The following is a 72089-nucleotide window of genomic DNA, read 5'->3' on the forward strand; positions in this document are numbered from 1 at the left end:
TTCAAGAGTTGCTCAAATGAAATAGCAAAGTTTCTTACAAACCCACCAAATTCACTTTAAGGAATGGTCTTCAGACATGCAAACTGAGAAATATTAGGAATTGTGAATTCAAAGTAAATACCATTATTTCTCTCTGTTTATCAAGGTTATCTTATGTCTTCTCTCCAGATGTACACAGTCTGAACAATCTGATATTAACAGGAGAAGTTGTTAGTACCTTAAAATATCATTGCATTTCAATATCCCACTAAAAATTATTACAAGAAAAAAATAGTCTAATACGCCTTGGCAGTGCTTTTGCAAATATCTCATGAATGATGTTGAAGTCTTGGTAATGTCATCAAGTTACAGAAACATGGATTAGAAGATTATTTCTTCTTGATGCTCTATTGTGGGTTGTTTTCCTGCTGTTTCCTTGTTTGAAAGAGAGGAGGAGAACTGGTTGAGGTGAGTCCTGAGTCTAGAGAGATATACTCTTCTCCTTCCATAGTTTCACTGAAGGAGGATAATACATCACTTTCAATGGCTTACCAGGATCCAAATATCTCTGCTAATGCATGTGCCGCTGGGTTGTACACCTCCTTCAGCTTCATGGTCATATTGCTTTTGTCTCTTTGTGGCAAGAAATTCTCAGAATATCTTGAAATTTACCCTAACACTTTCTTTTGTTTAGTTCATTTTCTGAGATAGCCCTTTAGTTCTGTCATAATTTAATACAAGTTGAATTTATTTCAAATGAGTCAGAACACTCCTATTTTTATAAAAAGTCCTTCAGCTTAGAAATAGTCTTTTTAAACAAACGATTCTTAAATAGTCTTTAAGCTTAAATAATTATCAAAGAAAGCATTGTCTCTTCTTATTAACAATCCTTAGAGAAGCGATTCTTGCCCTTTTGAGTTTGAGGAGAAAGTTACTTAAGCATTGTCAGATACCTAATTAATTCCCAATATAAATATGATATACTCAGATGGCTTCTTATATTAGTGACAAGTTTAACAGGATCATTTTATTCCAGATTGGTGCATAAAACAGCTCACTATTCACATAGCAGTGGCATCAGGAAGATATTACATTAAATTTTTGCATTTATATATAAACTATTTGCAAAGGAACATCACAAAATAAGCTTGTACCATCTTAGACATTTCAGGAATACACAAACAAAAGTTTTCACCATTAAAATGGAAACATTGGTTGAAATAACCAAAACATGTCCCAACTCTACATATTTACCTCAAATGAAAACTTGAGTTTGTAGAATAAATCAATTTTAATAAGAATATTTTCAGAATTCTTTGTGGGTTTAAAAAACGGAGTTTTTTTTTTTTTTGACGAGAGAAGGTGTGATGTGTTATATTTGGACCCAGCTGAGAAGGAGATGACAGAAATACAGATGTCTGCTGTGGAAAGTGTATTTTTCTGGCAGCAAAACTGAGACTAACAGCAAAGTGAGGCTTCGCATTGGGGAGGAGGGAATGCTCAAACATTTAAAGGGACAGGACATCACACCTCTCCACCCTACTTTAAAAAAAACTTCCCAATATACATGCATTATTGTTTACATGGCTAACAATAAATGTTTATATAACCTAACTAAAATTTGCAGATGGAGTACCACAGACTCTTGAATTGCAAGGGATTATTCTGCCCTGGAATAGCAACTCACTATTTTAACAATTTATAAATTCAGGTGCACCATTGGTTTCTGCACTCTCTTTGGATAACATGGGGATGGTGGTCCTGAACAGAACAGAACAATTTGTGGTAAGGAATCAACTGGATTTGGTATGGAATCAACTAGATCTGATATCAAAGTTTCTTCCACCAACTAACTGAAATTATGAGTTATAAGGGAAGGAAATTTGATCGAAGGAAAAGAAGATCCTACAGGAACATCACTGGACTCAGGTACTTGTTGAAACAGCAACTAGTCCATATGTTGTTTCCATAAAGTACCATCAGGTATCTTCACTATGAAGGAAACCACTCCTGTGCCTTTTATAAGTTCTCCAGGTACCCATCTCAATCCACAGTTGTAGTTGCAAGTCTGCACAAAGTCTCCTACTTAAAAAAGAATTGATGGTGAGTCTCACATCCTTAATCATTTTCATAGCTTTAGATTGGCTACACATGAAGCAATATCAGGATGTAGCAGCTCCCAAAAGGCATGCTAAGTTTGCTTCAAAAAAACAGTTGCAGGTGACTCCTGAGTAGTAGCATGTGGTGTATTTCTGTAGAGCAAGACATAGTCCAGTTTCTAAGAACAGCCATACTGGGTCAGACCAAAGGTCCATCGAGCCAGTGTCCCGTCTACCGACAGTGGCCAATGCCAGGTGCTCCAGAGGGAGTGAACCTAACAGGTAATGATCAAGTGATCTCTCTCCTGCCATCCATCTCCATCCTCTGACAAACAGAGGCTAGGGACAGCATTTCTTACCCATCCTGGTTAATAGCAATTAATGGACTTAATCTCCATGAATTTATCCAGTTCTCTTTTAAACCCTGTTCTAGTCCTAGCCTTCACAACCTCCTCAGGCAAGGAGTTCAACAGGTTGACTGTGTGCTGTGTGAAGAACTTCCTTTTATTTGTTTTAAACCTGCTGCCCATTAATTTCATTTGGTGGCCTCTAGTTCTTATATTATGGGAACAAGTAAATTACATTTCCTTATTCACTTTCTCCACACCACTCATAATTTGATATATCTCTATCATATCCCCCCTTAGTCTCCTCTTTTCCAAGCTGAAAAGTCCTAGCCTCTTTAATCTCTCCTTATACGGGACCTGTTCCAAACCCCTAATCATTTTAGTTGCCCTTCTCTGAACCTTTTCTAATGCCAGTATATTTTTTGAGATGAGGAGACCACATCTGTACGCAGTATTCAAGTTGTGGACGTACCATGGATTTATATAAGGGCAATAAGATATTCTTTGTCTTATTTTCTATCCTTTTTTTAATGATTCCTAACATCCTGTTTGCTTTTTTGACTGCCACTGCACACTGCGTGGATGTCTTCAGAGAACTATCCAGGATTACTCCAAGATATCTTTTCTGATTAGTTGTAGCTAAATTATCCCCCATCATATTGTATGTATAGTTGGGGTAATTTTTCCCAATGTGCATTACTTTAAATTTATCCACATTAAATTTCATTTGCCATTTTGTTGCCCAATCACTTAGTTTTGTGAGATCTCTTTGAAGTTCTTCACCGTCTGCTTTGGTCTTAACTATCTTGAGCAGTTTAGTATCATCTGCAAACTTTGCCACCTCACTGTTTACCCCTTTCTCCAGACCATTTATGAATAAGTTGAATAGGATTGGTCCTAGGACTGACCCTTGGGGAACACCATTAGTTACCCCTCTCCATTTATTCCTACCCTTTGTTCCCTGTCTTTTAACCAGTTCTCAATCCATGAAAGGATCTTCCCTCTTATCCCATGACAACTTAATTTACCATATTTTCTGGCGTATAAGACGACTGGGCGTATAAGACGACCCCCTAATTTTCCAGTTAAAAAATAGGTTTTGGCCTATACTCGCCGTATAAGACTACCCCCCCTTCCGAGGCAACACCTGACTGCCCCGCCTCCATCCACCACCATCCCAACAGACCCCAGGAACTCCCACGCGGTGCCTACCCAACCCCCCCTTCCCCATCCCCTGTCTGCCCCCCCAGAACCTCTGCCCGATCAAACCCCTCCTCCCCCGCCTCAGTCCCAGCCCCGGCCCTGGCCTCTTACCCCTGCTCTGGGCCAGGGTCGTAGCCGCAGCCGCGGGGCCCGGCTCCCTGGGCTGGGCCGACACCGGGACCGGCGCCCCGGGCCCGGCCGACACCGGAGCCGCAGCCGCAGCCGCGGGGCCCGACTGCCCGGGCCGACACCGGGACCGGCGCCGCAGCCGCGGGGCCCGACTCCCTGGGCCCGGCCGACACCGGAGCCGGAGCCACAGCCGCGGGGCCCGACTCCCGGGCCAACACTGGAGCTGGAGCCGCAGCCACGGGCCCGACTCCTGGGCCGACACCGGGACCGGTGCCGCAGCCGCGGGGCCCGGCTCCTCGGGCCGCCACCGGGACCGGCACCACAGCCGCGGGGCCCGACTCCCCGGGCCCGGCCGACACCGGAGCCAGAGCCGCAGCTGCGGGGCCCGACTCCCCTGGCCGGGCCCGAGCCGCAGCCGCGGGGCCCGAGCTGGGCCAGGTCCGAGCCGCGCAGGCGGGACCAGCCCGAGCCGGGGGTGCTTGGCTGGGACTGGGCTGGGGCGCTCGGCCAGGGCCAGGAGGAGCCGTCCCGCCCCCTCCCCCACACACCTGGCTTACCTGCCCGCTCCTTTTTCAGGCTTCCCGCGAACATTTGATTCGCGGGAAGCCGGGGAAGGGGAGGAGAAGGAGGGCGGAGCGTTGACGGGAGCGGTGTCATCTATTAAGCCTGCTCGGATTGGCTGAGTCAGAGAGGTGGGCTATTACAACCTTTGCCAATCCGAGCAGGCTTTGTATGCATTAATAGAATACACCGCTTGCCGGGATTGGCTCAGCGCGGTACATACAGTATCAGCACAGGGACGTTCTGTATGTAACCAAAGCTGTTTATACCCGGCGTATAAGACGACCCCCGATTTTTGGGGGTTGTTTTTTAGTATAAAAAGTCATCTTATACGCCGGAAAATACGGTACGTAAGGGACCTTGTCAAAGGCTTTCTGGAAATCTAAGTACACTATATCCACTGGATCCCCTTGTCCACATGTTTGTTGACCCTTTCAAAGAACTCTAATAGATTAGTAAGACATGATTTCCCTTTACAAAAACCGTGTTGACTTTTGCCCAACAATTTATATTCTTCTATGTGTCTGACAATTTTATTCTTTACTATTGTTTCAACTAATTTGCCCGGTACTGAGGATAGATTTACCAGTCTGTAATTGCCGGGATCACCCCTAGCACCCTTTTTAAATACTGGCATTACATTAGCTATCTTCCAGTCATTGGGTACAGAAGCTGATTTAAAGGACAGGTTACAAACCATAGTTAATAGTTCCGCAATGTCACATTTGAGTTCTTTCAGAACTCTTGGGTGAATGCCCTGTGGTCCTGGTGACTTGTTACTGTTAAGTTGATCAATTAATTACAAAACCTCCTCTAATGACACTTCAATCTGTGACCATTCCTCAGATATGTCACCTACAAAGGATGGCTCAGGTTTGGGAATCTTCCTAACATCCTCAGCCGTGAAGACTGAAGGAAAGAGTTCATTTAGTTTTTCCGCAATGACTTTATCGTCTTTAAGCGCTCCTTTTGTATCTCGATCGCACAGGGGTCCCACTGGTTGTTTAGCAGGCTTCCTGCTTCTGATGTACTTAAAAAAACATTTTGTTACTACCTTTTGATTTTTTGGCTTGCTGTTCTTCAAACTCTTTTTTGGCTTTTCTTATTACATTTTTACACTTAATTTGGCAGTTTTTATGCTCCTTTCTATTTACCTTAGTAGGATTTGATTTCCACTTTTTAAAAGATGCCTTTTTATTTCTCACTGCTTCTTTTACATGGTTAAGCCACGGTGGCTCTTTTTTAGTTCTTTTACTGTGTTTTTTAATTTGGGGTCTACATTTAAGTTGGGCCTCTATTATGGTGTCTTTGAAAAGTGTCCATGCAGCTTGCAGGGATTTCACTCTGGTCACTGTACCTTTTAATTTCTGTTTAACTAACCTCATTTTTGCATAGTTCCCCTTTCTGAAACTAAATGCCACAGCGTTGGGCTGCTGAGGTGTTCTTCCCACCACAGGAATGTTAAATGTTATTATGGTCACTATTTCCAAGCGGTCCTGTTACAGTTACCTCTTGGACCAGATCCTGCGCTCCACTCAGGACTAAATCGAGAATTGCCTCTCCCCGTGTGGGTTCCTGCACCAGCTGCTCCAAGAAGCAGTCATTTAAAGTATAAACAAATTTTGTCTTTGCATTTCGTCTTGAGGTGACATGTACCCAGTCAATATGGGGATAATTGAAATCCCCCACTATTATTGAGCTTTTTATTTTGATAGCCTCTCTAATCTCCCTTAGCATTTCATAGTCACTATCACTGTCCTGGTCAGGTGGTCAATAATAGATCCCTACTGTTATATTCTTATTAGAGCACAGAATTACTATCTATAGAGAGTCTATGGAACATGTGGATTCATTTAAGATTTTTATTTCATTTGAATCTACATTTTCTTTCACATATAGTCCCACTCTCCCCCACCCCCCGTATGACCAGTTCTCTTCTTCCGATATATTTTGTACCCCGGAATGATTGTGTCCCATTGATTGTCCTTACTCCACCAGGTTTCTGTGATGCCTATTATATCAATATCCTTCTTTAACATGAGGCACTCTAGTTCACCCATCTTATTATTTAGACTTCTAACATTTGTGTACAAGCACTTTAAAAACTTGTCACTGTTTGTTTGTCTGCCCTTTTCTGATGTGTCAGATTCTTTTTTATGCAAATGTTTCTCTTTTTAACTGGCCCATACTTTATCCTCTTCCATTCTCTCCTCCTGACTAAAACCTAGAGAATCTCTATCAATAGACTCTCCTCTAAGAGAAGTCTCTGCTGCAGAGGAACACGGGGACTGGAAAATCGGCTTTCCCCCATCTCTTAGCTGAAAAATTGCTCTGCAACCTTTTTAATATTAAGTGCCAGCAGTCTGGATCCACTTTGGTTTAGGTGGAGCCCATCCTTCCTGAATAGGCTCACCCTATCCCAAAAGTTTCCCCAGTTCCTAATAAATCTAAACCCCTCCTCCCTACACCATCAATGCATGGATGAGATGAGATTCTGAAACTCAGCCTGCCTACCTGGCCCTGTGCATGGAACTGGAAGCATTTCTGAGAATGCCATTATAGAGTTCCTGGATTTCAGTTTCTTTCCTAGCAGCCTAAATTTGGCCTCCTGGATGTCTCTCCTACCCTTCCCTATGTCATTGGTACCTACATGTACCACGACCACTGGCTCCTTCCCAGCACTACACATATGTCTATCTAGATGCCTCAAGAGATCTGTAACCTTCGCACCAGGCAGAGAAGTCACCATATGGGTCTCCTGGCATCACAAACCCAGTTATCTACATTTCTAATGATCGAATCTCCCATTACTAACACCTCCCTTTTCCTAATGACTGAGTTCTCTCCCCCCGAGAGGTAACCTCAGTGTGAGAGGATCTCTAACATCATCTGGAAGGAGGGTCCCAACTATGGGAAGGTTTCCCTCTGCTCCTGTTGACTGCTCTCCTTCCCCGAGCCTTTCATCCTCCTTAACAGCGCAAGGGCTGTCTGACCGGAGGTGGAGCAAATCTACAGTGTCCCAGAAAGCCTCATCAACATACCTCTCTGCCTCCCTTAGCTCCTCCAGTTCCGCCATCCTGGCCTCCAAAGCCTGTACGCGGTCTTTGAGGGCAGGAACTCCTTGCACTGAATGCACACATACGTCACCCGCCCACAGGGCAGGTAATCATACATGCTACGCTGAGCGCAATAAAGAGGTTAGCCCTCACTCTGCTGCTGGGCTTCTGCCTGCATTCTCTCCTACAGCTATCTAGGTTAATGATAGGGTTTTTGTTTAAATCAAGAAGTTTTGATTATAGTTTAATTTAAAGGTTTTAAAGAATGGCAAGTGTGCCTCACCCCCTTCCAAACTCCCTCTTAGTGGCCCCTGTTCGCAAAGCTCCCTGGTCACTGACTCACTGCTTTATAAAGCCCTGGACTTCCTGATAGCCCTGCTCCCTGACTCAGGCTCAGCCGATGAACAGAGGCTTCTAGATTTCAAACCTTGTTTAGAAGCTCTCAGCCTCCAACTGCTGGTCACAGCACACAGTTAAACAACACAGCAAGTAACTCCCAAAAACAAACTATAGACAGCCACTTACCTCAACGGTCCTGTATTTGCTCCTCCTTCACCTGGAGAACTCTCTTGAAACTCCCTGTTAGTGGCCCCTGTTCACAAAGCTCCCTGGTCACTGACTCACAGCTTTATAAAGCCCTGGACTTCCTGATAGCCCCATTCCCTGACTAAGGCTCAGCCAATGAACAGAGACTTCTAGATTTCAAACCTTTTTGATGACTCAAAATAGCCTTGTTAGTTCTTAAGGCTTTCTTAAGTCTCTGTACAAAACATTTCACTAGTCTGTTTGTACCAACATTATATGGAGCAGACCATATGTGCTGATTCGCATTTGAAGCCAGGAATCTCTGAAATTCTTCAAAAGAGAATTGAGGTCTATTGTCACTCATCAACTGTAATGGTAAACCAAATTGGCTAAACAAGGTAAAAAGATGTACAGTGGTCTTGATAGCTGTAGTAGAAGTCATTCTAAAAACTTATAGCCATTTTGAATGTGTCAACTATGACCAAAAAATATAACTTTCTACAGATCCAGCAAAGTCCACATGAGTTTGTGTCCAAGTAGACGAGGCCACAACAAAGTATGTGTACAAGCTGGACTAGGATCTTGCTGAATTTGCTGACACAGTACAGCACTCTGCCTTCCTCTCAATGTCTTACATGATCCAGTTATGACTCTGCTGTGCCTTCATCTGTGCAATGTCATAATGACTGTGTGAAGAGCTTCCAAAACCAGAGATTGAAGTGATTTCAGAGTGGTCACTAGCATTCCCTATAAGATGCAAGTGTGATTCACAGATAATTCATGTTGACATGACATGAACTGTGTAAACTGGGGGCTTTTATGATACAACAGTGTCCTTTGTAGAACCTTCACTTCACAAGGGAAAGAGCATCATCCTTAGCAGTTTCTTTGTTGATGTCTGTGCTAGTAATGGGTAATCTATCCATCAAATTGAGATAAAACAATTACTCTGAAGGTTCCTTGGGTTGACAGGAGTTTGACAGGCATGAATGGCATGATAGCCCATCAGCATTGCTATACTGAGTCCCTCTGCAGGATTGAAAAGTACAGGACTGAGCTGAAAGAAGCAATTGCCATCATTGCATACACTCGTCAACTAATGATGGAATTCCATGTTTTGGTCCCAAAGTTGAAATTAACAGGCAACGATCCATCAGTAAGGTAAAATGTCTAGCATACAGAGAAGTATGAGATTTCCAAATTCCAAAGAGAATTCTGAGAGGCTTTCTATTTGCACATAGTTCTTCTCAGGGGTGGTGAGTGTTCGTGAAGGAAAGGCAATTGATTTCTCCATGCCATGAGGAAAAATGTGGGAAAGACCTACATCTACTCCACATGGTGAAGTATCACAATTAGTTGCAATGGTAGTGAGGCATCAAAGTAGATAAGATCTTTGGCTGATGTCAACTGTTTTATTGTTTCCTTAAATGCGCACACTCATTTTTTCTTGCTTGTAACAGTTCATGTAAAGGTGCCAATACTGTCACCAGATTAGGCAGAAATTTAGTATAGTACAGGGGTCGGCAACCTTTCAGAAGTGGTGTGCTGAGTCTTCATTTATTCACTCTGATTTAAGGTTTCACGTGCCAGTAATACATTTTAATGTTTTTAGAAGGTCTCTTTCTGTAAGTCTATAATATATAACTAAACTATTGTTGTATGTAAAGCAAATAAGGTTTTTAAAATGTTTAAGATGCTTCATTTAAAATTAAATTAAAATGTAGAGCCCCCTGGACCGGTGGCCAGGACCCTGGCAGTGTGAGTGCCACTGAAAATCAGCTTGTGTGCTGCCTTTGGCACGCGTGCCATAGGTTGCTTACCGCTGGTATAGTAGTTAAGCATGCCTAATAATAATCATAACTGTGATAAAACCTCTGGTGGTGGCACTTGAAGATGTAACCAATTTATTTTATCATCCATTTATTAGTGTGCTATATGATCTTATGATCAATTTATATCCTATATCATTTATAATCATTGCATACTAAATAGATTTAAATTGTAGGATGATAAAAGTATGAGATTGATAAGTATAAAGCATGGCTGAAATGCAAGGCATACAGGCTGAGATCTGTGGGATTTTAGTTTAGCTATACAAGGCCATAGGTTTAAGAATGTTTGACATGAGTGGGTGACCTAGAAATAATCCTATGCCCCAGAAGTCACAAGATTACTGTAAAGATGTGCCAATAAGTTATTGCAAGAGATCACAATGTATTATTCAAGACCACAAGACACCTGACTGTAACCTCTTTGAATATCTGTGTTCACCACATGGCATATGTTGTGCATAGATGTTAATGAGAATAAGAGAAACTATAAACCTATGAAAAATGGGGCACTCCAATATTCATGGGGTGTGGAAGTACAGATAAAGAAAAGAGGGCTAACACCCTCATGCATATGCATAAGGTTTAGGCATAGTTATAATTACAATATATAAAGGGTTCCCTGATTGGGTAAAAGTGGGAATACCCATGGAAAAAACCCCAGCAGGAACTATCTCTTGATTGATAATCAATTGGTGAGGGGACAATCAGCTCCTAGAATATCATTGAGGATGTGAGTATAACTACAATTATAATTATTGCATAGGTTTTTGTAGGATTTCTATATGTTTGTATAATTGTAACATTACTTATTGTTTTAATAAAGCTTGCAGTACAGATAAGAGTTGTACTTGTGATTGTGTCTGTAGTCATTATCCTCGGACTTCATGAGCTTCTAGAGCCTCAAAATCTCAGAAAAGCACCAGAGTAATTTCACTCTATTGAGCTTGAAACTGTAGAAACTGGAACCAAACCTATGGTGGTAATACAGGATCACTAAACTCACTTAAATAAAAATAATAAACCTACAAAACTGTTCTCTCTTTTTGTGGACATTTCCTTAAGCCAATGTCATCAGTTACACGTCCAAGGTATTCAAATGAAGTTTTGAAAAAACTCACATTAGTCTCAATGTACTCTCAGTCCATGGTCTTCCAAATGTTGAAAAACAGCATCCAAACTTTGATGAATATCTTCTTAATCTTATCCTATAACAAGGATGTCATCCAAATAGTGTTGCATTCCCTGCAGTCATATTCAGAATATCCTCCTTGGTTTTCTGGAACAGGGCAGGTGCTGATGTGATACCGAAAGGCAACCTGTTTTAACAAAATAAGTCTCTCTGCATGATTGTGAGATATTTGCAAAATGCCAGATTATAATCTCTATTTGAAAGTATGCAATTTACTGAAACACTGTCCTCCACCACTTCTGCTTAGCACATGTTCAACGTCCCTCAGGTAGCATGTGATCAGGATTCATCACCTAATTAATCTGGTCCCCTGGTTGGATAATTAGCTTCCCTAGCTTAGGCTGGGTACTGATGGGGAGTGTGACATGAATGCTGATCCATGTCCCCCTGTCCTCCACTAAGTGTAGCAAACAAATCTTGCATATGAGGCAGTGGATACTGGTCTGCACATACAACTGGATTCAGTGATACTTTGAAATCTCTGCAAATTCAGAGGGAGCCATCCTCCTAAGCACTGGTATGATGGGTGCAGACAACTCATTGTGTGAAACTGGTGACACTTAGAATCTGATTTGGATTGTTTAGTGAACATCTACCAGAGACTTCAGTGCATAAGGAAAATCTCTGTGCTTGCAACATCTTGGCTGGCTGGCAGACTTAACAGTGAGCATCACTGACATATTGCTCATCTGTCCAGGTTCTTTTTCAAAAACTTTGGAGTGTCTTTGCTTAAAGATTTCAAGGTGCTTTCATGATCACCTTGATTTCAGTTCAATTCGCCTTGAGCTTCTCAAGCCATGATCTGCCAGATAATGATGGATACTTCCCTTTAATCACATACAGGGGTAAAATAACTGATTGTCCATCTAATTGCACTTTAACCCGGCATATCCCTTGTGGGACTAACTTTTCTGTGACATACACCTTCAGAACCATGGAGGTTTCTTCCAGAGAAACTTGTGACAAAATCTTGTGATAGGTAGATGCAGAAAATCAAATGGCAGCTCCAGTATCCAGCTCCGTTCTTGTAGGAACACCTTCAATCAAGGGTATGATTGATGCCATCTCTTTCTCTAGCTCTGATAATATGTTCACTGCTAAATCTTGATCGGTGTCACTAGAGTTCACTCCTTCTGGATGTCTCCTCTACCACAGGAAACATTTTTTTTTTAAACTGAGCACTATCTGAACTTTATCTCCCTCTGCTAGCTGTGTGCCTACACTGCAGAATGCAGAATTCTTCTTTTGTCTGTACTTGGCCTCCCTCTGATGGCTTAAGACCCTCAATGCATGTTAGGCCATCTCTCTGCTGCCTGCTTGCATGTGGTCAGCCAAGATGGCTGCTTGCTTCCATCTCACTGTTTTGTTTGGACAGCTCTGGCAGAACCCTTCTCCTTTGTTCTATCTTTATTTGCCTACTTTTCTTCCATTGCTAGTTGGCTTATGTTGTCCCTGCAGTAAAAAGCAGCAATCTGCCACCTTCTGTTACTAAGTGAACTCTTTCCCTTTTCTTTTAATATTATCTGAATGCTTTTTCTTGTTCAGACAATAGGGGCACTGGACATTCATGGGATAGAAGATCTGTGTTACCAATATGTTATATTCGGACCCAGCAGAAAAGGAGAGACATAGCCACAGAGGGACCTGATAGAAACACGTCATCTGTTTGCTGGGAAACTTTATTGTTCTGGCAGCAAAACTGAAACTAACAGGAAAACTAGGCTTTGCACTGGGGAGCTAGGAGTGCTCAAATATTTAAAGGGACAGGACATTGCAACAAGAGACTTCTGGCTCAACTATTTTGTCCTTGCTAGTATCCAGGTTCCACAAAACTTCTGAGATCCTAGAAGAAGAATATCTTCACATCCCGTAACAAGGGGGAGGTCTCTGAGAAGACATGCCAGTTTGGAAGTGTCACAGGGCAGGGTTCCCTCACTCTGCACTCCTTGTTGCAAACAGTCCTCTCACTCCTAGGCATGTTCAACACCATGTGCTTTATTTACCGCATGCTGTACAAGTGCTCCTTCCCCAAAGCCAGGGCTGGCTCCTGGCACCAGCGAAGGAAGCAAGTGCCTGGGGTGGCACGCCTGGGTCTTCGGTGGCAATTCGGTGGCGGGTCGCTTAGTCCCTCAGAGAGAAGGACCTGCCACCGAATTGCCGCTGAAGAATGAAGTGGTGCGGTAGAGCTGCCACCGAAGTGCTGCTGATTGCGGCTTTATCTTTTTTTTTTTTTTTTCAGTTCGTTGCTTGGGGCGGCAGAAAAGCTAGAGCCGGCTCTGCCCAAAGCTAAGGCTTTTACCTTCTCCTCAGACAATGGGTGAAAGGGGAGCGAGATCGTATCTCCCTGTGATCCTGGGCTTCTCTGGCCCTTCCTTCCAGGCTAGCTGTCTCTGTTTTAACTGTCCTCAGCTGATGAAATGAACCACCTCATTAATTGGTTAATCACCTGGTGCTTAATCAATTCCATTAATTTGGCCCCTGTGGGGAAACTTACAAAGAGCACAGAGTGGTGAGTCAGCTTAGGCTATTCACACTCTGTCACAGGGAGTTTATCTTCTAACCAAACAGTTCTCAAGATTAGAACGCAGGACCTTAATTCACAATTAAAATTTCTACTCTGTGCAAGACAAAAATCACAATAATTAAGAGTTAGCTCTATGCAGTCTAGAGTATTAACGTAAAATAGAGGTCACAAGGCTGCACTCCAGAGACTGTACAATCAGACCTGGAGGTGATAAATGCTTAGATATATAAATATATGAGCTGATATCCTCTATGATTTTGGTTGCTCTAGGTCAAACTGACCTTGGTTTTATTTAGTAAAATGAGCAACCAAAATCATAGAGGATATCAGCTCATATATTTATGCCCCACGTGTATGAAAGTCATTGTATCTCCTAAAATTCAACAAAAGCATATTTATAAAAACCTGAAATTACCACAACTGAGACGTATCCTCCACAATCCTATATGATGCAATTTAAGTGCAATATATAAGAAAATATATTAAAAAAATGGGGAAATTTATGACATAGCGAGCCACGTAGTATATAATCTCAGGCAAAATTCTGTATATTTTCCTGTTTATTCATGTATGTTTGTCATCTTTAGTGCAAAGTGAGAAGAGATTTTTTCCCACTAAACCAAGACTTGTACCTCTTCAGAAAGTGGGGACTGGATGCCTGGATTGATTAGATCATCTCTTATCTGGTTACTCTAGTCTTTCCTATTTCTCATAAGAAGTGTTATTTCTCAAAAGTGCTAAAAGTAATTTAGAAGCATAATATCCAGTGACTTTCAATGGGACTTTTGCTCCTAAATCACTTCGGCTTTGTTGGTAATCACATCCACAGACCAAAAACAAATTCTAGCAAAGGCATCTGTCCCACAAACTCTTATTTACATGTACAGCTTTCTTAGCAGGAGCAGTACAATGGCCTAAGAAGACAGAGATTAAGTCAATGTATTTACACAAGCATAAAACTGGAGTAGCACAGTGATGATCCATACAATCAGAGTTAGAAAGGACTGAAAGGCTCATCTAGTCTAACTCCCTGGCAAGATGAAGGATTTGTTTTGTTTAAATCATCCAAGATGGATGGCTATCTAGCCTCCTTAATCAGAATCTGACCATTTGAGTTTGTGAATGTAATCGCAATCAAAACAGAAGAGTGGTTCTTGACCATGGCACCAAATTTGAAATATTACACGGCTAACGTTCAGAGCAGAACGTGATACAACATTGTATTACCTTTTATAGTTACCTTTACTATGAAAAACTAGTTTTGTTAACTAAAAAGCACTTTGTTATAATTTGTTTTTAAAAAAATACATTTTGCTTATAGTAAAATTAGTAAAAGTGCCCTAAGAAAAGTGATTTTCCCAAGATTTCCTGTATTTTACACAATTGTAAAATGAATGTACCTTATTTATGTATTTTTGCTTTGTTGTGATCTCTCCTGGTAAAGCTCTGTGGTTTTAACAGTTTCACTGAGATGTAAAATCTGCATATCGAGTCCCTAATATGATTTGACAGTGCATTGGAATCATTCCTTGAAGAGAAATGCTATGCAGAATTAGAGGGTTTAAAAAGGAAAGTGCTTGACTCAAGTTGACAAAGCAGATATTTTTAAGGAAGCTTCTGATGAGATTTCAAACCAGATTTTTAAAATGCAAAAGATGTCATTGGTGCCAGTGTGACATGTACTAGTTATTTCACAAATATACCAATATGTTTTTATGAAACAATACATTTTCAGTTTTGTAAAAGAAAAGTGAAGTTTTACAAGGATGTTATTTTTTCCCCTTTTTTGGACCAAAAACGTCTAAGAGCTGTTCTGTTCTGCCAAAATAAGCCTTGGAGATCCTGGCATAAATCAGCTTTACTGACATGGCATTTCTGTCAGGCTCATTTTACAGCAGTATTAACATTTCCCTAACTAATGGCTGTGTATTGCACCATCGTATTTTGTATCTCTTACCTCACTATCCATCCCAGTGAATGTAAGTCTAGAGGGGACAATTTGGTCAACTTATCCAAACCATGCCAGTGAGTAAAGTTTTGGTTTCTAAATGGAAAAGAAACCCTCTATTTTTAAACTCTTTGAAGGTTAAGACTGCATAACTCATTTCTCTGCTCACTATTATTTTCTTAACCATGATCACCACTACTGTCAAGCCTCTCTATCTATCAAGGGATAGCTCAGTGGTTTGAGCATTGGCCTGCTAAACCCAGGGTTGTGAGTTCAATCCTTAAGGGGGCCTGTAATCGGTCGGTTGGGGCTCGACCCTCCAGCGGGCAGGAGGGGAGCCGCACCGACTCACTTCTGTTCACCTGCTAGTCTTTAGGAGTCACTGAGAACAACGTTAGATGGCCGGGCCCTCTGGTGCCGGCGCTAGGCAAAGAGCAGTACAAATAGGCCCTGGCCCTCTGGAGCAGGGCAGGGCAACAGCAGTACAAATAAGCCCTGGCCCTCTGGAGCAGGGGCGGGGCAACAGCAGTACAAATAAGCCCTGGCCCTCTGGAGCAGGGGCGGGGCAACAGCAGTACAAATAAGCCCTGGCCCTCTGGAGCAGGGGCGGGGCAACAGCACTTCAATAAGCCCTGGCCCTCTGGAGCAGGGCCGGGGCAACAGCAAGAGGCAGAGCTCAGACCCTCAGGCAGGGCTGAGGAGCAGTTCAGTCTGTAAGCCCAAGCCCTAAGTCAGGGCGGGGCAGCAAACAGCAGCTCCAGCTCAGACCCTCAGGCAGGGCTGAGCAGCAACAGGCAAGTACAAGCTTCTATGTCGGAGCGCTGGGTTGAGGGGGAGACTGCCACCCGTGAGTGGGGTAGCAGGGGGGGACACAGGCCCACCCACTCCACTGTGTCCCAGCCCGGGGCCCTAGCAGCGGCGTGGACCTGCTGCAGTCAGTGGGGATCCTGGCCGCAACACACTGACATGGGCACATCCGTGCCCTCAGCCGGACAAGGGTCGGCTACCCCTGGGCTACACTCCATCTCCCCCTCAAGGCCTACCTTGTCCGTCGCACCCGGTTCAGGCCAGTCGGTCTGCATCGGCTCCGGTGGAGGGCTTGGCGGCAGGTCCAGCAGCTCCTCTGGGAAGTTGGGCCAGGACTGCTCGGGCGGCTCCTCTGGGTAACAGCAGGGCCGAGGGGGCTCCTCCTCGTAGCGGGCACTCGGCAATCCTGGGGGCTCCTCCCAGTACGGGCTCCGGGTAGGCTCCGCGGGCTCCTCTGGGTAGTGGGCGAGGGGAAGCTCCGGCCAGGCAGGGCAGTTACCTTGGGCCGAGGAGGGCTCCCAGCCGGGAGCTCCCGCAGGCACGTCTGCTCTCAGCGACGGCTGGGTCCTGACTGAGCTTGGGCGTGCACCTTTTCTACTTCCTGCCCCGCCCCTTGACTTCCGGGGGGCGGGGACTGGGGGCGGAAGTTCCGCCCACTGAGGTGTTGGCAGGGCAGCTCCCTCTGCCGGGCAGGAGGGGAGCCACACCGACTCACTACAGGGCCACTTAGGGATCTGGGGCAGAAATTGGTCCTACTAGTGAAGGCAGGGGGCTGGACTCGATGACCTTTCAAGGTCCCTTCCAGTTCTAGGAGATTGGTATATCTCCAATTATTACCTTTTTTTCTTTCACCACCTCATCCCCAACACACTGTACACACACACACTCTTCAGTGTAAGCTTATACCCTCTCAGCAATAAGAAAGGAAACAAAACAGGCAGACAAGAGGAAAACCCAAACAGTTCATTGCAAAATGGCTATTTTAGGGCTGCAGCAATTTGACTGCCAAATGTAAATGGCCAGACATAGAAAGGCAAGCAGGGGGAAAAGGTTATCCTAAAAGGAAAGCTTTGCAGGATGATAATTAGTAGGAATTAGGTAGAAAAATGTTCTGAGGTAGGGACATCCCTGAGTGATGTAGACTGTTACATTATTACATTTCCTGTTTTCTGGCTTTACTGGAGACTATTTAGAATTATAACTAGGGCCTGGACCCTGAAAACACATGATTAACTTTACTACTAAGAGTAGGCCTGTTGATTGCAATGGGACTACTCATTGTAGCAGTATTGCCAACCTCAATAAATCAAAACTTGTGAGTTGGACCCCCCCTGAGAAAAAAACTCATGAGTCAAATTGCCAAAAATTATGAGATTGGCACTAAAATAATTAGATTAAAAAAACCATCAAATCATCTTTAATGCATGACCATTTCATTCACTTCAAGCTGCAATGTGAATCTACTGCACACTAAGGGTCTGTGTGGACCTTGCTGCCATGCACAAACAGTTCCCTAGCACGCTTTGATCTATTCCACTTAAAAGTCAACCTTAAATGCACACCTCCGCCAGCTACTCAGGTGGAAACTCCACATCCCTAAGATGGGGGAACCAGCATCCATTTCCTATCACTGTTTTGACTTTCTCCCTCACTAGTTTTTCCTGTAATAGAATCAGGGCTGGATTGTAAATAGTTTGAGAACTGCTGGCCTAATTATTGCATGGTGAATCACACTTGCACTCAGAACTTATATTACTTTTTAGGGCTGAATTAAAGATACACATATTAAAGAACTTTAAACTTATATCAGTTGTTCATATAAGCAATAATGTCACAGTAAAAACAATATAGGATTGGTTTAGCCATTTGTAAGGACACACACTTGCCTGACTCTCTGACCTCCACCCCACTTCTCTGCCCGAGACTGAGTTGCACTTTCCCGCCAATTCCTCCCCTGCATCCTGCTGTTCCTGACCTCCCTCCCCGCCTCCTCCTTCCTTCCTTCCTACACTCCACATTCCCCTGATATCCTTAAATGTGCCCCCCACTCCCTACAGGCCCTACAGGGCCCTGCTTCTCTTTGCTCTCACCACCCTCCATTCAGAGTGTCTGTGATAAGTGAAGGTGTGTGTGGGGGGTAGCTCCCTTTTATGGCCAGCCAGCCAGTTAGCCTCAAAATCCCTGTTAGTAGCTATTCTCTACTTGTTTTACCTGTAAAAGGTTAAAAAAGCACATAGGTAAAAGAAAGGGAGTGGGCACCTGATCAAAAGAGCCAATCGGAGGGCTAGAACTTTTTAAAATTGGTTTTAAAAAAAAACCCACAAAAAAACTCTTTCCTTTGCCTGTTGTTGTCTCTGGAGAGAGGGGACAGAGCAGGACAGGGCTGAAGCTATACTGTAAAAAGCTTTAAAACCAGGTATGAAAAAGCATCAAATCATACCTCAACCCTACTTATCTGAAACCTAGATTATGTAAGTAAATCAGGGAATGTCTAGGAATACGGAATTAGGGTTATTTCTTATTGGCTTGTGGATGCCTCAGTGCTAACCCCAGATGCTTTTGTTTTGCTTGTAACCTTTAAGCTGAACCTTAAGCTGTCTTGATGGTTAATTTTTGTAATTGGTTTTTATAAATCTAGCAAAAGCCTGAGTTCCAGATGTATTTTCTTTTTTGTTTTTAATAAACTTTACCTTTTTTGAAGAACAAGATTGGATTTTTGGTGTCTTAAGATGTTTGTGCATATGTTTGTTTAGCTGGTGGCAACAGCTGATTTCCTTTGTTTTTCTTTCTTAGCTCTTCCCCAGAGGGAGGTGAAAGGGCTTGAGGGTACCCCACAGGAAGGAATTCCCAAGTGCACCTTTCTGGGTTCTCTAAAACTGTGGGGGTTTTTTTGTTTGTTTTTTTTTGCACTTGGGTGGTGGTAGCATCTACCAATCCAAGGTCAGAGAGAAGCCATGACCTTGGGTGTTTAATACCAGCCTGGAGTGGCCAGTATTAATTTTTAAAATCCTTGTGGGCCCTCCAACTTCTGCACTCAAAGTGCCAGAGTGGGGAATCAGCCTTGACAGTGTCTCTGCTACTCCTCACAGTCTGTGTCCTCTCCAGCCCCCTGAAACACAAAGTGGCTGACATTTATCACTGGACAGGCATGAATCGCCTTAAAAACAGTGGGAGGTGCAGCCAGCTTTCCTATGGGCAGCCTCACTTCCACATTCAGATAGCTGCCATTTCTCTACAGTCTATCTTGCTGGTTTCAGCCATATCGACAGTAATAGGAGACAGTGGCCATTTTGAATAAGGGAAAATTCATGAGTTGGCATTTTTCATCATGTTTTCATAAGACAGGTAAGAAATCAGGCACCTATTGCTAGAGTCAAGATAAAATTGTGAGAGTTGGCAATACAGATGTATTAAAGATAAGTACATGCGTAAATCCAAATCCTTCAAATGCTTAAGTGAATTACCACAAAAGTGTGTTTGGGAATGTTCACTGTACTGCTGAACAATTGTTCACTTTGACCATGTTTACGCTTTTATTATTTCAGAAAAAAATTGTGTATGTGAATTTTTGTTGGCATAAATGACTGGGGATTGGCTGTTTATAGTCATACCAATATTTAATGAAAAAGGTGTTTTTGCACAAAGAGTAGTAAATTCTATCAACTACTCTCTGTTTTAAAAAAAAATCAGTTTCCCAATTACAAAACAAAAAACAATATCACGTGACATAAGTGACCAGTCTGACATTCAAAGCGAACAGTTTGCCAACAATCGATAGAACATGTACTATGTGCACATAAACTCCGAAGGGATTTTAACTACGTGTTTATTTAAAAAAAAAAAAGAGTTACGGCGCTGATCTAAGTGAAGGAACCCCTTTAAGGACTGGGGCCTAAATGTGTTTTGGCAGCTAAAAGGGCTTAATTTGTTGGCTAGATTATTCACAATGAATAACTTGTCTACGTTTTAGACAGATGATTCTGAATCAGCAGAACTAACCTGTCTTAAAATAGGGAATCTGAAGAGCAAAACATGGGGAGTTTTGCCTCAATTTTTTGCTACGGTGAATTTTAACAACTGGTAACCACTTTCTTTATTTGTGATGATAGAAGGAATTAACTATGGGGATCACTATATTGAGGAATGCAGAAACCAAATTCTGGCCAAGGTAAGACTTGTGAGAGGTGATAGAACATAGAATCATAGGACTGGAAGGGACATCGAGAGGTCATCTAGTCCAGTTCCCTGCACTCATGGCAGGACTAAGTATTACCTAGACCATCTCTGATATGTGTTTGTCTAACCTGCTCATGTCTTGCTTACAACACTCCTGCTAATACATCTCAGAACAACATTACTTTTTTTGCAACAGTGTTACGGTGTTGACTCATATTTAGCTTGTGATCCACTATGACCTCCAGATCCCTTTCCACAGTACTCTTTCCTAGGCAGTCATTTCCCATTTTGTATGTGTGCAACTGATTGTTCCTTCCTAAGTGGACAATTTTGCATTTGTCCTTATTGAATTTCATCCTATTCACTTCAGACCATTTCTCCAGTTTGTCCAGATCATGCATAGCAATCTCCAAAGAGCACTGTGGAGATTAAATGTCACAGGAAGTACTGCCTAAAAAGTCTAGAGTGACTGCACCCTGTGGCCCTCTGATTGGCCAAGCACACCATTTAACCCTGAAGAGTGCCCCAGTAAGTTGTCTGGGCAACCACACAGACTTCTGGTCTGCTGTGACTCCAGACAACACCTTGCTCCTGAGTTCCAGTCTCTGACCTCAACCTGATTCTGACTAGCAGTTGGAGCAGATACCAGAAGGGGCAACCTGAGACAACTGTAGTAAGATGAGGCCCTGAGACATAAACCCATGGTATCAGAGGCCCGGTATGAGGCCCGAGGCCTGAACTGAAGTAATGGTCAAGACATTGCTAACATAAAGGCAGGCCCTGCTCACAGAAGTTGGCAAGAGCGTATACACATGTAAGTACTAGTAAGATGAATGTATGCCAGGACGGCACCCAAACAGATAACAAGGAATAAGGCAGACCCAGTCTAAAGACAGTATGAAAGGACAATATGATGAATAGACAGTATGATGGATGGACTTATTTGTTCGAACCAATCTGCACCATGAGAGAGGCAACACCAGAATGCATAGAGGGGCTGTACCTCAGTGCTTTCAATGATGCGAAATCTGTTTGTACCTGTGTATAAGAATGCATCCCTGAGTGAACGTCTTTGTCTGGCCTAGGGGGCAGTGGAGAGTCCTGCCACTGACTGAGCCGGTCCATTGTCAGGGGGCACATATTCGTAGTATGTCCTGTAGAGTCTGCGAGGAACAATTACTGTGCTTCATTTGACAATAAACCTGGCCAGGTGCCTTCGTACCTTATTAGAGTCTATGGTCATTGGGGGGTTCTCTGCAGAGCCGAGTCAGCACACAGAGGGAACACACACACACGGCCAACTGTTATCAACATTGAACTGAGCAGAGACCTCACCGGTAGCGTCTGACGACAACAACAACCAACCATCGGGGTCAGCCCAAAGCCCCACCTCGCAAGGAGGAACCCTCCACGCAGCCAGGGAGACCCCAGCTGTCGTCTTGTCCCACCACCTCACTCTCCAACCACCCACCTTGCCCCAGCCCAGTGTCAGCTGGACAATGTTTTAAATGTAATGAGTTGGGCCATGTGAAGGCCAACTGCCCCAAGAGCACCAGGCAACTGCAACTCATCACTCTGGAGTCCCACCAAGAGCCTTCAGGCCCAGATGTCTTGCAAATACCCCCAGACTGAAGGGAAACTGTGAGTGTGGGTGGGAGGAAGATTACTGTGCGGAGATAGCTGACACCTGTGCTCCAGTGTATCTACCAATCCCTGGTGGACCCCAAATTCATTGACCCAGAGGCCCAAGTGATGGTGCAAACCTTTAAGGCCAACTCTTTTAACTTGACTACAGCCAAGCTGACTGTCTAATACAAGGGCTCATCAGGGATATGGTCTTTTGCAGTCTATGCCTATTATTCCATTCCCATGCTCCTGGGAGAAGCCAACCATGTGAGGCTAACAAAAAGGGTGGGGATGGTCCCCTCAGCCAGGCTAGACACTCACAGATGAGCTATTGGAGAAACAGGGACATGCCCAGTTCATCTCCACCTTAGACTTAACTAAGGGCTACTGTCAAGTGCTGCTAGATGACCCAGCCAAGGAAAGGTCAGCCTTCATCACCCATATAGGGTTGTATGAATTTAATGTGCTTCCTTTAGGACTGCGAAATGCATCTGCCACCTTCCAGAGACTGGTAGATAACCTTCTGGCTGGATTTGGGAAATTTGCAGTTGCCTACCTCAATGATGTGGCTATAGTCTAATATTCATGGGCAGAACACCTCCAAGATGTCTTCCAGCACATAAGGGAGGCAGGATTAACCGTTAAGGCCAAAAAGTGTCAACTAGGCCTAAACATGTTAATGTACCTTGGACACCAGGTGGGTCAAGGTACTATCAACCCCTATAGGCTAAGGTAAATGCTATTCAAAATTGGCCTTTAAGCTGAACCCCCAAGAAAGCTATTTTGAGTGCTTGATTTTTGGAATTGCTCTTTTAAAATCTAGCAAAAGCCTAAGTTTCAGATGTATTTTCTTTCTTTTTGTTTTTAAAGAAATTTACCATTTTTAAGAACATGATTGGATTTTTGGTGTCCTAAGAGGTTTGTGCATGTTGTTTGATTGACTGAGAGCCACAGCTAATTTCCTTTGTTTTCTTTCTCAGCTCTTCCCTGGGGGGTGGGGGGTGAAAGGGCTTGAGGGTACTCCACAGGGAAGAATTCCCAAGTGATCCTTCCTAGGTCTAAGCGCTTTTCTTTGCACTTGGGTGGTGGCAGCATTTACCAAGCCAAGTATTATTCTCTTAATACTCAGAGAAAAGGTGTATTAAACTCCCAAGGTTACAAGCCTGGAGTAGCAAGTATTAATCTTTAGAATCCTTGTGGGCCCTCACCTTCTGCACTTGGAGTGACAGAGTGGAGATTCAGCCTTGACACGTGCCCTCCTTATTCCAGCCTGGTAACTAACTCTCATCTCCGGTCTCTAACTCCAGCCTGACTCTTACTCTTGCTTATCGATCTCGAATGTAGCAATTACTCTGATCCCAGCATACTGACTGGCTCATGGCTGTCCTTGACTTGTGGACACCAGCTGTGCTGTGACCCTTAGGCTAGACTGCCTATACCCTGGTCCCTTACAAGTTGTGTGCCATAAAAAACATTTGAAGAGCCTTTTGTTTGATCATGTTATATCATGAGCTCAGCTGTAGTATACTGGGGATTTTGTAGATTTTTTTTTTTATAAACTTTAAATAAAGTACTGAATGTAATGGGATTTTAGTTTTGAATATTTAGGGCCAAGTTATGGCTTCTCCAACACAGGTATGTTGAGAGCAGAAGAGTTAGGGAGCATTTCCCCTAAGTACACACAAATGAGGCATCTGTAGTCTGCTTAACCTGTGGACTTTTTCCCAAACTGGCAGGAAATCCCCTGATGGTGTAAAGTCAGAATAGCTCCTCCTGTTTTCCTCTGGCACAGGAATTGTGGCTGGGGAGCTGCTACATCTAGTTGAGTCCCACAAAAGCTTATGCTCAGATAAATGTGTTAGTCTCTAAGGTGCCACAAGTACTCCTGTTCTTTTTGTGGATACAGACTAACACAGCTGCTACTCTGAAATTGTAATAATAGCTCCTTGGTGGCTGATCACCGCCAGCACAAATTATAGTAGCCTGAAGGCTGCTCTAAGGTACGTTTTGTGAGCAGACTGGTATGCTGAAGTCCAGGGGCTGCATGGGTGACTTAAAGCTCCCTTTTGTGCTCTACCGCTTAACTGTACTGGTCACTAAAGAGCTGGTCCTGAGGATTTGTTCCCTAATATTGTATAATTAAAGTTTCTCCAAGATATTGGACAAAAAGTGGCAGAAAATCTTTAAATTAAGCCATGTTTTTTTTGTGTTTCATGTTGCAAATCATCCTTTTAAAAAAAAAATAGGCCAAGTCCCTGCCTCACTTAAACACCATGCAATCTCATTATTTCAGTGAATTGTAACTCTTAAAATCTAAAGTCCCTGAATGCTGGGGTTAAAAATAGGTGGGGAAGGTGTAGATGGTGAACCTCTGACCGAATGGGAAAAAAAAAACCTGAGCTATTTTAAAAGATGAAGAAATGTTATGTTTACCTAGCTACCCCAGCATTAAAATAGAACCTGTTTGAAATCCACTGTGGAGATCAGGTCTAACACAGTGCCTTTAAATGAGATCCCCTATATAACAGAAACTGTTAGGGAATCAATATGCCAACTTAGCCAAAATGTGGATGACAATTTAAGTAATTAAAAAGCATTAGATGCAAATAAGAAGCAATCTACCACATGATTTGTGCACACAAATTGAATGTCATGAATACAGTAAATCAGGACACGGATCTGCTTAGCATTCTTCCAGGAAAAAAAATAATGAGCTCTAGAAACTTTTGAAAAATTAGATTATTATGATGCACCAAAGCTTGATGATATGGTAACTGTTTTTTTTTTTTAAGTGGCTAAGCACAGGCAGCTAATTCTACAATGGCTTCTTCTCATCCCCCACCCTGTGGGTCCCTTGTATGCTGCCTCTCCTTTTTCCGAACCCGCAGATGATCTGCTAATGGGAGAGAAGGATGAGAAGGGGGAAAAATGCAGTTTTGAATGAAATTGCCCCTTCCCCCAAGTGCTCGACTTTCATTTTGGCATCAGTTTGGCTATTTGGACATTTTCACTTTTTTTGCAATTAAACAGTTACACAGCTATTGTTGGGAGCTATTGAATATTTCCAGTTTAGCTTTTTTTCTACCAACGTGAATTCAAAGTGGCTGTTGGACCACAATCTGGTGCTGAATTGTGTCAGGATGAAAGAATTATAAAAGAGAGAAGCCATCCAAAGAGCTATCCACTCTGGATTAGATAATCTTTATTGTACAGCAGGGGTTGGCAACCTTTCAGAAGCGGTGTGGCGAGTCTTCATTTATTCACTCTAATTTAAGGTTTCATGTGCCAGTAATACATTTTAACGTTTTTAGAAGGTCTCTTTCTATAAGTCTATAATATAACACTAAACTATTGTTGTATGTAAAGTAAATAAGGCTTTTAAAATGTTTAAGAAGCTTCATTTAAAATTAAATTAAAATTAAAATTAAATTAAATTAAAATGCAGAGCCCCCTGGGACTGGTGGCCAGAACCTGGGCAGTGTGAGTGCCACTGAAAATCAGCTCACGTACCGCCTTCGGTACCCGTGCCACAGGTTGCCTATCCTTGGTGTCCAGATTTCTATTCTGTGCTTTTAGGGATGCAGAGAGCCACAAGAGAGAGTAAAGTGCTCAAGGGGCCATTAGGAAGAGGCTATAACAGGGGCAGTGTGACTGTAAAGTGATGCCATGAATGGGGTGCATAATTAGTGGCCATAGTGCTCCACCCACCCTTAATGGGTGCTATATTGATAAAGATGTACTTAGATTTTGTAAACAGATACAAAAGAGTCTTTGTCAAAAAATTAATTGGAATTTAGGTGGATACTTGTGTTCTCAGGTAGACTGAAAATTGGCTGAAGGAATATAAATAAAATTAATTATAAATGGCAATGTATTGAGTTGAGGGAGGCATCCTCTGGGTATGGCAGGGATCTGTTAGGTCCAATTTAAGTAACACCTACATTAATTTAGAGAGGGAAGTACTCTTATATGAAAGTGGCACCTTGCCAAATATTGACTGTGGCCCCATTGTGCTAGGCAAAGTATATATAATAATTGATTGTCCCTGCCCCAAAGATCTTACAATCTAAACATACAAAGTAGGTGTAGGGAGAAAGAAAGGAAGTAGTATTATTCCCATTTTATGGATCAGGGAACTGTGGCAGAGAGTTTGGGTGCCTCAGCCAAGTTCACAAAATCCAAGCTTGTCTACATGATGCTTTATTCCAGGCCAGAGGGGTATACATTTTAGACTGCACTTGCATGTTGTGCACTAACTGGTGGACACTAAAATTTCCCTAGTGCACATTAATGTAGTCCCATTTCAAACTGTGCTATATTCACTAGGGAACATTTAGTGCATGACAGCGAGGTCCATACAGACCAGTTAGTGCACAGTATGCAGGCACTGTGGCACAGACTAAAATGTACACAGACGAGCCCTCTGTGACAGAACTAGATTTGAATCCAGCTCTCCTGAGACCCAGTCCAGTGCCTTAACAGCAAAAACATTCTCTGTCTTATAAGCAGCATGTTAATGAAATTCACAAACAATATTAGGGACTATTTTATCAACAGCTTGCTTTCACATATCATCTGATACAGACAGGCAATAGGTACATGCACAATTTTTCCAGAGGGAGGCTCAGGTATGCAAAGCCAGTGTGAAGGATTGACCTGAACTCAGGGATAGCTAACCATTGCCTAGTGATAGAACTCTCTGGAGAATACTAAGGATGATACAGGTGGATGCGCATTAGGTGTATTTTTGGCAGGGGACTCAGGTGGAGGTGGTCAATCAGTCTTCAATGAGTTGCTGCAACAACCAGTCAGGATAATAATAGACAGCAGATGAGTCAGAAAACACATACTCGTATTCACTTTCCTTGTGTTTTATAGAGCAACAGTGAGAGTTAGTTTGGTGTTTGTTTTTGGGAGGGAGATGGGCATAAAGGGGTTGGCTGTTGTCAGGGTGTCAGACAAGACTAGAAAGCAGCAAGCAGGATTTGTATGTCTCTGGAAGTGGTGCAAAGAATGAGCACTGATCTTAACTTATCTCCAGTTTTTCACTACTGGAATTTGATTTCCTTCTGGGCCTGCTCCTCCCTATGTAGCGTGCCTCAGCCCTACTGCCACTAAGAGATGATGCTAGCCTGGTACTTTAGCAGCCTCAGCAGGCATGTTTTGTACTGTGTGGTTTGCTCTGCGTAGAATTAATTAGCACATAGTAATGTGCAAATTCATCATGATAGATTGACAGGTAGGGCATAGTCCTGTTTGGTTTTTTTAATTGACCTGTCATTAGGCTACACAAATGCCTGCGAGGCTCTGGCTGGCATGCACATCTTTAATTATTGTATTGTGATAGGAAAGATGATGGGAGCCTGGTTGCCTAGCAACCATTTTACATAGGTCACCTTAAAGGAAAATATTAAAGCTTGACAGTAAATACAAAAAGGACATTTTATACCTGGAGAATAATTCCCTAGGAATCTTTAAAACATCAAAGAGTTCTATAGCTTACCATCATAAATTAAAAGTGCAATGAGACCTTGGACCCTCTGGTGAGGGGAGCAATTATAGCTAGTAGCTACCTGGCCTGCAACCTCAAGGCAGGAGATGGGAGGGGTGACCAGGGTGGAGAGTAATACCAGGATGAAAAGCATATAATTAACACTCACTTCATCGGCAAAGGGCAAGGAAGCCAGGAGACAAAGGGCCCTTTGGAAGAAGATAATTCTGTTACTTCATTTTGCAGCTGTGTGAGGTTCATTTCTTCCTCTTTCACTGCTTACTGTTGTGGGAAATCAGAAGGGATCAGATCGTATTTACCATCCTTTGAGTGGTTCCCTATCCTGTGATTATGGTGTGCCTATAGCAAATCCAGGGGTTGGAGGAAGGGAGATATTTTCTGGGGGCTGGGGAGGAAGATGTATTATATTGGCATCAGGTAGTGCTTATTCTTGCTGCAAAAGGCAATACGGTAGTACAGAATTGTAGCAGTATTTGGAGTAGGAATTGAAAGATGAGAGATTTTAAAGCCAGGTAGAAAATCAGAGCCCCTTTTTCTCTGTTGCATATGCATATGAAGTTGGTGCATGATTTGACTATAGATATCCTCTTGTCTAAGTACATCCTCTGTCACCTGCAAATGCACATACAGCTTTTAAAATGTCATTCTATGAACAGAGAGAAATATACAACTGCAAACCCCACTAAACTAGAAGCATTCACATTAAAGGTCTAGAAAACATGACCTATGAGGGAAGATTGAAAAAAATGTTTTTGTTTTTGTCTGGAAAAGAGAAGACTGAGAAGGGACACGATAACAATTTTCAAATATGTAAAAGGTTGTTACAAGGAGGAGGAATAAAAAATGTTTTTCTCAACCTCTGAGGATAGGACAATAATCAATGGGCTTAAATTGCAGCAAGGCGGGTTTAGGTTGGACATTAGGAAAAACTTCCTAACTGTCAGGGTGGTTAAACACTGGAATAAATTACCTAGGGAGGTTGTGGAATATCCATCATTGGAGATTTTTCAGAGCAGGTTAGACAAACACCTATCAGGAATGGTCTAGGTAATACTTAGTCCTGCGATGAGGGTAGCGGACTGGATTAGATGGCCTCTAGAGATCCCTTCCAATCCTATGATTCTATTATAACAGTTTAATAGCAAAGGCACAGGTAAATTTTGTAAAACTTAGAGATGGAAAAGACCTGTTAGTTACCTAATCCATTTCCTCTGGACCAAATCAAAATTGCTCTCTACATTATATGCTAGCCCTCATTGCCCAAGCACTGAAGGTTTCACCACTACCCTTAAGGGGCTATGGCATAGGACTTGTCTACACAGTGTGGCCATGCACATTACAGGGGTGTACATTCTAAAGTGTACCAATGTATTGATCTAACTGGCACATGTAGATCCTGTTGGAATGCACTGAAAGTTCTTAGTGCACATTAACTTAGTACTATTGAAATCACACCCCCCTAGTGTGCATTGCTGCACTGTGTGGACAAGCCCACAGTCACAGTTTAAGTGGGACTCTTTATAATCACCTATATTTGCTTTGCTTAATTTCTTTAGTATTTTTAGTAATACACCTTTAGCCTATCATATATTTCCCAGTCTGTTTGTTTTCAAGGTGGGGGTAGTAATGAAGTTTGGAGTGAGAAGAATTGTTTTCTTTAAAGAACGCAGGAAAAAAGCCAGCAGCATATGCAAATAGTTGTATAGAAGTATTGAATTAAAATAGAAACAAATGTATTTTTGCCTCTTCTGACATTAATCTCACTCCTCTGCCCAGCAGTATCAGATATATGGGGATTTGCAAGTTGACTTCTTTATAGAGGAGAAACCAGTGATGTTAAGTGTGAATATATTCTAAATGTAACTTGTTTCATTGACAGGTGTACACCAGTCTTAGAACAGATAGTCAAACAGCATGCACGGCAATCCCTTCTTTTATAAAAATAAGCAGGGCACCAATGTCCAGATCCCAGGGAGCAATTCTGGCTTAACAATTGACACTAATCAGAGACCCAGGCAGAAATAAAACTTTCTTGCTTCTTGCAGTTTATCTCTCTCTCCAGAAGCTCTCTGTATCAGAACTGTGGCATTACCAGAACTAACAAAACAATATGGTCGTCTCAAGACTGTACATTTGCTTATCAGTTAAGAAAAAAAATTAGACGTGTAACAGTGCAACCTGGTGACACCTAACATAGCAATATTAATAGGCAAAAGTAAGCAAAGGTCTGGATTTACTCCCATGAACTTAGTGGGATTATTCAACTGGGTTTCAGCATGTAGGAGAGAGCTGCCTGCAGTTCTGTTTATTGCCAAAATTAAAATAGCTTCCCTCTGCTTTTAACTGAAGTAAATGGGATTTACTTTCTGAAGTGTACTGAGTCCATCCACTTTTCAGATTTTATTCCTGATTGATTCCAGAACAGTGTGCCCAGTGCTGCATCCTTGGAAATCAGTGGGATTCTTGTCATGGATTTCAGTGAGATAAGGATTTGAGTAATTTATGAAATTAAGAACATAAGAATGACCATACTGGGTCAGACCAGTGGTCTATCTATCCCAGTATACTGTCTTCCAACTGTGCCAAGTGCTTCAGAGGGAATGAACAGAACAGTCAATCATCAAGTGATCCATCCCGTCGTCCACTCCCAGCTTCTGGCAAACAAAGGCTAGAGACACTCATAGAATAGTATTGCATCCCTGCCCATCCTGGCTAATAGCCATTGATGGACCTATCCTCCATGAACTTATCTAGTTCTTTTTTGAACCCTGATATATTTTGGGCCTTCACAACATCCCCTGGCAAGGAGTTCCACAGGTTGATTGTGCAGTGTGTGAAGAAGTACTTCCTTCTGTTTGTTTAAAACCTACTGCCTATTTTCTTTGGGCGACCTCTAGTTCTTGTGTTATGTGAAGGACTAAATAACATTTCCTTATTCACTTGCTCCACACCAGTCAAGATTGTATAGACCTGTATCATATCCCCCCTTTGTCATCTCTTTTGAGCTGAAAAGTCCAAAAGCTGTTCCATATTCCTAATAATGTCTGTTGCCCATCTCTGTAACTTTTCCAATTCCAGTATATCTTTTTTGCACACAGTGTTCAAGATGTGGGCATACCATGGATTTATATAGAGGCAATATGATATTTTCTGTCTTATTATCTATTCCTTTTCTAATGGTTCCTAAGATTCCATTAGATTTTTTTGACTGCCATTGAACATTGAGCAGATGTTTTCAGAGAACTATCCACAACTACAAGATCTTTCTTGAGCGTAACAGCTCAATTAGATCCCATCATTTTGTATGTACCGTTGAGATTATCTTTTCCAGTGTGCATTACTTTGTATTTATCAACATTGAATTTAATCTGCCATTTTGTTGCCCAGTCACCCAGTTTTATGAGGTCCTGTGACAGGGAAAAATGGGGATGGGGGGTGTACGTATCTTACCTCTATGTCCCTCCCAGCCAGAATCCACATGCTCACCCTTATCAGCAGGGCTGTAAGGCCAAAGGGCCAGAGTCAGGAAGTCTGCCTCTTCTCGCAGGGCAGTAAGGACTAGTGGTCCAAGTCAATACATTTGCCCTTGTCAGCTGGGCAGTATGGTCTAGCAGCCACTGCCAGGCACAGGGGGAGGGGTTGCACCCCCAGTAAGTGGGTCCAGTCCCTCTCGCTCCACCGGACCCCAGCCCAGTGCCCTGTTCGTGGTCATAGCATGGGCCGCTGAGTCAGCAAAGAAGGCTCCGACCAAAACATGCTGACTCAAGGCTTTGGCTCACTCACTGGTCTGCTGCCTGATTCTCCTGGGCTGCTTTCTGCTGTTGTCCCTGCTGCTGTGGTCTAGGCATCCCTGTCATCTCTAGGTTCTCCGGTCTGCCCTTTCTCCAGGCCTCTGAACCCTGTGAGGCCTCCATCTGCCTGGGCTGCAGCATCCCCAGCTCCTATGGCTTCCACTGAGCCTTGGCTGGAGTACATTCTTCCTCCACAGCAGTCACCCCCAGCTGAGCCGAGCTGCTCTCTTTTATACTGGTACACCTGGAGCATGCCCAGTAGGGTAAACGGGATGTGGCCTCCTCAGCCCATAATGTAGGGTTAACCCCTTCCCATCCAGTGCAGGGTGAGTGCTCCCCGTCGCAGATCCCTTTGTAACTCTTTGCAGTCTGCTTTGACTTAACTATCTTGAATAAGTTTGTATCATCTGCAATTTTGCCACCTCACTGTTTACCCCTTTTTCCAGATCATTTATGAATGTGTTGAATAGGACTGGTCCCAGTACAGACTTTGGGTGACACCACTATTTACCTCTCTTCATTCTGAAAACTGACCATTTATTCTTACCCTTTGTTTTCTGTCTTTTAACCAGTTACTGATTCATGAGAGGACCTTCCCTCTTACCCCATGACTGCTTACTTTGCTTAAGAGCCTTTGGTGAGAGACCTTGTCAAAGGCTTTCTGAAAATCTAAGTATGCTACATCCAGTGGATCCCCCTTGTCCGCATGCTTGTTGATCCCCCTTAATTCTAATAGATAGGTGAGGCATGATTTCTCTTTACAAAAACCATGTTGACCCTTCCCCAACAAATTGTCTTCACCTATGTTAATTCTATTCTTTACTATAGTTTCAACCAATTTGCCTGGTAATGAACTTCTTAAATATACAACCAAAGCAATGTTAACATTGCTATTTTAGGCTATGTCTACACTACCCTATATACCACTGCCAGTGGTGTGCATGTATAGCTACACATTGCAGTGAAAAGCAAACTGAATCTATATGGTTGTGTGTACCTGCATGGGTCACTGAACAGGGCCGGTGCAACCATTTAGGCGACCTAGGCGGTCGCCTAGGGCACTGGCATTTGCGGGGCGTCATTTTCTTCGGCAGCGACCACGGCGGCCGGATCTTCAGCCGCCCCAGTCACCGCCGGCATTTAGGCGGAGGGAGTTGGGCAGAGGAGCGCGGGGAGGGCTGTCTGCAGCAAGTAAGGGGAGGGGGGCAGCATGCAGGGGAGGAGGCAGGGCAGGGGTGAGCTGCTTCACTTCTCCCGCCTCCCAGGCTTGCGGCACCAATCAGCTTAGGCACCACAAGCCTGGGAGGCGGGAGAAGTGAAGCAGCGACGGCGTGCTCAGGGTGCTCATGCTTGTGCGCGGAGCAAGGGTGAGCTGGGAGGGGGGTGCCTCAGGGCTGAGATTGGGGAGTTGCCGCAAGGGGGGCGCCTCAGGGTGGGGGCACTGGGGGGAGGGTGCAAGGTGGAAGTTTCGTCTAGGGCGCAAAACATCCTTGCACCGGCCATGTCAATGAAAGAGTTAGGCAGCAGGGAAAGGCTTCAGCAGCTTCTGGCTGCGGAAGTCTTTCCTTGCAGTGAGGAAAGGCTCTGGCAGGGGGGAAGCCGCGAGGAAACGCCTCTTCCACAGTCTTTCCCTGTAGGGGGAAGAGTTCCATCAGTGGGGAGCTGCCAGTAAAGGGGAGGCAACCAGACGCTGCGCTGTTAAAACTAGCAGTGTAGGTGGAAAGATGGGGGTTGGATGAGTTGAGATCTGTGTAGGTCATGTACTGACATACATACTCACACTCTTCAGGCCTGTCTTCACTCTACTTGCCTAAGACGGCCTCACTAACTAATCTATTTACACCCAGGACAGTGAGGCTGGACACATATGAACACTACACTCCGCCAAAAGAAAGATGCAGTGTAGACTAATCTGTTAGAGTACACTTCTCTCTATTAGTATTAATGTTCTTGTGAATTCTGCAGTTGAATTGTCAGAGGCACAGAGCTTGAATCAAACGAGGTTGCTCCATTTCCCAACCAGTTATACAGAAAGAAATAGGACACTGAGAAATTCTGTTGTGGGCAGTTTTTGTTATTCTTTACCATTGTTACAAATAATATTTAAAAGCTTCAATGTATTCCCAGAATGATGGCTTAGGGTATTGGCAGTATCTAAAGTTTTGTTTTTTTCTTAAAACAAATAATTTTAGAGACCATAAGAAGGTACTAAGTGTATTTTTCTATTCAATTATATCATTTGCTGTTGGATGAATATCCTATTGAACTATTTTGGTATCTGAATGAGCAGGCAAGCTGACACTACTTTAAATCTATAAATCAATCTTTAATGCCATTAGAGCCTTCCCTACAAAAGTACCTCTCTCTCCCCTTCAGCTGACTATAGAACAAAAACAATATACCTTCAGTTTCCATTCTCCCTAGCATCTCTCAAATTTAGGGCTGCTGAAATATGCCAGCTCTATATTTGAAACCTAAGACTGTAACTTATTTCTGTGTATGTTTGCCTCTTTTAACCTTGTAAATAACTTATTTCTTTTTCATAGCTAATAAATATTTACTTCACCATAGAATTTGCTGCAAGTGTTGTCTTTGGTGTGAGATCTAGGGATGAAAATTGACCTGGGGTAAGTGACTGGTCTTTTGGGACTGGGAATAACCTGAGTGTTTTGTAATCTTGGTGTAAAGTGTCCATATATCACAGAGTCAAGCTTGCCTGGGTGGAAAATGCCCTTTGGCATTTCAATCTATCTTTGACTCCATATTAAGGCATTATAGTGCCTGAGGAGCTTATACTTGGTTGGTGAAATGCAAGTATAGAACTCACAATCAGCTTGAGGTTTGTGCCCTGCTTCTTAAGTCTGCCTTGAAGTTGGTATTCTCACTTATACCAAGCCACTCCGGACAGCATGCCAGACCGTATTTAGATGCATTTACTGGAAAGATCATGATAAGATGGCATCATTTTTATACTGTCTGAAACAGGATGTTTTGACGTAAACTATTAGTTTAGAAGTACAGCAAATGTGAAGATAAGGGACGGTATCTAGGCTTAACAAACGTGTAGCAGATCATGCACTCACTGGCACAGTGCCTCCTGCTGGTCAGTTCGGGAACTAGCTCATTCCAGCACTTGAAGTGCTTCCTGTTGGCCAGTGTCTCTCCTGCCTCAGGCCCCATGTCCCTCCCAGACCCCGATGCACTTTTCCTTGTGGTTCGGTCCACAGCAGTAACCCCACAGTCTGGGTCTCCCCTTCCAGAGGAACCCCCATTCCCCTACACCCACCTTGCCTCAGTGGCTACTCCCAGTCATCATCTAGCCCCCCATTCTCTGGGGCAGACTGCAGTCTGTAATGGCCACTCATCATTGGCAAGGGGATAGGACCAGCTGCCTCTGCCTATCCCCAGGCTACATCTCTTCAGCCCTAGCACCTCTTTAGGCCTTAAACAAGGCCTCAGCCTGGGAAGTTTCCAGGCTGGAGCACCCCAGCTCCTCTTGCATTTCCCTAGCACTGCTCTGTGCCAGGTACCCTCTGTTCCCAAGCACCTAGGTCCTTCTTTCTTCAAGGCTGGAGAGAGAGATTGCCTGCCTTCTGCCCCTGCAGCGCGTTTATGCTCTTTTATAGGACCTAGCCTGGCCCTGATTGGATGCCTCCCAGCCTTTTCCTATTGGTTTTCCACCCCAGCCGTCTCCCAGGGCTGGCATTTAACCCCCTCAGGACTGGAGCGGGGTGACTGCCCTGCTACACATGCCATTTTGTTTTTAATGGCAATCTATTAGAAAATACTAAAATCAATCAAGTACTCAGTTGAGTTTCTCCATTTGTATCTCTGATTTTCTGCCCCATTATGATATTTTCTTTTATATTAATAGTAAATAATGAATAGACTGAATCACCATACAAGGCCATAGTGGTCCTGAACCTGCTCCCATTAAAAGTCAGTGATAAAACTTAACTTCCCTAGCAGGAATTTGTGTCTGAGACATTCTCCATTAATTAGAATTGTGGCGGAAGGAACTTTGTTTCTATAGCATAAAAGACTCTGTCAGGCTGTTTTTACCCATAACACAACTACCTCACGATTAACTTGTAAATTTCAGGGGGGAGGGACGAACTCATACAAATGTCTTGAAGGTACAAACTGAAGAAAATTGTCATAATATATTTAGCAAATAATTATCCAAGCCAGAGACAAATATACAGATGAGGAGCTAAATGCAAACCTTGACTGCCATCCTGTTAAAATAGAGCCTACTTCTATGAAGTCAATGCCAAAATTCCTGTTGACTTCAGTGTGAGAAGGGGCAGGGGCAGAGCTTTTCAAAGATGCTCATGGTGATCTTCATCTCCCTTTCCATCACTGGAACCTCAGGGCTGGAGTTAATGTTGCCTGGTGATAGGAAGAGGGAGGCTGAATTCTGAGTGTTGCCTCTAGCACCAGCTTTTATATCATGTTTTCTCTTTCTCTAACTCTCCTGAAGCCATATCTGCCTAAATTTAGACTTTAGGTATGAGACACAGGCTTTTGCAGGATTTTTCTGGCCCTCAGGCATGTCTTCAAAAATCTCTGGACTTTCCATGGTGCTATGTCTGCAGCAGTCCTGGCACATAATAGAACAGAGGCATAATAGAGCTTAGGAAGGTCACAAAAACAACTCCTCTTGATTGCCACCCAGACTTGCTTACATTGGATCAGCAAAGGACCTATGGAAGTGGTGTATGTTTTTTGCCTCATGTCACAGAATGGACCCCGCCATCCAACTATTCCCCAAATGCCATCAATTAGTCTGCACAAATGCCATCTGCTCTTCCTTGACATTGCAGCCATATCCCAATAAATCCAGCAATTAGTTCTCACTCATCAGTGATGGACCTCACTCCACTTCATTAACTTTCCACCTTCAACTACGTGGGTCGATTATTTCCTCATCATTTCATATCTTTCCTTCAGTCCCTCACTTCCCTTTCCCTCTATCAACAATCCTCTCCCAACTTTGTTCCTTTTCTGAGCCCCACACACACAGGCCAAACTACTTCCTCTGCTAATGCCTTTCCTTTCTTCCCCTTCAGTCTAGTCAGTGGTCACTCCAGCTTCCACTGGCTCTCCTTGGAGAAGAAAGTAAGACTAGAGGGCAGGGAGTGAGCAGAGTGGCTGGCAGGGGAAAGGGATATGTGCACAGTAGATACCGCTTAATAGCAATCCTGGTATTAGCAACTTCTGATTAATGGCAACATTTTGCTGGGAACCAAACTCATTCCATTATCAATGTTAATTGGATTTGGATATTGGCAATGGCATACCAATTATTAGCAACTATTTTTTGGAAGAAATGCCACACGTACAGGCAGGTTTGTGAGGCAGCTGCCAGGGAAGGAAGAGCACTGGGATATACCTTCTCTGGCTGTAGCCCTGCAAACCTGCCTGTGGCCGGTGCTTAGCATATCCTGGCACTTCCTTCTGGGGTTGGTCAGCCTGGCAAAGATGTCTGCACACAGGGGCCACACAAGAGTCTGTGGGCAGAGCACTAGTGTGGAGAGGGTCTGCAATCCAGATGCTGGAGCTACATGGCACCTCTGTTGAGTGAATTTTGTAGGTGAATCAGGGCACAGCAGGAATCAGACAAGAGCCTTCCACTCTCTGATTAAGCAAAGTTTATTGAACACCTAAGCAAGCAACTATTAACCACTAATAGCACCCTAGCTTACACCGTCCTAGTAGCAAAGTCCCACAATGGAGCTGGCCAGGCATTGGAATGAGTCCTTGGGGTCTGCGTCGATGGCATAAGTGTAGTTTGACTTCTGTATTTGGGGGAATGCGGGTTAAGAAGTGGGGGGATGTTGCTCAGTGGGAGATCTAGGTGTGAGGCGGTTGGGGGGCTCTGGATGCAGGGGGTGAGGTTCATCGAGGAGTCAGGTGTCAGAGGACTGGTGGGGAGGGGATTGGGCGGATGGTGCGCAACACTTCATACAGTGACCCCTCCTCCCACAGCTGAAGAGTGATGGGGCAGGAAGTGGGGGGACTGCAGAGTTTCCTGCAGACACAGAGGTTCCTTCGGGTAGGTCTGACCCAGCCCCAGCCCACTCATCTGGGCAGTACACTGCACAGACACTTGGGAAGCAGCTCAGCTTCCTGGCTCTGCTCATCAGAAATGGGACGCTGCCCTCTCCTTACACAGCCTATGAGGGGGAAACTGACCAGCTGTCAGAGAGCACCTGGCTGGCGTCACCGCTTGCCCCGCAATGTTCCTTCATACCCACCCGAGGGGCTCGGAGGCGAGGAGCAAGCAGCGCCTCCAGGCTTTGTGCCTGCTGGAGCTGCTCTCCCACCCTCCCCTTATGCAAACCACGTGTGGGAAACTGCCCAGCAGACATAGAGCTCCTGGCTCCCTGCTCACCACACCCCTCCCCACCCTGAATGTTCCTCTGCAGGGAGGAAGCAGGGCTAAGGGAGAAATATGGGTGCCTCCCCCATGCATAGACTTTGCTGTGTATCCAGTTTTGGGGGGGCCATGTCTCCATGGCCCCCCATTTGTTGCTCATGGTTGTTGTATCTTGATGGTGCCCTGACAGAGTCTCAGTGGTCCCACAGAATCCCAAATGTCTCTTCAGTCTGTCCTTTATATTCTTCTAGGCAGGCTGCGTTGTCTTGACAACCTCATGGTTATGTGCTCTTTCCAGTTTTCTGGAACTTTCTCTATCTTGCTTGCTACATTCTCCCCCCTTCCCTTTGGCTGGTTCTAACCAGTCACAGACACTTTTATCATGATCTTCTATAACCTAGCAGGCCCTGGGCAACTTTAGTCAGGCTTAACTCCCTTTTAATCTACAACAATCCCCTCCTTAACAGCCAGTTGATTTCAATTAGGCTGTCACTAACTTAGTATGGGTCCTGTATGGGGGAAGTTTCCACCTCCTCAACGCCTAGTGGGTTGCAGCCGCCAGTGGAGCATTCTTGTTCTTGGTGGCAATGCTCGTATCCCAATCCAGTTCGAACCCCAGCTATCTCATGAGGCGATGTATGATTCGATACTATTGGGTTGCCCACTCTAATTGTTGCTTTACCTGCCTTATCCAACAATATATACATATTAACATAACTAAAATCACAACTTGTATTAACATTATAATTGGATGTAAAAGGATATGGAATACCTTAGCGGGGTGTGTGTGGGGGGGAGATTATCAAAACAGTGTTTCCCACCACTGATGTTCCCAACCTTTTTTACTCTCTCTAGTATTGTTTTATGTTTTCACCATTATGGTGTACAGTAATTAAAACTCTCTTTGCACTCTCTTTAGCCTTTGTTAACAATTTATGTAACAATTGTTAACAATAGATCTGATGGTCTAGAAGTTCTGCCATTAGTGACAAATTCATACAAAATTCACACAACTGACATATAATCACTGGTAAAGTATACATAAAATCACCACCTTCAATTTTTATAACATTACAAACACACATGTTGGAATCATTATATACAGTTTGATTATTCATTCCATTAGTTATCACATATTTAGAAACAGGGCAGCCCAGAGGATTCAAGGGGTCTGGGGCAGGGCCGGGTCTTTGGTGGCAACTCAGCAGTGAGTCTCTGTCAGAGGGAAGGACCCACTGCCGAATTGCTGCTGAAGAATGAAACGACGGCGGTAGAGCAGCCTAATTGCGGCCGATCGTGGCTTTTTTTTTTCCTCTGCTTGCGGCGCTTGTACTCACCAGGTGGCGCTCCAAGGATTCGGCAGCACTTCAGCGGCGGGTCCTTCACTCACTCCGAGTCTTCGGCTGCACTGATGGGCCCGCCGCCGAAGTGCTGCCAAAAACCCGGAGCAGCTCGCGGGGCCCCTGCGGGGCTCAGGGCCTGGGGCAAATTACCCCACTTGCCCCCCCCCCCGGGTGGCCCTGTTTGGAAATAGTTCTAAAACATACACATCCTTTTCCTATGTACACCACTTCAGTCTTATCAGTCTCTTCAAGATGTACTTTGAAATGGCACACTCCTTCATTGGTATTAAAACATGCGTCACTAATCTTAAAAGCATTGTCTTCACACATAAATCCTAGTCCTTTTCCTACAATAGAGGCTTCTAAATCTATTCACTGCCATTTATCATTGTCTCATATGGCCCATTCCCTATGGTCTAGTGGATAAAGTACAGAACTCTTTTGGGTAATAAAGGGGCTACACCTTTTCAACAGTAGTGTCTGCTATTGTGACTAGTTAGACAACAATTGAATTGATGCTAACATCATAGGTAAAATTTACTAATCTCTGCAGGCTTGTATTTGTTGTTCCTTCTGAGTCGCAGCACTCCATATGATTTTCCGAATTTCTACAGATAAAATTCCATTTGCCCCGGTTCTAATAAGATTTATGACATTTCTTACCCAGGCTTGGGTTTATATGCAATTTAAGGCAAATAAACATTACTCTGTTCAGCACCAAGAGCCTTCACAATTAATAGGTGGTCTTGTTCATTCATCATTTGCTATTAACTTTTGACCAATTCCCAGTTCTGACAAGGATGAGTTTAGAGGTTTCAACAAGCCTTGCATCCTGAATATTACAGTTTCCAACTTATTTGCCAAAACATCTACATCCATGCTATTAAGTACTCCTAATCCAGTTCCTGCTCCTTCCAATATTTTGTCAACTACATTCCTTTTAAATCGTTTAGTGTGTGAAAACCAATTATTAATTCAATTAGTCCATCCCATGTGTAGTGTAGTTATAAATGGAATACAATCAGGTCTTCCAGTAGATATGTTAATAGTACACAAGGATGGCATCAGCTTTTTTAATGACTGAACTGGCCTGATTAGCAGTTCTTGTACATGATTACACTTTACCACACAGGGTTCTATTTTTGAAACTTTAGAGGCAAGGGCAGGAATTATTGAGAATTTTTCAGTAAATCCCTCAGGCCCTTGTATCTTCCCCTTATATCTTTAAGCTCAAGGTCATTTGCACACTTATGCTTCCTTTATACTACATGTATAAGGCTATTGAAAGAGTGCTACATCTACCATTTACCTCTACCTCCCTATTGTACCACGGGCTATTGGTATTCATTTGGTTTGCTCAATACATTCGGTGCTCCTTCACATAATTCACTCTTATTTCAGTTACATCTCCAATGAGTCAGTAATATTTACAACAGTCTCCTACAAGGTTGTAGCATTAGTGGACTTACTTGGGAATATTTTATTTCTAACACTATAGTTTGTCCTATTTTGGTCCAATGGGGTGCATGCCAGGACAAAAAGTGACACTTAGGTTGTACATACTTAAAGAAAAGTGTACTTTGCCATAGGCAACTGTCCACGTTACTTTGTTTACTAATACAAATAGTCAGATTAAGATGATGTTCCCTGTTAACGTCATCAAGCGCACACTTAGTTCCATTATCTCCTTTAGTTATTTGCAGAGTAGAATTTAGGAATCTCCTTCTGGTTAGTGCCCTGCTATTTACAACTAATTATACCACTTTGTTTTCTAGTCCAAAAACTTACACTGAGCCCGCATTCTCTCTAAGCATCTGTATTACAGATCTGTCTTTTGGGTTATTGCAATAGCGCTGTTCAGATGTTCTTTTACCCAGCACAGTATATTAACAGCGGAGTTTTCCTTTACCTCAACTTTAATTATGCAGTTATTATTTTGACTGCTGTGGACAGCATACTCCCCACACCTTCGCTCTATAATTGTTTGGTTGGTAACAACCACCAGTCCTGCCAAATTATCCACTGCTCAACCATATTAAGACCTTCAATATGCAAAACATGACATGCCTTCAGGGCCACTTATCAATTACTTTTCCATGACTTCAGCTGAGATGAGTGGAACCATTTTTGAACCCTCTTTTTGCCTTGGTGAATTTCTAGTTGATATACAGTAGGACTAGCCTTATCCACAATTCTCTCAGGTCCCATCCATATGCATCCTGAGGCATGGTTTTTCTCCTTTATACCTCTGGGCATCACCTGATCTCCTACGTTCCATTCAGTGAGATGCAATATTAGTCCTAAGTGCTTCTCTATCTTTTGCACATTGGCCTTTAAGGCAATAACTACTTGTCATTGAGTAGAAGACACCGATCTCAACAAATTCTGCATCCATTGGTCAGTGAGCACTCTGGGGGTAGCTCATCTGGAGGGTTCTGTCCTAGCCACCATTGTTCAAGCAATTTCATTTCTCAGCCAGTCATGGCTTGTAAGTAGTGACCCATGTATGGCCATAGTCCCTCTTAAGCCACTAGGACTAGTGGTAGCTTTTCATCCCAGTATTTTCCTTGTTGGTTAACCACATTTCTCAAAGCTGTTTTTAAAGTGTTATTAATCCTTTTCACTTGCCCTGAATTCTGGGGATGTCCAGCAAGATGCAATCTCTGCTTTATTCCAAAGGCCTGATAAACCCCCTTTGTCACTTCTCCTATAAAATGCAATCCCTGATCTGAATCTATTTCTTTAGGTACTCCCCAGTGGGAAAACACCTGTCTATACTAAAACATTGGCAGTGGTATTAGCTGTATTATTCCAAGTTGGTTTGGCTTCACTCTATTTTGTAAAATGGTTCACTATCACTAAACAATATTTATCTTGGAAAGTAAAAGCAAACTTGTACCAGGAACCTGGAAGAAGTGGGATAGCAAAAAAAGGCATTAGATAAATCAAGTATGGAAAACCATTTAGATCCTCCAGCTATAGCCATCATGATCTTTGGGTATTTAGCAACTATTGGGGCTGTCATAGGAATCATTTTATTTAGAGCCTTATAATCCAGTTAGTCTCCAGATCTTACCATCTGACTTCTTTACAGGCCAAATGGGAGAGTTGTTGGTACTCTGCTGTTCCATCACACCTCCTTATTCCAGAAGTGACTATAGTTTCCTATAATCTCTCTTCTGCTTCTGCTGGGTATTGCTACTACTTTTGTGCTGGGGGATCAAGTCCTTCCACATTTTAGCTTGTTCTTGGCCCAGATTTGGGAATATTGCTGGACTATGTCTTGGATGGGCTGCTTCTATTGTGGCATTGCTACTTGCTCATTTGCTTTTAACGCTGCCACCCCGTGCCTTGCTTGCACAACATACATGTCCCAAATGGGCTTATCCCAAGAGGGTTGACACAACAGAGCATGGTTAGCCAAAACCACAATGATCCCTAGGCATTTTAACATGTCTATCCCTAATATTCCCAGTCCTCCTAGTTCCATTTTTCCAAACTTGCCTTTTTCTGTCACTAACTCAATGCTTCACCTGAGTGTGGCTGTAAATGGTACCCGGATTTCCTTTCAATTGAATCCCTGTAACTGGATGACTTTCTTCATTGCAAAAATCCCCCCCTTAGTGGGATTCATACTGAGAATGGGTTTCAGAGTAGTAGCTGTGTTAGTCTGTATCAGCAAAAACAATGAGGAGTCCTTGTGGCACCTCCGAGACTAACAAATTTATTTGGGCATAAGCTTTGGTGGGCTAAAACCCACTTCATCAGATGCATAGAGTGGAAAATACAGTAGTGAGGTATAAATACACAGCATATGAAAAAATAGGAGTTGCCTTACTAAGTGGGGGATCAGTGATGATAAGCTAATTCAATTAAGGTGGAAGTGGGCTATTCTCAACAGTTGACAAGACGGGAGGAAAAATCACTTTTGTAATGCTAATGAGTTCAATGTAATCAAGATGGCCCATTTCAAACAGTTGACAAGAAGGTGTGAGTATCAGCAGGGGGAAATTACTTTTTGTAGTGACCCATCCACTCCCAGTCATGTCCAGTTTGCAAATTAATTCCAGTTCTGCAGTTTCTCACTGGATTCTGTTTTTAAAGTTTTTTTGTTGAAGAATTGCCACTTAAGTCTGTTATTGAGTGTCCAGGGAGATTGAAGTATTCTCCTACTGTTTTTTGAATATTATAATTCTTGATGTCAGATTTGTGTCCAGGCCAGTCCTTGCTTACAGACACCCCCCAACCTGAAGCAAATACTCACCAGCAACTACACACCACTGAACAAAAACACTAACTCAGGAACCAAGCCCTGAAACAAACCCTGATGCCAACTCTGTCCACATATCTATTCAAGGGACACCATCATAGGATTTAACCACATCAGCCACACCATCAGAGGCTCGTTCACCTGCACATCTACCAATGTGATATATGCCATCATGTGCCAGCAATGCCCCTCTGCCATGTACATTGGCCAAACCGGACAGTCTCTATACAAAAGAATAAATGGACACAAATCTGACATCAAGAATTATAATATTTCCCTAGGCATTTGTTCCTCCCTAATTTCTTCACAGTTTCCCACTTGAATGTTGGCTGGAAGGGCAGTAAATTCATTCAGATCCATATACCCCCATAACACATCAATTAAGTCTCCTGCAGAGTAGCCTCCCTTCCCTCTGGGAAGCCTGTGAGCCCTACTTAGCCAACTCATGGCCATATCTTTAGTTAGGAGACCTAAAGACTTTCCTATTGTCTTTACTTGTTCAGGAATTAAAGCTTTGCTTTTTATCCATGTTTCCTGGGCAGGTCGGGTTCCCTTTCTCTGGGTTTGGGTATCAGAACCATTGGTGGATTCAGTCCATTGCCATTTAGCTCCTTTAACTCCTACGCAAAGGGGCATAAGGGATGACCAGGTAGGGACAGCAGCTCCCACCAGTTATCTTCATACTCATCAGTAAGTGGATACAAATCAGGGGTGCCATCATCCCCAGACCCATCTTACTACATCTCCTGCTCCCATTTCCTCCTTCCTGAATAGATGCTACAATTCCTTTTGACACTCCCAATTTCAATTGCAGTTCCCTAATTTGAACCTGACATTCCCAATGATCTGGGCATGACTTACCCTGGGATTCTTTCAATATAGTCCTTATAGCTCCCTGAGTGTCCTGAGCTTTCTTTTTCCATCCCTCAACCTCTTTGCTAAGTTGATCATTTCTCACTTTCTCATTACTGAGCTTATTTTCTAGCCGGGTTATCTCCACGGCACTTTTCAACTAATCTCCTTGCAACCCATTAATTTGAGCTTGCAATTTTTCCATACTTCCTTGTGACTCCTCCTTTTCACTTTCTAATTTCTGAATTGTACTCAAAGCATCCCATCCCTCTTCCGGTTTTAAATTCCCTACACACCATAAGCATCCTTGCTATGCTGCCCTTTTCTTTGTCTTTCTATTCAGTTTTGGCTTTTTCCTCAATGCTACCCAGCTCTTCCAGAGTGCACACAGTTGCAAATAAGTATCTGGGCCCCTATATGCCTCTGGTGCCCTGATTGGGGATAGACATTTTTGAAGTACGAATTGGTACACTGAAGAAGTTTCTGCCATTTTGAACTCTATTAGGGGAGGTCCTAAAACCCTCCAAACCCTTGGAAGCCTAAGAAGTACACACAACTCTACCACAGGAAAAAGGTGACAACCCTTTTATTACTGTGTCCAAAAAACTTCTGCTCAGTTCCATTGGCTCCAATTTCAATGCTCGCTGAGGGATGCCAAATCTTTTGACCAAATTTTGTGGGTAAGTCAGGCCACACCAGTAATCAGACAAAAGCCTTCCATTCTCTGTTTAAACAAAGTATATTGAATACCTGAGCAAGCAACTATTGACCATTAACAGCACCCTAACTTATGCAGTCCTAGTAGCGAAGTCCCAGAATGGAGCTGGCCAGGCACCAGAATGAGTCCTTGGGGTCTGCATTGATGGGTCTTGATGGCGGCTAGATAACCTCAGCAAACCTGCTGAGTCCCAAACTTCTCCTCACAGTCTGTCCTTTATACTCTTCTACACAGGCTGTGTTGTCTTGGTAACTACACATTATTTGTGCACTTTCTGTATAGTTTTCTGGAACCTTCTCTATCTTTTTGGGTTCATTCCCCCGGACACACTCTCCTTTGGCAGGTTCTAACTAGTCTCAGCCAATTTTACCATGACTTTCTGTAACCTACCAGGCCTTGGGCAACTTAGAGTCAAGCTAACAACCTGTTAATCTAGAGTACCTCTCCCTGTAGTCTTTGGGCTGAACCCTGCTGGCGAACTGTATCCAAAGAAGGAAGCACTGGGCTGTGATGAGTCCTGTGCCCCTGAGAGTGCAAGGAGAGGTACTGTGCAGCTCTGTGGGCTTCAGTGCCCCTGCTCCCTGTAGAAAGTCTGGGCATTTGGACTGCGCTCTCCCTCTCTCTGCAAGGAGTTTTGCAGGGGGGCAGCCAGGGAAGGCATGTCCCAGTGCTTACTTGTGTGGCTGCTGCCTCAAAAACTTGTCTTTCACTTATTAGCAACTGCCGGATAATAGCAACTTTTTGCTGGCAAGTGAGAGGTTGCTGATAAGTGGAATCTACTGTATGTGGGGAGAATCCTCAGCCAGCAGGGTCCTCCCACCCTCACAGTTAGCCGAGAAAATTGGCAGACCCTATTAGCAAGCAGAAAAGTCTGAGGTGTGGTTTGAAATCCAGAGATAAGCAGGTCTGATCCCGCCCCCCCCCAAAAAAAATTGTGCAGATACTTGCGGTTGGTATTATATTTTATTAATTTCCAATAATTGAAATGTATTTGATGTTTACTCCCCCCAGAAACAGTAGTGAAATTTGAAGATGTTTGGGACAGGAAGTGTGTAATTCCTTCTGAGGAAAAGAAGAATGAGGGACACCAAGTTGTTTAGTTACCTCATTTTTTCCCCCAGGTAGATATTCCAGCAGCAGGTGCCACAGTGACCTCTAGATATCAAATAAGCACATTGCTCCTGAAAACAAAAACTACAGCTAGCAGTTTGGAGACCCCAGGTAAGATCACGCAGTTTCCTTCCCTGAGTGCTGCAGCTCTTTGTTTACACACTGGGTGGGAGGATTGGTCCACATTTGCTGACCATGTCACTTGTGAAATCTCCCTTTGCTGAAATGCAAATATATTGCTTCTACCAGCTCTGTAACTGTCAAAAACATGTAAAAATATTACTTTTGCCTAGCTAGCAAGATCTCAGTTTATAAAGAACAGACCACTTAATTATCATTGTTACCCTTCAGGAATTTAGGGCTATACAAAATAAGGATTTCTTTAGGCAATTTTTTTTATTTAGTAAACTAAACTTTGTAATTTATTGATTTATTTTAATGTGGAGAATGAGAACAGGTTAGTGTTTAAGTTCCAACGTGGATTCATGCAAGAAGTCTGAATTACATCTAGGTCTCTTCAGTATAAGAATCTGAAGCCTGAAGTACATCAAACCCTTCATTGAAGCTGTAAGATATGAAAAATGTGTATAGCCTTCTCAAGGACAAATACAAAGATTGCTTTAGTAGTAGTTCAAACAGACTCTTATTCTGCATAGTGAATTTCATATTGTATTTCACAATGGAAAAACTTGACCGAGAAATGCCCCTCTTAAAAATGCATTTGATTAAATGAAAGAATTTTTCATGTACTGAAGGTTACTCGTATACTTGTACCATTACAAAACCAAGTCAAAATAGTATGTAGAGAGGGATGTAATAAGCTTCTTCAAACAGCTGGAGACTGGGCCACATTTAGGATTACATTACATAGCATTTGTTCAAGTCCAGTCTTAATACTGAAATGAATCTAGTCTTACTCCATTGGTGTCATGTCTCTTCTGGTTAAATAAACAGTACAATTTTAAAATAAGCATTAGATTTTACATGACACTGAACCTATACAATCTTTCTAATGCAATATATTCTTTTCATAAGATTATAAATATTTAGGGTTCAATTCTGCCTTTCAGGCATTGCCAGCACTAAGTGGCAGTCCAGAGGTGCAGCTCTCAGTAGAAACTCCAAGATGTCTGATGTCTTTTATAGGTACCAAGCCACAAGCTGTCAGAGGGAGCATTGTCACTGCATCATCATTTCACAAACCATGCTCCATTCTCATGCAGAGGCAGCTCTGCAGGCATGTGGGCTTGGAAAAGAATGGAAAAAAATGTCCACTCGCTACACTGGATTGTGATAGTCAGATCAAGATCAATTTAGGGAAGGCAGGACTATAATAAAAGGGGATTTTAGAAGGTTATTCATATGGACAAGATGACATTCAACCTGCAAATCACAATCTACTGCATATGTGTTAAACTAATCGAAAAGACTGATATATTCAATAGGAAGAAGATATTTGGAAAACAGTAAAGCTAGGAAGACTTAGGCATGGCACAGGATAGCATTCAGAATAAGAACTTAAAATGTTACTTGACAGAAAGAGATCCTGCATTTCAGTGCAAGGTTGTAGATGCCTATGGAGACTGAAGATCTTTGCTAATCATAAGCAGGCAGAATCTGTATATTTTTTCTAGTTACTAAGTTAGACAGGAATAGATACTCCCACACACAGATCTTCCTTTAGAAAATAGATACAAATATGGAATGCTTCACTGATTTTTTTTTTAAATTCTGTCTTATGGTATGATCTAAATTGCTTGATGCAGCTATTTTAAAAATGTACAATAATAGAAGGCAATTTTCTTAATATCAAAAACCACATTAAGACTCTGAAGAAGTCTAGTCAATGTCAATGCAGCACCATGATATACAGTCTCCTATAAGAACTGAAGATATTCTGCAGAATTTTCATCATGCTGAATTGGAATTTAATAACACAGCTCCTTCTTATTGTTACAATTTGTGCGTGTAACTCCTGATGCACAGAAAACACTCCCCAAGCATCTATCATAAGACCTTCAGATGAGGACATAGGCAAGTTGTCTGAATTAGCCATCAGTTACCAACAAGTCTCTAAGCATTCCTGAGGTTGAAATTACTTCATATCAGTTCAGTATGTCTGTTTGAAATGCCCTAGAAAGAAATTCAAATTGACAGACACATTGATAGAAATATTGAAGGTTCAGTGGACATCAGCTGTCAATGACTATTTCATCTAGAACTCTAGATTTCCTGTTTGTTTATGACATATTTCTCACAGGTTTTTAATCTTTGCTATTAAATTTTAGTCCCACTTTACCAAGTTTCATGTTCAAGTTTGTTCCAACTTTACTATAGTTGTAGTTAGGAATGTTGGACTTGGTTCAACATTACATCCACCCAATTTTACACCAGTGTAACAACATTGACTTCATCAGAGTCACATCAGCATAAAACTGGAGCAAGGCAGCAATCAATCAAAACCATTGTTTGCACTTAAAGTGGCAGGACAACAAAATAGTTTTCCATTTCCATGTTTATAGTTGGGCCAGTAGGAGGGAATCAAGGACCTTTTTATCCTATTGTCTCAGGAGGGAAGAAGTAATATCACTAAGTTCAAAATTTTACAAATCTTTTAAACATTTTTTTTTGCAGCTCACAAACCTGTTTGATTTTGAAAACCTCTCCTCCTTCTGTAATTTAAATTTTGTTTCCCCCACTGTGGTAATTCATTATTTTTTTGTTTGTTAAAAAAAAAAAAGTCCAAAGCCTTTTCAGTTAAAGGGAAACCTGTTAGGCATAAAATAGCACATTACTCCCCAAATAAAGGCCAGTCCAATGGGGTAGGTGTCCTGCATATGATTTACATCTCATATTGTAGGTAAGATTGTTCATAGAGCGGTGTGGGTGTGCAAAGGGGAGAAAAGAGCACCAGGAACCTCCCTCTTTGCACCTGCACTTGGGTCAAGTGCAATGCTAGTCTTTGCACTCTCTGACGGGAAGACAATATGAGGCTTGTGCTCCGCTACATTGTGTGCTAGGTGCTAGATTATGTAAATTGGATAGGTGGTGGCAGAGCAATGGTCATATTCCCCACATACAAAATAATCAGTAGAGCTGTGTGGGTACCTCCTGGAGCTCTCTCAGTGGGGAAGTGCACCTCCACACAGTGTGAATGAGAGGGAGGGCTGTGCTTTAAATGTAAGTGTTTCCCTGTATTAGTATTTTACCCTGCCTTCTCTCCTCCCATCTCATCTACATTCTTTCACAATGTCACTTTAGTGGAACATTAGCCCAATAATGCCTGAGTCCAAGTCAAGCTCTGAACCTACAATATGTGAGTTAGCCTGATCTAATCAAAACATTCCTCAAGGTAATTTTCCCTCTGATACACTCTTTTGTTTTTTTCAATAGGCAGATAGATAGCTCCTCAGTACTTCATATACTTGTTTCATTATGCAACATCAAACATGATCTTTGAGTGAATAATGGTCATCATTATCATAAAGGGCAGCCATCCAATACATGGTGTTTGGGCAACATCATCGTTTTAGGGTCCTGCCACTCTTTTTATCTGTTTACTAACCATTCAAAAACTGAAAGCTCCAAAGTGATCTTATATTACATGTTAACAAATTCAGGGTAAATTCATCTAACTGGAAAGAATCTGCACAAAGCTCCTAGTCTAAGCCTTTGTGGGCATGACAACGGTACAGTGATAATAGATCAGGACTTGTAGTCAACTTATGGTTTTGTAGTAATTACAGGGCTTAAATCCTGGCCCCAATTGAAGCCAATAGCAAAACTCCCACTGATTGCAGCGGGGCCAAGACTTCATCTCAGGAGAGCAAATTAACTGTTAAAAATGGAAAACCATTTTATAATCTTAGTATAATGTGCTTTTACAGCTGTCTTTTGGTAGGAAACAGCTACTGCCCAATTTTCTTCTCTGACTGCATGTCTCATTTGTAATCAATCAGGTTTTGTCAGAGCAAGGACTTCAGGACCAGGCTCTGAGTAGAACTGCATTAGGATTTGGCACTGCATTAAGGTGATTATAATCATATTAAGATTTTCAAGAACCCCAAATACTTAACTGAAATCTTGAAATTTTGTGTTTTCCTATTAAATGTTAAAGTATGTATAGTCTGTTGGATTAAATGATGTATCCTTCATATCCTGGAGTTACTTTCTTCATCTGCTCTTCATCCAATTCTTTTCTGGTCCTTTCCCATTATTTTGACTCAGGCCTTGCTGTTCCTAAAAGATTGCTTCCCTTATAAAGATGTCTGGGTTTCTGCAGCATGAGGCTCTGTAAGGTTTGTTTGTTTCTTTGTTTTTAATCTTTTCCAGGACTTTCCAGGTGTGCAAACACTTTTAATATATATTAGCCCTGAAAGGTCTTCTCTCTCCTACATCTTTGTAACTCCCATTAATGACAATGGTGTTTATACTTTCATATTAAAAGGAAAAGAAACTCCTTAAATATAAGCAATCATCCTTTAATCAAATTGTTTATGCAACCTCTACCTGCCGCTAAATTTTTAAATATTTTTTTTTATTTTTTGTACCATATTCCAGTCCAATCTGTAATGACTGTAAAGCATCCAACAAATTCAAATCAATGAATGTAAACATCTTTAGGCTACAATCTGCAAACACTTACACATGTGCTTAACTTTGATTTCACCACCCTATATCGAAAACCCACCGACCGCTGAGCCTACCTTCATGCCTCTAGCTTCCATCCCAGACACACCACACGATCCATCATCTACAGCCAAGCACTGAAGTACAACCACATTTGTTCCAACCCCTCAGACAGAGACGAATGCCTACAAGATCTTCACCAAGCATTCTCAAATCTACGATGCCGGCATGAGGAAATAAGGAAACAAATCAACAGAGCCAGATGTGTACCCAGAAGCCTCCTGCTGCAAGACAAGCCCAAGAAAGAAACCAGAACTCCACTGGCCATCACATACAGTCCCCAGCTAAAACCCCTCCAACGCATCATCAGTGATCTACAACCCATCCTGGACAATGATCACTTGCTTTCACAGGCCTTGGGAGGCAGGCCAGTCCTCGCCCACAGACAACCCGCCAAACTTAAGCATATTCTCACCAGCAACCACACACCACACCATAGTAACTCTAACTCAGGAACCAATCCGTGCAAAAAACCTTGATGACAACTATGCCCACATATTTACACTGGTGACACCATCACAGGACCTAACCAGATCAGCCACAACATCACTGATTCATTCACCTGCACGTCCACCAATGTAATATACGCCATCATGTGCCAGCAATGCCCCTCTGCTATGTACATCGGCCAAACTGGACAGTCCCTACGTAAAAGGATAAATGGACACAAGTCAGATATTAGGAATGGCAATATACAAAAACCTGTAGGAGAACACTTCAACCTCCCTGGACACACAACAGCAGATTTAAAGGTAGCCATCCTGCAACAAAAAATCTTCAGGACCAGACTTCAAAGAGAAACTGCTGAGCTTCAGTTCATTTTCAAATTTGACACCATCAGCTCAGGATTAAACAAAGACTGTGAATGGCTAGCCAACTACAAAAGCAGTTTCTCCTCCCTTGGTGTTCAGACCTCAACTGCTAGAAGAGGGCCTCATCCTTCGTGATTGAACTTAACCTCTTTATCTCTAGACTGATTCTTGCCTGCATATTTATACCTGCCTCTGGAAATTTCCACTACATTTATTTGACGAAGTGGGTATTCACCCATGAAAGCTTATGCTCCAATACATCTGTTAGTCTATAAGGTGCTACAGGACACTTTATTATATATTGTCGGAGAAAAACAGAGTTCTCACTCTCAGGTTGGGTGCAGCAAGTCAGATACTTTATTATCTCTAGCAATTGTGTGGAGGGAGAGAGCTAAACAGGTCTCTCTACAGGTAAACAATTACAGCAAGCATTTATTACCTTTTGTTACATATAATAATGAGCAAGAGCTGCATTTTGTTTATACATATGTCATCCTGATATCTTATTTTTCTCACTTCTATTTAGACTATAGTCTACATTCCATACTTATCTAACACAAAGTCGCAACACTTCTCACACAGTTCTTTCCCACTCTCCTCACACAATCTTTACTTATACAAATCTCGCATTATTAGGGTTACAGCTAGCCTGACTCTTGCTCACAGAGGGGACTGTTTGCATTGAAATCCCCTTCAAATCCCTGTCAGTTCTTGCTCTATTTCCACAATATTGTGAACAAATTCTAGTGAGAAACACGTATGTAAATATCACCTTTCCTAAGAAGTTTTTGAATGAATTATGATCAGAGATTGTATAAGGATAGGAAACATATATGGGAACAAGTCCATCAATATGGCTTATATTAATTCAAGATAGGTTAGCATAAAGTACTATTATATCTGTGATGCCATGTGTACGTTACACAGATTTAACTACTATTCCTTTTTTTAAAAGATAAATCACTGACACCTTCCCTGTATGCATACACATTTACACTTATTGAAGTTCCAATTGTATCTCATTTTCTTCTGTTTTCATCTTGGAAGATTCATACCTTCTCATCTTGTCTGTCATTCCCTAACTATAAAGTTTAGTTTTATTTTAATTACTAATAGCATTTTGTTAACCCGCTCTGATCACTTGGGATCATATACTTAAATATATTGAAAAGGCCAAGCACTATCAATCCAACACTTTCTTATACACTATTTTATTTTTACTTGAGGAGTTTGTGGCTAAAAAATTAGAAGTGTTTGCTTTTCACGACTTACTAGACTTTTAAAATTATATTTAAAGGATTTTTAGGGGCTATATGCATTTGATGGTGAATAAGATCATTAGTGGGGATGTGCCTAGGTCTTGACATCTATATTCATGGTCTGACACTTCACTTTATCTGTATTTGGAAATATCATGATTATGAAAATAATGAGTAACTTAGATAACTGGTGCAGTCTGAGGCTTTAATTAAGCTTAAGTTTCACCGTAGGTGGTGGGATACATCAATTGCAAATGGCAGGATCAAGGGTGAGTCTGGGTTATTATAAGCCTCATATGTGAAAGATCTGAAAACAGAAGCAGCTGCTGTTGGGCTTGCCTTGCACAGTTACTGCAGTGAAAGTTATTAATAACTGTCTAACTGCTGGCACTTTTGTATTGGTTTGGCTGGTCAAAAAAACAGAGTGCCTTGAAATCTACACAGAGTGTAAACTTCCTTTAATTAACAAAGGCCAAATCCCGTGGTACCCTGTGAATCCACAAAGAACTAAAAAGCATGTAGGTAGCACAGGGACAATGCTGTACAGGCAGGACTTCACACCCAGAGTGTGTGTCAGAATCTGCAAAGCAGGTCTCCACAGCTCACTAAAACTGATGAGACTGAGGAAGGAGCACAAGGCAGCGATATCTTGCAGGGCTGGCAATTTGCAAATAAGGCTGACTCTTTGATCATAGGGGCGCCAGCTCTCTGGACCCAGTCTGATCCCAGGATAAGTCATGTCAGTAAGAGCCATCTGGGCTTTTTCAGGGTTGATCACAAACCCTGTCCCATGGATCTTTCCCAGTACAACATCCAGAGTCTCTAAATTTGCCTGCCTGGTGGTGGTGGAAATTAGTATGTCATTGGCATAACTTCAGATATATTCTCTGTTCCTTATGTCCATCCACATTCCAGAGACATGCTTATGACAATTAGAGGGGGTGTTTTGCAGTTCTTGTGGGATTCTGCTGAATGTGTATTATTGTCCCTCATAGGTAAACACAAACTTATGCTGGGGGGCTGCATGGAGGGATATTGAAAAGAATGTGTTTGCCAAGTCAAGCACAATAAAGCATCTTGCCCCTGATGTAGTTGCTGCCATAATTTCATTATATTTGGCCACTACCAGAGCGGGGTGGAAGATGGAGAATTCACAACAATTTCTGTCACCTTAACCACGGAACATCGCTCAGCAATCTCCTGGTCATCAGAGCAGTAACTCAACTAAACTATCGGAGCAAGCCTAGGTGTTACACGGTTTAGCTCATGGTGGTCCACTGTTAGGCACTAGGTTTTGCGGTCTGCCTTAAGCACTGGCCAAATAGGGGAGTTACAGGAGCTCTCTGTTTCTCTGAGAACCCCTTGCTGAACTAGGGCCTGGATGGTAGGTTTTAGCCCCTCTACAGCAGCAGCAGGGTACCTATACTGCTTTAAATGCCTCAGGTCGGGTCCATCCACCCAACCTCTGCTACAATTTTGCAATATTGCAATCTATGTGTAGCAAACATTCCTGGATATTTCTGTGCCACCTCAGTTACATCAGCTTCCTATTTAGGCATAACGATATTTTCTGGAGCCTTCAGGGCAGCAACCCAAGGGGATGCTGATATTTATGACATGCTGATTTGCTTTCTTGCACTCGATCAGCTGTCTGTTTGGTAAGTCCATGATCAAATTTAGCTTTGCCAAAAGGTCGATTCCCAGAATGCCCTGACCATCCAAATCCTGGTTGGCAAAGGAAGCTCAGGTTGACACAGTATGTATAGTGCACTTAATAGGTCTTGTAAAGACCACCATGCTGCTACCCCCATTAAATCCCTCCAGGATCCTTCATGTTGCTATGGGAATCAGTTCTACTCTAGGTTCTCCCATGGAACACAAAAGGGAAACCGAGGCACACGTGTCTACCAACATAGGTTGGCTTAGTTCCCCCGAACTCTCCCTCCATGGTGACCATTGTTATGTGTCTTCCCCAGCTATCATGGAATATGGGTGCCTTCTCTGGGGAATGAGGAGGAGTCTGGTGCCATCACAATAAGGTGGAAGAGGTGGCTGCCTGCTGTTCTGGTTGGCTCTTTTCATGTAGAGCCAACCTTTGCAGAACCTCTTCGGTGGGCAGCCTGTCAATATCATCTTTGTTTTCAAAATGCAGCAGCTGCTTCCACACCAGGTAGTGGAATGCTTTCTGTTCCTGCCAGTGCAGGCTGCTTGATTGTCCTTCTTGATTTTGGTGAGATGCTGCTGGTCTTTTAGTGCTTTGGGAGTAGCTGGGACTTCCCTGAGGACTTTTCCTGAACTCCTTGTTTTCCTTCTCAGTTACCACAGACACTCGTTTTCTGTGGGCAGACAATGGGAAAGCTTCCCATTGTTTTTCAAATGACTGGTGATTTTCCATCTCCCTCAGAGTGATTATCTGGGGATCCAGTGCTCCCAGGGTGACCTTGAGTATCGGGGTGAGTCCATGCCAAACCACCTCTCAAAATTTGGGAGTGTCATACAATGATGCTTCAGCTAGCCAACAGAGGAGGGTTTTTTTTTCTGTTTAAATATTTCTCTGGACATTCAGTGGCCCATTGGCAGTCAGAATAATAATGGCCAATAATGTTCTTGTGCAGATAATAAAATTTTAAAATGGCTTCATATAACTGCAGATTGGAATCTATATCTGCAATCTGAAGGTGTCCAGGGAGGGCACTAAAATCCTCCCCTGACACTTGGCTATGAGGTTGTTCAGGTCCTATACCTGCATCTCTAGTCTCTCAATCTGTGCTGCATAAGTCCTATTCTGGGCCTCGATTACCTCCACTCTTCAGCCTGTCTTTTCTAATTTTATATCACAAGCCTTTAAACTGATTTTCTGCCAGTGTGGTGCTATACTTATTTAGCGCCACACAGACTGAATACAGGCCATAAATCAGAGCCCACTTTTTAACCTTCTTGGAAGGCTTTGGTTTCCCCTGGACAAAAGCCTCCCACTTTTGGGTCAGAGTGGCGAATGAGTCCCTCCCCTGAAACAGTCCCTCTGCCCAGGGGTTCTTCACTTTTCCCAACAAGTGCACACCAAACACAAGGGAATTTGTATTCTGCTCCAGCAGGGAGGATCTGTAGGTCCATGCGCTCATGCCAGCTGGTGTGACAGGAACCGCCAGAACCTTGGGCTGTATTGCCCACTACCAGGGCTGGATTAACTGTCCTGTCAGCCCAGGGCTATTAGATTTTGGGGGGCTGCTGTATACAAGTCTTTTTCCTGGGAGGGAGTTTGGTGCAGGAGGAGGCTGGGGCAGGGGATTGGGGTGGAGGAGGGGGTGCGAGGTGCAGGCTGCAGCTGGGAGGCGCTTGTTACAGGTGGCTCCCATTCGGCGGCACAGCAGGGCTGAGGCAGGCTGCCTGCCATAGCCCCACACCACTCCGAGAAGCAGCCGGCTGCTAGCACATCTCTGTGGCCCCTGGAGGGAGGGGGGACAGCATGTCTCTGTGTGCTGCCCATGCCCGCAAGTGCCGCACCCATAGCTCCCATTGGCCAGGAGTTGCAGGGATGGTGCTGGGGGCGGGGGCAGTATGCAGAGCTGCTCCCTCGCCCCTTTCCACCAGGTGCCGCAGAGACCTGCTAGCAGCAGGCCACTTCCGAGAGTGGTGTGAGGCCACGGCATGCAGGCAGCCTGTCTGAGCACCCCGCTGCGCCGTGGGATTTTTAGCAGCCCGGAGACGCTGCCTGTGATTTATTTTTGCGTGGCCCTCCTTGAGCCGGGGCCCTGGGCTGCAGCTCCTAAAACCCCTGCCTTAATCTGGCCCTGCCCACTACTAGTGCCCTACTTGCTTGGCAACAACAGTTGAACACACCCAGCACTGGCCGGCATGTGCTTGAGACAGGAATGTGCCTCCCTCAGTGCCAGTATCTGCAACTTTACTGGCGGGCTGGGTTAGATCCTGCTTGAACCAAGCTGGTCTCAGTGTCCACGCTTGCTCCACAAAATCTAGGCTGCCACCTGACGCAACACTGGGTGAAGACACAGTCCTCCCAGGGGCTGGGCTGTAGTAGCTGCAGGTCGCCGCTTGCCCTCCCGACACAATTGGTCGAGACCGCCGCTGGCTTCGTACCAGTAGGGTCAGTCGGCGGTAGGCACAAATCCCACAGCGCACAGGCTGGGCCACTTGTCCAAGGCACAAGTGTACCACAATGGCAGTCCCCCAATGAACCACTCTCTTACTCTCACCGGCACAGAAGGCTGTCACTTAAACTCGCCCCTGAAAGGGCTTTTCTGCGGCAAACAAAGCCGGTGACTCTTCCTGGTCTTAGAGGCAAGCAGGGAGTCTGTGACTTCCAGGCCACAGGACGCAGCCAACATACAGCTCTATCTGCAGCAGGTCTCAGCAGTATTCCAGACAGAGTCTTGCAAGGCCCACCCACTGGTCCCTGTTCGTGCACACTCGGAACAGCAACCTGCCCGCACAACCTCTGGGTTGCAGTTAACTAGCCGAGCAAATAATAAGAGGGACAAAACAAATAGGGAATCCTGCCACGGTCACCACAACTGTTCGCTTGGCCAGGACAAGAAGATTCATTCCCCCTAATCCCGCGTCTATCATTGGGTTGTTACAATCCCAAATGAAAACATACAATGGGGTAAGGTGCAAAACAGTTGACAAGATTTATTAAAATAAGGTAAGTTAACATAGAGTAGGACATCCAAATGTACAGGACCAGATATAAACAGACTAGGCAGTTAACATATAAAGAGAGCTTGAAGCTCAGACCTACCCTAAGTATACAGGTAGATGGTGAGAGTTACTGAGATGTCACTATACCATATCTTGATGGCAGGAGCACTGGATGGTGGAAGATGTGAGACAGCAAGGGGCTCAAAGACAGGACCACAGGCAGGTACGCTGATCTTTCCCCGGCAGGTCTTCTCCGTGAAGACGGGGCAGCGACCAGGTAACTGATTCCTCTCCCTCACTGGTCTTTTCCCTGCAGCATCCTCTGTGTGTGTAAGATCCAGAGACTGAGGACAGCCAGTGGGCTGCTGCCCTTGCATGCAGGTTAGTAACCCTAACCATAAAACCAGAGCTGTTATGATCTTAATCTACTTAGTTGGGTAGCAACCCTAATCCTGAACAGGAATTCACTGTCTCAGGCGGACAGCCCTGAGTGACCAGGGAGATGGGCTATTATAATCTCCTGTTGCTGGGCAGATTATCCAATGATGTGCGGCTAGCCTTTCATGCCTTTTCTCAAAAGTGCACCAAACTAGTGGAGAAGAAGGGTAGCAAACATGGATGCCCAACAACAAGAAATGGAAAATAAGATGGCTAGATAGGGAAATAGATGTTAACCAAAAATTTTCCCTACTCCCCAGGGAACTTTACAGAGTTTTACTTAAGTTATTCTGTTCAGATGGTGGGTTTGATGATCCTCTTCTCCTATGCATTCCATCTGCAAATCTCATATACTTCCAAGAGCTGCCAAAGGTGACCCCTGCTCCTGACCCATGACCTCAGATATTTTTAAGTAGTAATTTCACTCAGTTGAAGTATGTCTATTAGTAAAATATGTTAGTCTCCCTGAGGCTGTAATGAAGTTAGAGTTTTAGTGTGATTTAGAGATACTCGTACGTTACTTGTGGGTGGCAGTATGATGGAAGTGAAAGGGAGTCTGTTGTGGAGGTGAAGTCAGTGAGTGTACATGTGTTACAATTAGGGCTGTCAAGCGATTAAAAAAATTAATCATGATTAATCACACTGTTAATAATAGAACACCATTTACTTAAATATTTTTAGATGGTTTCTACATTTTCATATATATTAATTTCAATTACAACACAGAATATAAAGTGTACAGTGCTCAGTTTATATTTATTTTTATTATAAATATATGCACTGTAAAAAAAAGGAAAGAAATATTATTTTTCAATTCCCCCATTACAAGCACTCTAGTGAAATCTCTTTATCATGAAAGTTGAACTTAAGAATGTAGAACTATATAAAAAAAACCTGCATTCAAAAATAAAACAACGTAAAACTTTAGAGCCTGCAAGTCCACTCAGTCCTACTTCTTGTTCAGCCAATCAGTGAGACAAACCAGTTTGTTTACATGTTCAAGAGACAATGCTGCCCACTTCTTGTTTACAATGTCACCTGAAAGTGAGAACAGGCATTCACATGGCACTATTGTAGCCAGTGTCACAAGATATTTTCCTGCCAAATGCCTTAAAGATTCATATGTCCCTTCATGCTGCAACCACCATTCCAGAGGACATGCGTCCAAGCTGATGATAGGTTCTGCTCCATAACAATCCAAAGCAGTGTGGACCGACAAATATTCATTTTCATCATCTGAGGCAGGTTGATTTTCTTTTTTTGGTCGTTCAGGTTCTGTAGTTTTAAGACTTTTGAAAGCATGCTCCACACCTAGTCCCTCTCAGATTTTCGAAGGCACTTCAGATTCTTAAAACTTGGGTTGAGTGCTGTAGCAATCTTTACAAATCTTACATTGGTACCTTCTTTGAGTTTTATCATATCTGCAGTGAAAGTGTTCTTAAACGTGTTCTAGGTCATCATCTGAGACTGCTATAACATGAAATATATGGCAGAATGTGGGTAAAACAGCAGGAGACGTGCAATTCTCCCCCAAAGAGTTCAGTCACAAATTTAATTAATTGGTTTTTTTAATGGGCGTCATCAGCATGGAAGCATGTCCTCTGGAAGGGTGGCTAAAACATGAAGGGGCATCTGAATGTTTAGCTTATCTGGCATGTAAATACCATGTAATGCCGGCTACAAAAGTGCCATGTGACCACCTGTTCTCATTTTCAGGTGACATTGTAAATAAGAATAGAACAGCATTACGTCCCTTAAATGCAAACAAAGTTGTTTGAGCGATTGGCTGAACATGAAGTGGGACTGGAATGGACTTGTAGGCTCTATAATTTTACACTGTTCTGTTTTTGAGCGCAGTTACATTTCTGTAACTGCGCTCAAAAACATTACATTACATTACATTACATTTGAGCGCAGTTACATTTACACTGTTCTGTTTTTGAGCGCAGTTACATTTGTAAACTACACTTTCACAGCAAAGAGATTGCATTACAGTACTTGTATGAAGTTAACTGAAAAATACAATTTCTTTTATTTATCATTTTTTGAGGGCAAATATTAGTAATCAAAATAATAACATAAAGTGAGCACTGTACACTTTGTATTCTGTGTTGTTATTGAAATCAATATATTTGAAAATGCAGAAAAAAATCCAAAAATATTTAATAAATATCACTTGATATTCTATTGCTTAACAGAGTGATTAATCGTGAATAAATTTTTTATTCATGATTAATTTTTTGGAGTTAATCACATGCGTTTAACTGCGATTAATCGACAGCCCTAGTTACAAAAGACATGGACACTGAGATTGCTATGGATGTTAACATAGCATTAACTATTGACTCATTTATTTAATTTTTATTGATTATGCTTCCTAGAAATTGCATTTTAGCAATATTAACTCCAAGCTATTTCCCCCCCTGGTAATTACGGAATGTAGTATGTAAGGAGATTCCTTTACACTTATAAAACATATTTTTATTAACTATAAAAATTCTCTCTCTTTCTCACACTCACACACACATAGAGATCAGTACTAGAAGCCATGACTGCTTCTCATGCCTTGGTGGCTGCCAAATGAGGCAAATAGTCTCTGTGCAGCTGATAGAACCCTCAGCTTTCCCCTGACAACTTTTACAGTGTCAATATGGAAAAAACTCTGCGGCACATTGAGGATTTGGGAGCAGTGTAAAATAAAAATATTGTATAAAAATTAATAATTCAAAGGATACTCTACTGGTAGGACAGTAATGAGAGAGTCAAGAGACAGCAGAGAGTGGTGAATACATGTATGGACCCTTCTGCATACGACATAGGGCCCTGCTATTAAATAAATTACCTACACGTCTTAGCTAATGGAAAACAAAACCAAAGACCACCTTATCTTAGTCTTCCTTAAGATGCAAAAGCAAAGATGGGAAGGAAAGCCATGCCCTTTATAGAATTCACATTTTAAAATCCCACAGCACCAGTTAAGGTTATAATTTCACCAATTAACAAATGATTGTGAGAAACATTGCTGATGAAAGGTGAAGACTCTAGTGAGCTGTGAACAGTGGCAGCTCCAGGCACTAGCGCTCCAAACGCGTGCCTGGGGCGGCAAGCCGTGGAGGGTGGCCTGTTGGTCGCTGTGAGGGCGGCAGTCAGGCTGCCTTTGGCGGTGCGCCTGCGGGAGGTCCGCCAGTCCCGCCAAAGACACGGGACCAGCGGACCTCCCGCAGGCACGCCGCCAAAAGCAGCCTGTCTGCCTTGCTTGGGGCGGCAAAAAAGCTAGAGTCACCCCTGGCTGTGAAGTTCCTCTTAGCATTTTTATTCTTTACCAGAAGAATTGACTGAGAATCCCATCTATAATACACAGGAAATGTTTAAAGTGCCATATGAATCTTTGGGAGAAGAAAGGTTCTTTATAGTTGTTACAATTTTAACAGCGGTAAAGCATCAAGGAGAAAGGTTTCTATTTATATTAGGTTTCTTTCCACTCTCTGCTGTTTATTTTTATGAGTATCTTTGGGATGGTTACCCTGGTAACCAATGTGGGCATTGGATGTAAATGGCTGTACTGTAAACTCACACTTGCAGGGCTTGTAATGTTTGGGAAATAATTGTTTAATGGTAAAAGGAGTGGTGTGAGGTTTGGTAGGAAAAATTAAGGAGACAGTACTACTTCTTCTTTACTCACTATTAACTTCCTTTGCTGCAGATTATGCCAGTTCTAGCCTCTGTTAGCTACAGGAGAAAGCTATATCTGTGACAGTATTTTCAGTGGATTTTGCAGGTTTATCCATTTTAAAAGCAAAGTGATATCTTTCATGGCCATGTTGCAGAATGTGTTCTGGAATGATTTGCTGTATTTGAAGTGAGGTCATCTAAATACATAATGTCACCTAGTTTTATTTCAGCAAGATTGAAATTCCAAAAGGTTACCAGAATGCACTTCTCCATCTACCTCTTCTAGGCCTCCAGTTCTGTAATTCTGCATAGAGCTGCCCCTAACATTTAGGCTGCTTCCTATCATCTTTAAATGTCAACATGCTTTTGTTCTTGTGGGTACGTCCTCTGGGAAGAACTCTGCATCCAAGAAACTATTCCAGTTGGAGTGAGACTTGGGTAGTGATTTGCTTCTAAAAATAACTGCACCACAGCTAACACAGAATTTCTCCTGAAATCTTACTGCCTACTCATTCAGAAAGATTATCTGAAATAACATGGTATGGTGGCGTGCATCATCCTGACCTCCTGATGTTTCCCACCTCTCCAATGCTGGGTTCTGAGATTGAGATAGTAAACAGAGCAGGGGGAAGGGTGCCATAATGTGAGTGCAGGCTATGGGAGAAAAAAAGAAGGAGAATATAGGGAGGGTATGTTCTTGTTGCATACCAAAATCCAGAAGAGACCTGATGACTCTTTGCCACCCAGTAGCCAGAAAACTTTCCTCTGCCCTGGTGTCAGAGCATGCCAATGGCCACTCAACAAAAAACAAAACAAAACAAAAATTCCCAATGAACTATTTTTTCAAGTATTTTGGACAAAATGTGCATTATCTAACCCAGGCATTCTTCTTTCTTTTTTCTTTTCTTTTCTTTTCTTTTCTTTTTGCTGGAAGCCTCTTTGAAAATAGTTCAGGCTCTGATGACACCCTACCCCAGAATACCATATTATGCCACCCTTACTTTTGTGTTGCTGCTGGTGGTGGTGCTGCCCTCAGAGCTGGGTAGCCAGAGAGTTCTGAAGGCAGCGTCACTACCAGTAGCAGCACAGAAGTAAGGTTGGCAATACCACACCATCTTGCAACCAACCTATAATAGCCTTTTGAGGATTGGATCAACACTGATGTAACCTATTTCACTGATTCCTAGTTATAATCAACAGATGTGTTGTACAATAATTTTTCTCTGTGCCATAGAATATTAATATAGCTCTGTAAATGTTAATGTATCTACACTATTGCTGAATCTAATAAAAGGAAAATAAGCTACAATTTTCAAACTTGGCTGCCCAAAGTTGGGCATCTAAATCTATGGGACCAAATATGAAAATATTGCCTAGTGGTTTTTGACATTTATAAAAAAAATAAACCTAATTTAAAAATAGTTGGTTATTGTTAAATAACTATTTTCAGTAGAGTTACCAATTGAAAACACATTTTGACTTTAGGTTGTAAAATTTCTTATTAAAATTCAAATGAAAGAACCATCAGAAGAATCCAGGTAATTGAAATAAACGTCCAATTTTACCTGGAACTCTTGATTAATTATCATTTAGCTCTCACTTTTTCTAAAGACTCAGTTTTCCCATGGGCAATCAAATGAAACTTCTTAATGGTTGTGCTCACAGCAATTTAGGCTAGATCCATATGATTTGATCCCAGCTGGAATGCTAATCTGTGGCCTTTAGGAAGGTTCTCTTCAAAACAAATGGTAGGATTTACATTTGAGTAACTAGTGAGTGTCGCCTAGCAAAAATGAAGTTCTATTGTATACACTGGTGGAGGCAGGAACACTGGAATACCAATATCTGGGCTGTGACTTGGACGTAACATCCATGCTTGAGACCAGTGGCTTCCAAGGATCCACCATCTGTGTTGTCGGAGCAGCAATGCACACCACAGATCTGTTCTCTTCATTTGCTTTCATTCTTCTCACTCTGCCATGGCCCAATCCAACTCCCATTTAAATCAATGGAAATATTTCTGCTGACTCTTATGGGAATTGGATCAGGCCTCTAGAAATCAAGCACAAGTAGCTAAGTCGGAGGAGTGTACTCAGAAATAAGAGACAGCGGTATTTGGAGCCAACAAGCTATCTTGAACAAATCTTAGGCTGAGATTTTCAAAAGGGACTAAGGAAATAATTCAGCTCCCACTGAATTTCAACAGGATTTCATCAATCCTGTTGATTTCACCTCCCTTAGGCTCCTTTGAAAATCTCAGCCTTAATCAACTGCTAGAATTTCTGCTTTGGTGGTGGTAGGAACATGGCACACTTTTATACTTCAGCTGCCATGGTTCCTAAAGTGCAGCATTCACTGTCAAAATACAGGCCTCTTTTTAGTCATTCTTACATAATAGCCATTCAAGAATTAATCATTCTTTTGTTAAACAGCAGAATAGACAATATTTTATTAACCATTAATGAAGTGCCTGTTTATATTGTAGAGGGAAAGGAAGCAATTCAAAGGTCTGCATTTTTTTTTAAGCCGTAAGGGGATAAGACCGATGAAGGCAAGCTCTAAATATTAGGACATTAGTGCTTTGGGATTAGGTTTGCATTTTCAGTGTATTTGACTCTTGAAGCAATCATTATGTTTTACTGTGATATAGCAATCAACACTCACCCAGCTATCTACACATACTACAACATTAAAAAGTTGCAGTTGGCAGCATTATTTACTGATTGTAGCACAGTAAGATCTTAAAATAGGAGTCAAAATTATTAGGTTACTAAAAGCAAAAATCTATCACATTAAGAGTAGTAAGTACTATCTAATAGATGCAAAAGTGATTTTGTAAACCAACTGCCCTAACCACACATATGTCTATTACACTGGTAGCTGAGAATGCCTGTGAACACTTCAATTGACCATTATAACCCCTTGTTTCCATTTGATCATACATTTCTGAAAGTTTCACCAAGCAAGATGAAATTTCCCAAGCCTGGTCTCTATTCAAAGTAAGAGTTCAAAGGAGAGGGTGAACCAAATGTGTGTCCAAAAATACATTTCCATAGACCCTTGCCTCACTCACTACATAAGACTCCACAATGGCGAACCTTATTCAGTGCATACCGGTTGCACATACCATCCAGGAAAGATACTCCATGGCTTCCCTCCCTGTCCCTCTCCATGTCTGTTCAGATACAATCCACAAATTCAGATGAAATCTCAAAAGTGCATTATAAACCTGATCTAATATTCCAGACTCCCATTGACTTCAGCGAGCTTTAGATTAGGCCCTGTTTCCAAAATGGGGCTGCTGATGACTACCTGATGGGAGATGTAAATGGTATTGTCACAACTCCAAGCGTACATTTCATCCTCGTTTTCAGCATGAATGCCCTGTGTGCCTCATGGCACAGGGGAGTATAGAGCCTTATGTGATCTGCCACCATATCTTGTAAAACACAAATAAGAACTCTACTCTCAAAACACTTGATAGACATGAAGCTCAGTTATAGGACTCTACAACAGTCAGCAACCCTTAAAGGGACCTTGATGTCTCATAGAAATCATAAAAAAACCCTCCTCTTCTTTTTGACATCAAAATGTTTACAAGAAGTAACTGTGCTATAACAGAGGATGGTATAAGCAGCAAAAGCATTCCTTTTAAGGAATGAAGATACCATTTGTATGCAAATGTAATAAAAAGTGGTGCCTGGCAGACTTTTCACTGAATAAAATCTTTCAAAGATTTCAAAGAGGCACTAATAGTGCTTTAAAGAGATGCTTTAATGTGTTGTGTGATATGACATATGGCATTCATATGCTTGCAGTGACTTCAAGTCATGTATTTTAACTAATGGATCAGGACATGTGATGCAAAATCTATAGGGAAATACAGATGTCACTCTGTTAGAATATGTTATAAATTCCTACGAATATAAAGCGATAAAGGCACACTGCTTTTTATTTTTAAATCGTATTGCTTCTTAATGTAGAAGGAAAACAATGATAATTCTAAGATATGCTATTTACCGTAAACCCCAGCAATTTAGTATATAAAACTCTAACAGTTGGGCTGTTCTAATATAGACATTAAAACCTATGTTAAAAATGTCAAACCACACTGATTAGTTCTCTACAATGTGTTATTTTCGGTGGCTCATTGCAGCAAGAACTTAATATGTTCTTCACCTAAATCCTAGTAAGTTAGATCTGTACACATTGTACAGATCTCTAGTATGCATTGGTAAATTGAGGCCATACCTACAAACAAGCTGTATGTCCTTTAAGAAATAATTAAGTCTTGCTTATTAAATAGGCATGCATTGGATCATGCAATAAAACATTTGGATTATTCTGGAGATCCTTGAATCAAACACTTGCTTAGTTCACAGATTAGCTAAAGAGCAGGGCCGGATTAAGACCTTTAGAGGCCCTAAGCACTGAAAAGATTGTGGTGCCCCCAAATATGTAATTCAAAATAAAAACAATACTATACTGTAAAATACAATTTTATTTTTTGAAATGACACAAAACTTACATGTATGCTGAAATTAAAATAGCTTCTTTCTAGATTTTCTGATTGCAAAATTCTGGATAAATTCATCAAAGCTGACTCAACGAAGCATGTCCTCTTCCATACACAATAGGGAAAGTGAATCAAGTCTGTCCTGACACATTGTTGTTCTCTGAGGGTTTTTTTTATCCTTTTCAGCTGAGAAAAAGAGTGTTCTGCGGAGCAGTTAATAATCATCAATGTTAGAAAAATATGTAGTGCAATCTCTACATTTGGAAATACACATTGTATTCCATCTTTCAATATTGTGTCATGAAGATCAATGTGACTGAATTTCATTTTTCCTGTTTTATTAAACTTTGCGCTCATAACAGTGGAACTGCCATACTTCTCCACAGAGATTCATGTTCAAGTCAACAGGGTATGAGTCAACTAGCTTTTGGGAACCCTGTGAATATTGTTCGTCAGATAAGTCCATATCTTTTAGAAAAGAAAAATCTACTTGGTACTTTTGTACACTTCACCTCTCCTCTTCATATGAGCTTCAAGTGTATCAATTATAGTGTAGTAAGTAGATAGGCAAAATTTGTCTCTAGGATTCAATGCTGTTTCTGTTATACTGCTATCATTTGCTTGTTTTTTTCCTGATTCACTTGCAGGACTGGGCTTCTTTGTAGTTAGTATCAGGCAAGATATCTTTTGATATGTCTTCAGATCTGTCAGAATCATTCCTCAAAGTGTGTAAGTGGTCTGCTAATGATTGACAGAGGTCTGTACATGTTTTCTTGGAGAGCTTGACTTGTGTAGTCAACATGAATACAAACTCTAGTTCTTGCATCCTGTTTGCAATGTTTTCTGCCCCTCGTATAGTTTCTCCCTTTTATGATTGGTCTTCAGCTATACTTTCTAATGCAACCACAATCTTTGAGTAGGACTCCAGAATTGCACTTGTTGCCACTGCATGTGCCTCCCAGCGAGTATTAGAAAGAGATTTCAACACATGATCATTGCCCAAATATGTTTTAAGAACTGCCTATCTGAGCATTGAGGCAGAGAAAAATGTATAAAGTAACTGGACTGTTGAGAAAAGCCTTACTGCCACCGGACAACAATCAACAGCACTGCAGCCAACAGGACTGAGAGAGTGTGCAGCACATGGTATGAATATGGCATATTTGTTCTGTTCTAAAAGCTTCTTCTGCATTCCTTGATAATGCCCTGACATTTTGGCAGTGTTGTCATAAGATTGAGCTCTGCACTTTGAGAAATCTGTTTTGCAAACTTGGCACAGATAATGCAGTACTTGATTTGCCATTTCTTCACCAGTGTGGCTTTTCAAATTGAGGAATGTTATAAATCGTTCAACTGGTTTTCCATCTGTGGGAGACACATAACTTAGTACAATACTCAATTGATCAATATGTGAAAGATCAGGTGTAGAGTCAACAGATAAACTGAAGTACCCAGCAGTACTTATTTCATCCACAATAGCTTGGATAGGTATGATAGGTTACCTTTGCCAGCATTCCCATATTTTGAGATATGGCCTGCTAAAAATGGGTAAAACTGAGCCACAAGCTCCGACAATCCCAAGAAATTTCCATTCTGGAAAGGCAGACCACATTCAGCTAATGTTTGAATAACACGCTGCAAGACATGTTGCCGGTATTCACAGTCCCCTTTAATTTGTTCTTCCAATTTTTGTGTCAATCCAAATCCTGTCTTCAATTTAAATATGTCAATACTGAATCTCTGTGAGTAGTGCTATTTTCATATTGTTCAATTAAAACAGTATTCCACCAGTCACTAAATCCATCTGCAGCAAACTGGGATGTTGAAGGTTTATATGCAAAAAGTTTGCAAACAAAACACTACACAGACCCTGTTGATGGTGAATACAGTAGCCATTCTTGAGTGTATTTCTCACCATTCGTTTTCATGCCGAAAAATATTTTTTGTGGACAATATCTTGTTTGTTTGCCATTGGTAAAAGTCCAGCATGATTTCTCAAATGGCCCAGTGTGGTGTTGACAGTCATTTGGTCCATGATCTATCCAGTAAGCTACATCATCAGTACTGAAATAAACCCACATACCAGGATCTTTTTTCCTATTATTTACAGCACGAGCAGGTTCAGTCTCTGACACATCCGCACCTTGTAGAACAAGGTCTGTTTTACCACCAGGAGTAGGATGATCAGTTACAGTCTCTGAAACATCCACATGTTCTGGAATGGTGGTTGTTTCACCAGTAGAAGAAGGGTCAGTTTCTGAAACACCTACAGGTTTTGGAACGATGTCTGTGCTCCCTCCGAGGGGAACCCCCGCCCAGTATCCCCACTTTGCCTTAGTCTTGGCTACTGCTAGTCATCACATAGCCCCCATTCCCTGGGGCAGACTGTAGTGTATCAGCCACTTATCACAGGCAAAGGGGTTTGGACCTGCTGCCTCTGCCTACCCGTGGGCTGCCCCTTTGCAACCCCAGTACCCAGTTGGCCTTACCCTGGGCCTGCAGCCTGGGGGGTTTCCAGGCCAGAGCCCCCCAGCTCCTCCTGCCTTCCCCCAGCTCTGCTCCACTTTAGGTACCCAGGTACGCTCCCTAGCAGCTAGGCCCTTCTCCCTCTAAAGGCAGAGAGAGAGTATTTGCTCCTGGCTTCCCTGGCATTTATAAGGCAGCTGGGTCTGTTTTGGGCATGGCCACAGCTGAGGCTGTTTTCCCCCAATCAGCCCAGCTTTTCCCCTGCCACAGCCCTCTTGGAGGGCTGTTTTAAGCCCTTCTGGGCAGGAGTGGGTGACCACCCCGCTACAAGGAGCAATGGAGTAAATGCATTAAGGAGGTGCAGTAGCACTAGCAGTTAATCATAGTATGCATCATCAAAATATCCTGGTGGTCTCGCAGGGAAAATAAATTAGTAGTGATTTAGCTTTTATAAGCAAATGCGAGGGATGCTCATTTACAAAAAACATATGTTACTTCAGTTTCAAACATATACAACAAGAGAAACTCTCAAGCACCATTGGGTGGCAATAGTTATCACTTGTAATATAGGTAAGAAATTGATTGGCATAAATCTTTGTTATTATGAAAGTATCTATTTAGTATGTAAGAGGCTGATCCTGTGCTTTCTGACAGATTCTGAGCACCCTCAACTCCCTTTGACTGCAATGGGAAAGAGTCAATGGGAGCTGAAAGTGCTCGGCTACACACCAGATGGGGATGTAAAGAACAAATATCATTGGAGCATTGTTATCAATATATATATTAGAATTAGGAAAGATGCATATCATAAAACTTCATATTCTGTAAATATTCCCCAAAGCTGCTGAGCTATGTCTGGAACCAGATGAAAATTCAAACAGTATTGTAATCAAATACTCTTTCATGGTCTTACTGTGTGAGTATATTCTAATAGACTAAGATACACTGGATGATGTTTTTCTTTGACTTGGGGTTAGAATATTCTTGGTATAAAAATAAAGTGTGATGAGCTGCCTTTGTCTGAAATTTTAGAAATGTCAGATGATTCCTCATATGCACAAAGGAAGGATTCTGATTAAGTATGGATCTGTGGGAATTCAACCTCACTATAGCTGGACCTGGTAATACTGCTATTATTAAGGTTTTCTGACACTTTCCATTATAAGATCCTTTACTGAGTTCCTTTTAACTTTGCCAAACTAAGTGTCTGGGCTGAAATTTTCCGTGCTCAGTGTCTGAAGTAATTCTTTTGGAAAATTCTACCTAAAACTGTTCAGCTATTTCTGAGAACAAGGCTATGGAAAGATGCATTATTTTGCAAATAAAACTGTTGACACTTTTCTTTGGAAAACTCTAGTGTTCCTATGCTTTGGAGCAGAGACTTAGAATTTGACAGAGGTGTGACCTTTGTGTCTGAAATGTGTCTTGTGCTGTTCCTGGAGGGAGAGGGGGAAGACCCAAATTTGGCCAAGTTATAAGCATATTGAAAAATTGCATTACACACATGCTAAGTAGATTTTAGCAGTAAAAATTTCTGAAGATTTCATGCACCTTGAACATGCTCAAGCCTTTTACAGCTCCTAGAGTTAGATAAACTGTGCATGTGCCATCTCCATAGAGCGACTGGGCATGCTTCATCCCCTCACGGCCCCTAAATGTGACAAGACTGTGCCATGATGGAATTTGGTTTTTTTTCAGATCACATTCAAAGAGCACTAGTAACGTTGTAAAGTCAAGCACCCAGAAGTTAGGAAATGCCAAAATTAAGGTTGCCTTTTCAGCATTCATTCTCCCCCTTGTTCATATACGTTCTGATAGTCTTAAACAACATGATCACAAACCATTTTTTCCACTAGGCCCTGTTTCCTTTGGTGCATAGGATGGACCTGTTCTGGGTGTGAATCTGGTTTGTACTGTAAAGGAGAATGTTGTCTGTGGGACGCCTGCTTTGTTTATTGCAGAAGTTGGAAGGTGTATAGTGAATGTACCAGGAAACTGCAGGAAGAGAGAGGATGATATCTGGTTTAAGGCAGTTCCCTTTCACTGTACACATACAAACAGTGGTATAGTGGAAACAAATTCATGAGTATTTGTGCAGCACTCAGATACTATAGTGATGAGCACCATAGGAAAGCCTGTGAAGAAATATTTTTTCTTTAGAGCGGGGTTTGAATAACATGCAGTAAATAAGGGTAAATGTAAAATGGGGAGAAAATGCATCTTAAATTGCTAGCCTCTGGAGTGACCAGCTCTTAACAAATGAAGACTAGATTTCTCCACTGTGCTTTCTTTATAACAGCAGCAAAAGCTATTTCACTTGCCAGCTGATGCTGTATTAACAGAATTCCTCCTTTCAATGGGTCACCATGTGAGATCAGTTTATATAAGGCTTCTTGTAAAGTATTGCCTAGCTTTACAAATTGGACAGCTCTAATGTTTGTGCAGTAACATACTTTGAAAGATTTAAGCTGTTCATTTTGAATTGTATAATTTAGTGTTCTGATAATAGTATCACTCAGATTTATGCTTATTTTAACATTACTCCAGAACACCTGGAGAAGCAATCCCTCATCATACCCTACTGACCTTTAAAAGGCGTAGAATGCCCAGTATGTGCTTAAAAAGGGGCTGCTTTGCTCCTAAGGGGTGAATTTTTATTTTGATATCCCAAACTTGCCAAGTCTAATAGTAGTTATAGTGTGTATATACAGCACATTTATGTCCATCATGGATCTCATGATCATTGCAGAAGAAAATCCAATTAATCAGGAAACAATTTGAGTGAGAGGTGTGTGGGATTTTCAAAAATACCTGTTTGCAATTTTAGGTAAGTTCCTAGTACATGAGAATGTGGGGAGAAAAGCAATTATTTTAATAGGATGTGGTATGCAAGTGTATATGGCAAAAAAAGCATTTCAGATCCCCATACTCAAGAAACTGTGAGATATGGAAATATTTATTTATTCATCCCTGCTTTTTACTTTGGCCCAAACTGAATGTCATTGCCATCTAAACCTTTAGTGACTTCTGAGGAGTAAGTTGGAGGTCTCCATTCAGTTTATGCCCTAGGAATGAATAAACCAATTCAGATTAATTAATAATCTCTTTACCCCAAATTGGAACTGAACTAGACCTAAGTCTGCTTGTATTAAAGAAGTGGTTAACTTGATAATAATAAAAAGCATATCTGTGTATTTTCTCATTTCTCTGAATGAAGTGCTGTGGGGATACCTTATTGCTATTCTGCCCTGTCTGAAACTAGGAAAGGCTGCATAAAGATGTGTTCTTTGGATTATTCCAGTCTGATTTCTAGACTAAAGAAGTCAAGATAAGCATCCAAACTGCTCATTAAACCCAGCTTTTGTTTCTTTTGGGGTTTACTTGCCTCTAGTCTACAGAAAGGTTGACCAAGGTTTTCAATCCAACTTTTCCCATGCACATTAAAAATACTTTACAGAGATGTTGAATCCATTGGTATAGCTACTATCATGCTCCCTAGATATCCTCATATACCACTCTTAAAATCAACCTTTTATAGTCTTAAGTACAGATGCTGCAAATGCTGTGAATTTTCCTAGTTTATCTGAAACAGCTGTTTG

The 72089-nt window shown here is 42.3% G+C and overlaps 1 long non-coding RNA gene across 1 annotated transcript; it reads left to right on the plus strand.

The window, feature by feature from the left end:
- The first annotated feature begins 20308 nt into the window (after window positions 1–20308).
- Window positions 20309–57740, plus strand: LOC120396785. Its single transcript, XR_005593376.1, has 5 exons — window positions 20309–20367; window positions 45991–46090; window positions 49939–50009; window positions 57562–57621; window positions 57715–57740. It is a non-coding gene; the product is annotated as an uncharacterized LOC120396785 (long non-coding RNA).
- The last annotated feature ends 14349 nt before the right edge of the window (window positions 57741–72089 follow it).

Source organism: Mauremys reevesii, linkage group 2 (genome assembly GCF_016161935.1).
Source record: "Mauremys reevesii isolate NIE-2019 linkage group 2, ASM1616193v1, whole genome shotgun sequence".
NCBI lineage: Eukaryota > Metazoa > Chordata > Testudines > Geoemydidae > Mauremys > Mauremys reevesii.